This window comes from Siphateles boraxobius, unplaced genomic scaffold (assembly GCF_051911475.1).
Source record: "Siphateles boraxobius isolate OS27281-9 unplaced genomic scaffold, OSU_SipBor_1 93, whole genome shotgun sequence".
Lineage (NCBI taxonomy): Eukaryota > Metazoa > Chordata > Actinopteri > Cypriniformes > Leuciscidae > Siphateles > Siphateles boraxobius.
The window spans coordinates 8,543-80,631 of NW_027509223.1; the positions used below are offsets into that span (position 1 = coordinate 8,543).

General features: G+C 37.1%; 2 protein-coding genes across 3 annotated transcripts in view; one reads left to right on the top strand and one right to left on the bottom strand.

The window, feature by feature from the left end:
- The window catches only part of LOC143733263 (glycerophosphodiester phosphodiesterase domain-containing protein 5-like), a 5,426-nt gene extending 5,387 nt beyond the window's left edge, over window positions 1-39 (top strand). Inside the window, exon 5 of the mRNA XM_077224892.1 lies at window positions 1-39. This exon is cut by the window's left edge and continues 591 nt beyond it. The gene's annotated coding sequence lies outside the window, so the exon portion shown is untranslated.
- Window positions 40-2,725: 2,686 nt separating this feature from the next.
- LOC143733257 (SAM domain-containing protein SAMSN-1-like) lies at window positions 2,726-24,238 on the bottom strand. 2 transcript variants are annotated; one of them, XM_077224883.1, is made up of 16 exons: window positions 24,064-24,238; window positions 21,747-21,884; window positions 21,361-21,422; window positions 17,942-17,979; window positions 17,407-17,472; window positions 16,826-16,899; window positions 16,488-16,550; window positions 15,069-15,192; window positions 13,794-14,197; window positions 8,711-8,785; window positions 8,502-8,627; window positions 7,294-7,414; window positions 6,192-6,343; window positions 4,953-5,159; window positions 4,452-4,602; window positions 2,726-3,280 (listed from the first exon to the last, which is right to left on the bottom strand). In XM_077224883.1, exons 1-16 carry the CDS (start codon window positions 24,085-24,087, stop codon window positions 3,096-3,098), a joined length of 2,010 nt encoding a protein of 669 aa, XP_077080998.1. In that variant the 5' UTR covers window positions 24,088-24,238; the 3' UTR covers window positions 2,726-3,095. The 2 variants fall into 2 exon arrangements, with proteins under 2 accessions (XP_077080998.1, XP_077080999.1); XM_077224884.1 differs by lacking the exons at window positions 13,794-14,197; window positions 15,069-15,192; window positions 16,488-16,550; ... (4 more) ...; window positions 21,747-21,884; window positions 24,064-24,238 and adding an exon at window positions 9,040-9,233.
- Between the last annotated feature and the right edge of the window lie 47,851 nt (window positions 24,239-72,089).

A 72,089-nucleotide genomic window follows, 5' to 3' on the forward strand; every position in this document is an offset into this window, starting at 1 on the left:
TGATTCATATCTCATTGCAATAGATTCAGATTTCTTATACGTTGCTGTATTGATGTCTTTTGAAGTGAATTATTATGTTTGAAGAAATGAATCAGTATATCAGGTGAAATTCAGGTACATTCGGCCAATCATCCTGTGCTGCTGTAAACAAAGAGAGAAAAAAGGCTGAGTACTTTTTAGTAGTTGATGGGAGAATCAATTGAACCAATTGCTTCGAAAAAGGATTCACTGTTTCGAAGTGTTTGAAACGACTCCTGCTGGTCTGAACAGTGTAACTGCAACAAAACGTTTTACAAACCCATTGCAAATGTTTTATTGAAAGTAAAATCTGTCAAATGTAATTAACTAATCGCCAAACAAGATTAAATATCAAGTGTCGGTATAAAAGCTTAATGAAGCAGTGTTTCAAAATCGCCCATCACTACCTTTTAGGGTACGTTTACACGAGAACGATATACGCTTAAAACGGATACGTTTTTCCTCTGAGTTTTCTGCGTACAGACAACACCATTTTCAAAGCGATCCCCAACACGGATCCGCGAAAATGACTAAAAGCGCTGTAGTATTCTGCTGCCAGGCCATTAGATGGCGATGAAACACTATATATATATATATATATATATATATATATATATATATATATATATATGCATGTGCATGACGTCATCATCTTCACAGATTCATGTTTTTGCTGTTTATGATTTACACTGAGACTGTTTTCAAAAACTTGCACTTTGAAACTCGTTTTCAAAAGTTTGCGTTTTCAGGCTCCCAAAACGGCATTGTCGTGTAAATGAACGGCCAAAACGCATAAAAAGTTTTAGGTTTTAGTTGAAAACGGTGTCGAGTAAACCGAGTCTCACAGAATACTACTTTAGCGTTAAAATGTCTACTTTTCGATTTAACGGGCTGTTTACGCAACACCCTTTTCAACAAAAAACGGAATTCTTTTTACGTTTTTTGGCCGTTCATTTACACAATCGAACAGCGTCTTCTTGGATGCCTGAAAACGCTAACTTTTGAAAACGGGATGATTGAGGGTAGGTTTAATACGACAACGATTTGCTTAAAACGGAGACGTTTTTTCCTTTGAGTTACTGCGTACAGACGACACCATTGTCAAACCGACTCCCATTCACACGGATCTACGAAAAAACACTAAAAACCTTGTATTCTGCTGCCAGGCCATTAAATAGCGATGAAATACTTTAGATTGAACGCATAATACGCATGTGCATGACGTCATCGTCTTCGTCTTCATAGATATCATATAGAGACTAGATGCCCTATTGGCCGCTGTGGCGCAAGAAACGCGGCCGCCATATTAAGCAGGTCATACTCCTATTTGCGTTGCATAGCAGCAGTAGATTTCAGAGCACTGTGCAGTATATTCCTGCTCAAATCGGCGGACCATCACTCGGGAATTACTTTACACAAGTAAGATTTAACATTTAACATTACCGTACTAATAGTTGTATTTTGTGAACAAAATATTCAATGTGTCCTGTATCGTAGCTACGTGTATGACCTTTGCAGCAAAAAAACCCGCGTGAAAATCAGTTCGGTATTCAGTGAGATATGATTAATTAAATGCGCTGGCAGCTCATTGCACCTGCCAAACAGATTACACTGAGCGGAGCGGGTGACCGGTTTAAGATGGCGGCCCCACGGCTCGTCCGCGACAATAGGCAGTAGCGGTCGATAGGGCGTCTATCTATATGATGTCTATGTTCGTCTTCAGAGATTCACGTTTTTGTTGTTTACACGGAGACCGTTTCCAGGCACCCAGAACGCTGTTGTGTGTAAATGAACGGCAAAAATGCATACAAAGTTTTACGTTTTTAGTTGAAAACGTTGTCGTGTAAACGGACCCTAAAACCTCACAGGTTTTTATTGTATATTAATGTGCAACTCATTGACCATATTCGACCATATTTCATTCATGCGGTCAGTAAGATTTATTTTTAAAAATAAATTAATACTTTTATTCAGCAAAGATACATTAAATTGACATTAAAGACTTTTATAATGTTACTAAATGTTTCAATTTCAAATAAATACTGTTCTTTTGAACTTTCTATTAGTACCGAGGCCAGCTAGTAAGTGATTAGGGTGATTAGGACCCGGTGAGGGTTACATATTGATCAAACAATCCTGAAATCACAAATAAATTATATATTGAATAGAAAATATTTATTTTAATTTCTAATAATATTTTTACAATATTACTGTTTTGTGCTGTATTTTAATTAAATTCATTTTTTTTTTAAATCTTACTGATCTCAAACCATTGAACGCCAGTGTATAATCATTAACAAGTCTATAGTTTACACATATTCAAAAATTAATCCAAGTTTAATTATTTGAATGTGCATTAAGTAATGATTAATAAACCATTATATTTTATATTTGTTAATGTCAATAATGGGAGTTATTATAAAGAGTTACCAATTATAATGCTTTGAGATCGATTTTTTTTTTCAACACTTTGGAGTTACTTGTGCAATGATAGTTTGCCAATTTTTTTATGGATGTGGTTAGTAAGTGCTCACGCTAGATGGCAGCAACCAATCAAGGGTGATTAGTGTGAACGATAAAGTCTATTTCTGATCTCTTTTTTTAGCATTTTAGTGACACTTTTATTTTCAGGAAGCCACCTACATTAACTGCGTCTGTACCAGTAGCTATCGGTGTATTAATTTGACTGGATATGTAACAGATGAAATTTGTACGATATAAAGAATCTTTTTATTGCATAAAATAATGCATTTGTTATCTCAGTAGTTTGTTTTGTCTAGCAAGTGCAAGGCAAAGTTTAAACGGTTTACAAGAGCAAAGCTTTACCTCTCTCACCATATTTACAGGATATTTACATGTCATTTTTTATATCTGTAATATCTTCCTCTCACAGTGTCCATGATGTGAGAGTCCAGTGTCATCCCTGGAGCAAAACTCCTTAATGCAACAGATCTGAAACACAAAGGCTTCTTTACACAGTCAAAAACTCCAGCCAAAATAGGTTGTGGTCAGCGGGTAACAGTTTTTGCACCAGCGGCAGGCGAGGGCAAAAAAAAAGCATTATGCAGGTCTGTGGTTTATGCTTGTGTTGCAGAAGGGCTGAGAGGGGCCGGCTGGGTCTCTGTGTCCTCTTTACTGTTGTCTGAACAGTCCGATCCGATGTAACAGCCTGAGTCTCTGGGACAGTCATTCAGTTCCACTTTAACCTCTTCAGAGGGAGATTTGGGCTCCTCATTTGTCTCACCCAAGCTCTGATTATTATCTGCATCAGAAAAAAACAAGGCTTTCACAACAAGCTCCGGTCTTGTAGACAGACATACGTAATGATAATGTCATCAGATTTTGTAAATATTCATGCATTACTTGGAAGTATGTTGTTATCACAAGCAACACACGCAATGTTTTACTGTGTATTGCGACGTTCGATGCAGTTTGTGAGGTGTGGCTGTATAAGACGGATACCCACACACACTCACTGCTCAACACACTTCCTGTCTGGTCTGTCATCACATGCAGGCAACCGGCCTCAATGACATTCACTTTTTTCCACTAGCATCTTTTTTATTTATTAAGCTACGGTAATAAATGAATTTAAAAAAGCGAGAAATCCCTATAGTGATTGTGAACAATTTTAAGATTTTGTTTTTCAATTTACAAATAAATGTATTGAATTTTTTATTAAAAGTATTTTGTAAATAGTTTATATTATCCATTTAAATATATTCCATACTCTTTCTCTCTCTCTCTCTCTCTCTCTATATATATATATATTATGTACAAATTAATTTTATTCAATTTTTTATTTAACATTTTTTTCAATTTTTTTGTATTCAATTAAATAGATGTAAATATATTATTTAAAAAAAATTAAATGTTTTAAAATATATTTTTGACGTTATTTAAAAACAATTTTCTAAAAATGTACTTTTTGGTTAATTTATTGTGTCATGACAAAACAATTTTATTAAAATATTTAGTTATTTTGTAAAAAAAAAACATGTATTCAATATTTTATATTATTAATTGAAATAGATATTATTTTAATAATCTATTATTTACTTAAATATATAGTATTTAATTTAAAATATATATTTTTAATTTTTTTTAATGTATTTGATCTCATCTTTGTTTTGTGTTAAATATTTATTTCACCACAGTTATCAAACACCGAATGGAAAAAACTAGATTTTTATCTGGGGGAAAACGTGTGAAAACCTGAGCTTCCAGCCTGTCGCTTTACCATTGTGGCTTTGATGAGGTTTATTTTTGAGCTTCTGAAACGATCAGAGCGCTGAGGAGCTCATCCTACGTCAGCACTTTAGCTGTGAGAGCGTTCGTATAAAAGTGAAAATTCAACAACAAAGATAGTATAATTTATGTGAATTTTCCAGACATTTAATTAAACTTATGACTTTTGATATTCAACCACTTACATTCAGGGTCCTGCAGGCTTTCTGCCGCTGCTAGCAGCAAGTGTCTGTGTTCGGGGTCGCTCACATTCAGCTCTAAGAGATGCTGCTCCTTCAAATCCCGAAGATCGTCCACCGTCTGATACCCGTTCAACAGCAGAGATGAAATGTGCTCCTGCAGTGACAATTTTGTCTGTTAAAGTACCACACTCTAAAAAATGCTGGATTGTTTCAACCAAAATTTGGGTCAAATATGGAAAAACCCAAATGTTGGGTTAAAAATGTTATTATAAAATTTACAGTTTAAAGTGAAAAATTTTTGATTACGTTTTTAACCCAACATTTGGGCTTGTCCATATTTGACCCAAATTTTGGAGCATTGTTAGAGTGCACCAACTTTCATAAACTTCACAGATAATACATAACATCCTGTTTATGAGATCTTTGAAAGAGAATCTAAGCTAATGGATCTGAAGGGTGCAGGTTGATCTTCAGATACTGTATTTAGTTGTACAGTTTAAGCACCTCCAGATTGAGTCTTTCCAGAAATTCCTGAAGGGTTTTGGGTCGAGGTCTTCTGCTCCTGCGGTGACAGCGAATCCTCGGTTCCGGCACGCTTTCCTCCACCAGCACGTCGACGTAGATGAACTTAAAGCTTCCCACTTTACCGTTCAGCATCCCAGTCCAGATTCCCATCGCAGGTTTACTGATAATCTCAATCACATTTCCCACCTTACAAACGAAAAAGAAAACATGTTAATGGAAAAACAATCAATCTGCTGAGATCTCAGGCTGTTTTTACCGTGAGTTTTAGAGAGTCTGTATCATACGGACTGGGAACAAAGTAATAATAATTCTAAGAGAGGCTAAATAAATAAAAATAATAAAACAAAAGAAATATTTCTAATATGCTGATTTGGTGCTCAAGAAACATTAATATCAATTCTGGAAGACAGTTGTGCTGCTTAATACTTTTGGGGAAACTTTAATACATGTTTTTCAGGATTCATTGATGAACACAACGTTCTAAAGAACCATTTATTTGAAACAAAAATCGTTTCTATTGAGTTAGCACTGCTGAGTTGAGTTTGTTTCTTGTCGCTTAACATCTCAGGTTGATTTTTACCATAGACAGTAAAAGAAATGGACACAGCGCCCCCTTGATTTCAATGGAGAAAACTGAAGCCCGATTAAAGCACTCACTTCCTGGTGGCTGAGCGACTGCGTAGGCTCAAACTGAACTTGACGACAGTCTGACAGCTGTAAATCTTCTAGTAGCTGTGCCGAGACAGATCTGAATCACCTAATTCCTCAAAAACGTTGTTGAAATATTTTGTCCCGTTTCTTTTATGGACTCTCTATCTATGGTCTTCTCCTTGACTTTATGCCTTTGTTTCCCCCCCGATTGCCTCATAGACAGTAAAAGATTGCCTGCGAGCTTCTCCTCCTGTCTATACGGTAATTTCTCTACTGTGCGACAGAGAGTCGCGTGGTTATGACGCAATCGTTAGCCTGTTTTTACAAAAACGGCTTTAACGTAAGATACAAAGTAGTGGAGCCTTTTATACGTTGTCGTGTTTCTTTAGAAATAAATAATGGACAAATGAAGTCTTTGGACGCATCAGATGTAAAGTTATTCGCAGTCAAAGTGACGCCAAAATGAATGGGAGTCAGTATAATGCTAACAGCGGGTGAAGTTCTGCTACAATGGCAGCGCCCGCGAGGCTTCATTTCCGGTTGATGGATTACCCGCTTGGTTTTTACCTTGAGTTTGAGAGACTCTGTGTCATACGGACTGGGAACAAAGTCGGTGTGGACCTTGGCTCTCCCGCAAAACTGGCCGGTATAGGGCACGTCTTCTTCTAAACGCAGGCTGTCCCTGTTACTATAACCCTCAGAGCTGCTGGTCACACCACCTAAAACATCAGGAAATGCAAGAACAACCAGTCAAACACAAACCACATGGTTGAAATGTCAAGAGCACATCTGCGCCAAAATGTCAAATCAGCAAGTTTTAATGCTCCGGTGGCAGCTCTGTTTTACTTTTTAAAGGGATAGTTCACCCAAAAATTTAAATTCTGTCAGTAATTACTCTCCCTCATGTTGTTCAACCCCGTTCATCTTCGAGACACAAATTAAGATATTTTTGATGAAATCTGAGAGCTGGATCACTCCTCCATAGGCTTCTAAGGGATTGACACTTGTTCCCCGAAAAGTTATTAAAAACATCGTTAAAATAGTCCAAGTGACTACAGTGACTCAATCTTAAGCGACGAGAATACTTTTTGTGCCTAAAAACAAACAAAAATAACGACTTTATTTCAACTATTCATTTCCTTCTCTGTGGGCGTCGATTGAGTTAGCGTATTGGGATAGCGTAGAGCTACGTCACTCGTTTGCTCACTATTGGCCGACGCTGGTCATGTGTGTGTGATGCGTGTGACGTACAACACAGAAGCGCTGCGCTGTTACACTAGTGAACTCACTCGACGCCCACAGAGAAGGAAATCAATAGTTGAAATAAAATCCTTATTTTTGTTTGTTTTTGCGCACAAAAAGTATTTTCGTCACTTGATAAACTTAAGATTGAGCCACTGTAGTCACTTGGACTATTTTAACGATGTCTTTAATAACTTTTCGGGGAACAAGTGTCAATCCCTTAGAAGCCTATGGAGGAGTGATCCAGCTCTCAGATTTCATCACAAATATCTTAATTCGTGTTCTGAAGATGAACGAAGGTCTTACGGGGTTGAACAACATAAGGGAGAGTAAGTACTGACAGAATTTTCATTTTTGGGTGAACTATCCCTTTAAAATCCAAATGGTCCAATAATAAATGATCTATAGTTGTAGAAGATCAGCTTACTAGACGAGCTCTGGCCGCTGTGCAAACTGAACAAACTCTCCACCGAGTTACTGGAGTGGTTGCAGCCTTTGCCCATCGTGCCGTCCACAACATCAGCCACCGCAGCTTCACTCTCCTCGCCCTGTGAAAAACGTCTCAGGTAAGAGTCGCAACCAAAAGCTGATACGTGACAGGTCTTCAGGTACAAAGTCAGGACGTGCAAGGCCACGGGCCGCTCGAGAGAGCCAAGTCTTTAATCTGTGAGAGCTGCAATGCCATTTTTACCTCAGACTTCAGAAGCTGCATGTAATCCACACACACACACTCCTCAGAATCTCTTTATAGTACAACGGCAAATAAAAACGTTTAAATAAAAGAGAAAACAACGGAGACGTTGTGCACTGTAAAAAAAAATATATATTGTTGGTTTAACTTAAAAAAGTAAGTAACCAGTCTGCCTTAAAAATTTAAGCTGACTGAAATTTTAAACAAAATAGTTAATACAATGGAGATTGGTTTAATCAACAGAAACTCAAAATATTATGTTATCTTTACTACATAAATGATTTAAGTTGATTTGACAAAAGAAAAAATGCTGTGACAACAGATCATTTGGGTATTTTTTTACAGTGTGTGTTCTTGTTTTTACAGCTTTAATACCTCAGACTCACGTGGTTTACACAATATAAATATATTAGGAGAAACTTTCTGCAAAGAACTTTTACTCTTCACTCTGTCATGTTTCGATGTTATAAAATAGTTTTAAACCCAAATTGACCAAAAAAAACTAATTTGCACCTACACTATAATTAAGTTTCTTGATAAGGGAACATTTCTAGAGGATCTAAGGAAGATTTTCATAGACAAACATCTTAAAAGTTAGTATTTTCCTCACATGAAATCTACTGTGTGACTCTGAACACTTGAAATATAACATGCAGGTCATACACTACTTTTATGGTACTTTGTTATGGATCTCAACAGCCCCAGACTCTATTATATAAAACAGCACTTTGGACATTTTACAAATTATTTGTGCTGAAAAGTTTGTTGAACTACCTAAAAGTCAAGTTCAACATCAAACATCAAGTTCTCAAAAAGAACTCAAGAAACACAAGTTCTTGATAAGAAGAGCGTACTTTGCTGAACCTTTATTTTTAAGAGTGTAACAACACGGCTGGTAAGTTTTGCTGTTGTTTTTAAGGTTAAAGTGTCAAGCAAGCGCTCACCGTTTCCTCTGACATTGCTTTAGTGTATTTCCGGCCCATTTTTTTACGCATGGTCAGCGAGATGTTCTTCATCTTCTTCCCGAGACCTCCTGATTTACTGGTATCCACCTCAGCTGCTTCCACAGGCTACACACACATGCATGGAGTTCAGTACAACACCCTTTTTACAGTTTTTTTATAAGTGCATTATTAAACAGAGAAACACTCGCCAAACTTTCTCCTTTATTTTCATCCTTGACCTGGGTGGGCTGCTGTCTGTCAAAAATCCCAAAACTGGTGGATCGCTGAAACACAATGAATTCATTAGGTTAATGGTGGTCTGTGGTAGTGAACAGTCTTGATTGTGTCTTTGATTATCACATCAGTCTTATGGTCACAGAAGAGATGGCCAACAAAGTGACAGTTTCTCGAACAACTCATTTGTACAAACAAATAACATAAACTGTTAAGCAAGCGAACTGTTAGTACTTGCGTAATGTCTCCTTTCACCATAATAGGTGGACAAACTGTTTGTTTCTGGAAAAAAAAAAGTTTTTACCTTGGGTTTGTTCCTTGATTTGTCTGAGACATTGGACGGTTTCCTTTGCAGCATTCTGTCACTTGTGTGAAATGTTTTTCTCTTAAGTTTCCCTGACAGAAAGCAGCTCAACTCTTATTGAAGACACCAGCGCTGGCCTGAAGCAGCTCACACACGCAGTCGAGTCTAAACACACTTCCTCAACCGCACACAGGATGTGTGTGTCTACTCTGACATCTCTAATCAGTGACTTTAAAGCGTCACTTCAAGAGAAAATAATGTTGGCTCATTAACATCAACAGTGTTTCAGAGCATAACGGATTTAGAGATAGTCTGATGTAAAGTGTGTAATGTGATCTGTTAGGGGTGTAAATCGGACAGTTCATCACGATACGATACGATATCGATTCTCTCAGCCAGCGATACGATTATTGCCGATACCTCAAAAAATTCTGCGATACGATTACGATTCGATTCGATTCAGGGTTATCAATCGATTTATCGATATTTAGATATTATGTGCCAAGTTTACACAACCAGTTACGTTTATTAACTCACAAATGCATCCAAAAATATATGAAAGTTTAATTAAACTCTTTGAAAATGGCACACCCTCTCCCAATTGGGACATTTACAAGTTGTTTGTTACAAGTTACAAGTAAAAAAAAAACATGATAGCCTATATGAAAATGAACAAGAACGGAGTTATCTGTTTTTGCAAATGAACTATAACAGAAGAGGTTGTTTTGATTAAGTAATAATAACAAAAAAATACAGGTAAATGATCAAATAAAAGTGCATTGAAAGTATTTTATATATATATATATATATATATATATATTTTTTTTTTTTTTTTTTTTTTTTTTTTGTGTCTGGCAAAAGCAGATAACTCCACATTTCATGTTTCAGAGTTAAACAAAGCCTAGTAATTGCTATGATACTTAATAAAACACTTAATCGTTGGAACGTTAATCTCCTCAGCTGACATCTAACGTTAGACGCCTGTCAAACTTTGGTGTTATGAATAACGTACACGCGATACAGAGAGCTTTTCCCTCACCACTAACCTGCTGTTTTAGCAAGATTCCGTGAAAAAGTTTCAGATCTTATTTTCCTTTTACGCCATGAAGTTCATCAAGTTCGTTGAAATCCATCCTCGATCACTTTTAATCAGCTTTGACGAAACTCCTCGCAGCTAGCGCGTCTTTTCAAAGTGACTAGCAGGCTTGTCACCCGACCTGAATACTGCGCAGTGCGCACTGATTCGCTAACACAGACTTTTCGGGTTGATTTCACAAACAAGGGTGCTTGTCGTTTCTGCTGTAAAAGATGAACTCGCGATGCCTTGACAGTGGAAAATACCCGCTTTTGTGACAAAGGGTTCTGTCAATCTTGTCAGGTGTCTATTTCAGCTGAGAAAAGTTCCGTGTGAGGATGTGGAGAGTGTCAAAATAAAGGTACCGTATAATCGATATTTTGTGTGTGGAATCGATGCATCGTATCGTTAGACTTTTGATCGATGCATCGATCCATATCGATGTATTGTTACACCCCTATGATCTGTATAAGAAATCACTGTAACTTAGAATTGTGGGTTATCATCAATTAATTAATATGTACGCTACCATTCAAAAGGGGGTCGGTAAGATTTTTTTAATGTTTTTGAAAGAAGTCCCTTATGCTCCAGTTGCATTGATTTGATCAAAATACAGTAAAAACAGTAATATTATGATATATTATTACAATTTAAAATAACTGTTTTTATTTGAATTTACTTTAAATTGTGTTTTATTCCTGTTTTGACAAAGCTGAATTTTCAGCATCATTACTCCAGTCTTCAGTGTCACATGATCCGTCAGAAATCATTCTAATATGATGATTTAATACTCAAGAAACATTTCAATCAATGTTGAAAACAGTTGTGCTGCTTCATATTTTTGTGGAGACCATGATACATTTTTTCAGGATTTTTTTTTATGAATAGGCAACATTTATTTGAAATAGAAATAGTTTGTAACATTTTAAATGTCTTTAATGTTCCCTTTGATCAATGTACATCCTTGATGACTCCAACCTTTAGAACAGTAGTGCATATACATTAAGAATATATATTATTTTATACATAAAATATGTGATATTAAATATTATTGTCCCGATCATTCAGTTATTTTGATATTAATTTCATTAGGGGTTTTAGCTTGTTTTCTCAGTCACATGTTCTCCTTTGTTTAGCTTCCCGCCACTTATTAGTTACTGTGGAGATTCACTAATCATCACAGGTGTTTGTCATTATTTCCCTCATTTGCTTTGTATTTAAGTTGCAGTTTTTTCAGTGTTCATTTGTCTGGTCAAGTTTATGCACAGTGGTTGGTTTTGTTTGTTAATCTTGTTTTGTTTTACCTCATGAGAGGATTATTAAAGATGTTCATCGTGTGATCCTTGCAACTGTTGGTGGCAATTATCATTTTACATTGTTAAAAACTTTTTGAAGTTGTAATAAAAACCAAAGATTGTTGGAGAACGCTTTACAAGAAAATTTACTTATGAAATTTACAAGCAATTTCTGATTAAAAATAGATTCTACACAATTTTTTCAGTGTACATACTCTAACATAATTTGTATGATACAGTATACATTTTATAAAAGCAGTTCTATATATATTTTTTTACATTTATATAGTTTTACTTTGGCAATTACTATTTAAATATCCTAAATTATCCAACACAAAAAAAAAAGGTTTTGCCTTTTTTACATTGTGGATCAAAGAAGATATTAAATATATTTTAAAAAAACTTAATTCCAAATTAAACTGGTATGCTTGAGTTAATCTGCTTTTAGATCAGGTCAGCACAGAATCAGCTCTTCTCAGAGTAGCTAATGGCATTGAAAACTGACTCTGTGTTGCCTTAGTTTTGCTGGATCTTAGCATTTGACACGATTGATTTATTGAATATCTAAGGCAGGATGTGGGGTAAGTTGGTTTGCCTCTTTTTCTCAAAATAGAACCTTTTCTGTTAAAATCGGAAATGTCTTGTCATCTATAGCTTTTATTACCTTTGGGGTCCCTCAAGGTTCCATTTTGGGACCAGTGTTATTTTATTATATTTATATACCAGTGATATATGCTTCCCTCTTGGCTCTATTTTTTAGAAATACAGTATTTCGTATAAATTTTATGCTGATGACACCCAGTATTTGCCTATAAAGTCTGGAGATGACAAATCCATTAAATTACTTTTTGAATGTGTAAAAAACGTAAAATGGTGGATGATTAACTTCCTGCAGTTAAATGAGAAAAAGACATAAATTATCATATTTGGTCCTAATAGCTGTGCAAATAAAGACTCTAGGGCCTCTGTTTGCCATCCAATCTGCGTACTTATGTCAAGAATCTGGGATTTATTTTTGACACAGAGTTAAAGTCTAACAGACAAATCAATTCAGCTGTGAAGAATAGTTTCTTTCAACTGTGAAATATTGCTAAACTTAAATCCGTCTTATCTTTCAGTGATCTGGAGAAAGTAATCCATGCTTTTATTTCTTCACGTCTTGATTACTGCAGTGCTTTGTACACGGGTGTAAGTCAGTCCTCGCCGTCACGTCTTCAGCGGGTACAAAATGCGGCAGCAAGGTTGTTGACAAACACAAGAAAGAGGATCATATATCCCTTATTCTGGCTACCAGTTCATTTTAGGAAAAAGTACTTTTGTATACTTTTAAAGCCCTGCACGGACCAGCAACAAAATATGCTTAAAAGGCTTTACCAATGTCTATCAGATCCTCTACCGTTGTAAACATGTTTAAAAAACTTCTTAAGACACATTTGTTTGATGAGGCTTTTGCTACTTTGTAAGGACCATTAGATTTGGATTAGTTGCATTTATATATTTTTTCTCCTCTTTTTTCTCTCTCTTTTATCCCTTCCTTTATTTGTATTTTATCTTATCCCTTTGAAATTGTACAGCACTTTGGTACACTCAGTGTTTTGATTGATTAATTAACACAGTTAGTTAAACACACTCCCTGTCTTGCAACTCCCCCCTGAAACACATGATGTTTTATTAACAAGGTTCGGGAGGAACACGTTCTAATGATCAAACAATCAAGTCATTCCAACCAGCAGTCAGCGATCAGTAATCAACAGGTCCACTCAATCAGCATGAGACCAATTAAAAGTAATTTGTGTGGTGTGGCTTTTATGTTCATGGTTAAGTTATATTCTAATTTGCATTCCCGCTGAAAAACAAGCGTTATAGCGTGAAAATCTTGCCTATAAATAGTGTTGCGCGCCGCCTTATCAAATTCAAATGGATCAACTTCTCCTCTATTTTGCTTGGGAACTAATGTGGTCGGGACCAAAGTTTACAGACTGCGTTCTCTGGAAACGGAGCACTTCTACATTCCGATTGGTTGCCGCCGAACCGCGTCATAGCTCATTAGCATAAAGTTGACCAGATTTCAACTCTCCTCGCTGCTCTCACCGTCCAAGACGCGCCGCGCCGCCCTCGCCGGAGCTCATTGAAAATGAATGACTTCCGGCCACTTTGACACTCTCGCCGGCGGCGGTGTGAACGCACAGTAAGGACTATAAATATTTTCAGCATCCCTCCACCACCCCATCTCCTCACCTGGTTATCTTCCAAACCAGAGATACGGGGGGAGTACTCTATGTTCGGGTCCAATTTACCCGGTCACCACGCCAAATACGCATAACCATTTACTCTCTGATCATTCGTAAGTGTGAGATCTGAAACAGTTGTGATCAGTTTCTCACCAGGGGGTCCGGCATGTCCAGGTCCATGACGGAGTGGCTGATCCATCTGGCTTGCTGGTCTCTTTTGTAGGGGTCCAATCGGTGAAAGAGCTCCTCGTATTTATCCCAGTCTGTGTCTCTGGGGAGGGTGAAGTTGAAGTTATACATGACCTGTTCAGCCGTCGACCTGTGGCAGGTGTGTGTGGATGTGTCCCACGCTGGAGAATACGCCACGGGACTCCAGTACTCCTGAAAGAGCCCTGGACTCCAGGAACCCTCTGTTTCGGTGGTGTCCACATTCTTCTCCTGAAAGGGCTGCTGGGACGGAGATGGTTGTCTTGTGGGCTTCTTCTCAGCTTTTTTGGTCAGACTGATGCATGTTATGACAGGACTGTGGTCTTTGCCATTGGATTCTGTCAAATGACCTGAAGGAAGTAACATAGATTATGCAGCCTTTGTATTATTATTTAGTTCAGTGGTTCCCAACCTTTTTTTTGTCTGAGACCCCCTTTTTCCCAAGAAAATATTTTAGGGACCCCCTTCACATTTAACATCTTCGCTCTTGTAAGATGTTTTTAATGTGATTAATGATTAATGTTTTGTTTTTTAACAAACAGTATGTTTATTATTATATAACCAGATATGTTTGTGCACAAGTAATAGCGTATAATATTGAAAATACTATAACGAAAACATCAGTAGGCCGTTTGTAATTTAAAAACATAAGCCTAGGAGTAGTCTATTAATTGGCCCTATTTGAAATGCAATAACAAAAAATGAGTATTCACACTGGGGTGTAGGGAAAAAATAATAGGCTATACATGAATATCAGTCACATGACCTCTTACGTCATCCGTTCTTTTTCCAGTTGACTGCCGCCATCTTGTTCATGTTCATGTATAAGAAAATGACTGGTGTCTGGGACCTCGTTGAAAACCCATTTTTTGATCAGCCAGGGATCGTGAATAAAATTAGCTAATGTAATATGATCGTTTGGCGCTCTAGCGATTAATATTAACAGAATAATGCGTCTTGCGAAAGAACATTGTAGCCGGAGCTTCTTCTCTCTGTTTATGTCTATGACGAGTCACGCAGGCACTGGGTTACACCAGCGGTGCGACCCGATCCAGTGTAAAATAGTCCCAATATAAACACTTATTATAGGTGTACCATAGTGACTCAGGATAAGACAAAAACGCGGTTTGGAAAATGGATTAACGATGTACTCGCTCATTACACAAATTCAGTAAATTTTGATAAATAAAATGAAAAATAAAATGTTTTTAGGTTTCTCACCACCAGGCTCTGTGTTGTTCCTTGACTCCTCTGTGACACTTTGACCCCCCTTTATCACTCCTACCAGTTTCTGGATTTTCTTCAGCTTTCCTTGCGTCTCGTCCTCGCTCTCTGACCTCCTGCTCTGAAATAAAGTGACATTGGGAGATTACAGCACATGAGGGAGATCAGAGACGCTCCTTGCAGTTGATCTGCCTCAAAATCAGCACACATGAAAATCCATAAACTGCTGGGGCTTCTGGGGAATAGACCTTATTAGAAGCCTTTCCCAGATGTGCGTTTACTGACATGTCATTTGAGTTCCTCATAATCTGACCTCTATTTCTATGAAAAACATTTTCTTTTCTTCCATGCAAACAAACATATAAGTTTCACTTCATTTCAAGGTGGCGTAGTTACATTGTAAAAATAAGCACTGAGTAATATTAATTAACTATACTTGCTATAGAGTTACGGTTAGGGTTTGTTACTTGTAATTATGCATAATCTACTGTTATTACTATAGTAAGTACATGTAGTAACATATATCACCTTAAAATAAAGTGTTACCAAAATATATTCTAAGAATGTTTTCTGAATGTTCAAACGTTCACGTTATGTGTTTTTTTTTATTATTAAATATTTTGTAGGGATGCACATTATATCAGTTATCAATCTTTGTACTGGTCGATTATGAATATTAATTGTGCATGCTCATTTCCCCTATTTTTACATTTAGATTAACTTTGTCGTTATCTAATGCTTACCTAAAGTTCAAAACAATATTTTACATTATAATGTTGTGATACTTCAATTCAGCCTAAATGTTGCTTTTAAAATTATTAATTTTAGTTTTTAGTGTTTTATTTATTTATTTATTTATTTATTTATTTAAAGTAATATGGAATTGTAGTATTGGTCATTTTTTTATTTATAATTATTAATTTGAGTTTTTAATGTTTTATTTTATATTTATTTCAACAAAATAGTATATAATTTATACTATTGGACACGTTTTTTAATTGATCAGTTTTCTGCCATGAAATTATATTTAGCAGCAAATCATATTGTGCATAATTCTATTATTGGTGCATCTATAATATTTTGGTTCATTTGACTTAAGTAGTACTCTAAGCTTTATTTTACCATGTTTAAATCATTATGCATTATTTTGCGTATTTTTCCTCAAAATTAGAATGGAAAATATAAAAAGTCTGGGCCGAACCATAAGTGAAGGCTATAAACACTGTGATACAGGCATCGGATTGTTTCTTATGTAATAATCTAGGTTTTTTTTCTTTGTATCTGTCCCTATTCAAATAAACAACAAATAAATAAAAACAGTACAAAAAAATCATAAAATACATTTTGTTCACAACAAAGTGCAATGACTGTTAAAAAGTTGAAGGTTGTAAGCAGTTGTCAAGAGAAGAAACTCACCAAGTCTTGCTGTCTGCCTTCAAAGTTTTCTCTATTGGGATTCCAGGCTTCGAAATTCACACCCTGTGAATAAAAACACCGATGCTGAATTCATTCGAGAGTGATATTGTCTTAATGTAAAAATCTCAGGTCTGACATTGAAAGAATGATAAAAGTGCAATATTACACAGATGAATGCCTCGCATTAGTGTAATGGAGAATTTAATCACAGACGAATTTATCCCGTATTACCGAGAGACACATTTTCTGGATGCCACTCTTAAATTAATATTTGATGTTTTTTTTCACATGAAAGTGAAATTGTGGGATATTTTTTCTGTGTTGCTGCAGTGATTTACCTGGACCGAAGGATTCCCCCGCTCCTCTTTCCCTTCTCTAGTGAGTTTTGACGGCTGGTGATCTTTGACCGTCTCTAGATTAAAACACAACACAATTTAGCTCAAACCCTGGATTTATGACAATTCAGACTTTAGATTTAGATGGAAACTTGTGAAGTCTGGGAAACAGAGTGTGACCCGGATCACATTTTATCTGACTGTCAGTCAATCAGTCTGAGCCCAAATCAAATCCTCTGTTTCACATGGGCTTTTGGAATTGCTTTGTGTCGTCACTGATCTAATCCACTAAGACTGTTTGACACACACGACTTTCTCTGACCCCTAGCCCACACTACTTCCTCGTCTAACACACACACACACACACACACACACACACACACACACACACACACACGCACACACACACACACACACACGCATACACACACACACACACACACACACACTCACTCACACACTCACTCACAGACACACGCACACACACACACACACACACACACACACACACACACACACACACACACACACACACACACACACACACACACACACACATGCTGCAGCATCTTTAGACCTCTTACCTGTGTTCAAATGGCACTTTGCGTGTACAAAGCCATCTTTTTTCCTGGTGGATGACTCTGTATGATCTGTCAGAGATAATAACAGGTTATTTTAAGAGCAAAACATGGAAGGCAAATGAAATAGTGTTATCGAGAGACGCTGCGGCCAAGTAGGTCAGCGGGACTGGCGACAGTGCTCAAAAATATGCAGCAGAAAAGCTTTGCTGGAATTCAGTGGGTCAAACACAAAAATCAGTTGTTTTTTTTAAAGTTCAATCCTTAATCCTGAAACAAAGCAAAAATTATCAGACAAAGCTAAAGCCTAATGCAACGGATCCAGAAAAATGAAGTTCTGGATGAAATAACTGACCCTCAAATTATGAATTTGACAGACCTTTAAACTTATTACACTTTGTTCTATGACCAGCAGTATTATTAGTACTGTAGTATTAGTCACGTGGTTTACGTTAGATTATACTGAAGTTCTTAATGAACTGTGAGTGAAATCAGCAAGGAATTCTGGGTATACATTCAATTTTAAAACAAGTAGACAAACCTGTAGTCTCATCTTCAGATGTCGATAGTATTTGGGACCTGTTATGTGAATAAGAAAATGCATATGATTAATAAATAAATAAATAAATATTATACATACACATTTAGCCTATATATATATATATATATATATAGATGGCATATTATATATATATATATATATATATATATATATGATAACATAACAATTCAGCAAGCTGTATATTATACACCTTTCTTTTAATTCCCTGGCTGCATTGTTGTAATGTTGTTTGAAGCATTAAAAAAATCTAAGCAATAATAATTATGAAAAATTATATACTATATAATATATTTTTAGACAGTTAATTCATTGATAAATGAAGTTTATTTTCAGTTTAGAAAACTTTGTTGTATTAGCCAAGGCCTTCGTTTCATTTAGAGTGCTCGTGAGAGGACTGAACTTGTTGTTTTTATGGTCAACGAACATAATAATAACTCATATAACCACAAAAGTTAATGTTTGGAAGGCTGCCATCGGGAAAAACAACAGATACCGAAATAAAAACAAGCTATACAATTGTTACTCGCCAGTTCGAGTTAATAAATCATAGAATCAGCAGGTGCTTTTCTCAGAGCTCAAGAAGACAGTGACACTACAGGCTATAGCACGCATTGGCCCTCATTTATCATTCTTGCGTAGAAACGGGCGTATATGTTGGCGTAAGATTATGCTTACACTCCTCTCACCGCCTGATTTATGAAGCTGTGCGTACCTTTGAAATCCAGGTGTACACAATACCTGCCCTTGATAAATGCCGCGGCTGAAAACGATCGTCATTAGAATAACACGCCACTATATATTCAAGTATCCGCTTCCCACACACCCTCATTTTACGCCATGGACACACGGAAGACGGCAAAGAGGAGACACTTCTCTGGAGATCCAGACCATCACCATCATGAAAAATTATTATTAAATCAAACAACAATATTGTTGATGATAAATTCAAAGATAATTGTATTTTTTTTTTCAAAACGCTATAAATCCATCCATTTTTTGTCCAAAAAAAACAACAAGAAAAACAACAAGAAGAGAACATGCAACATATAATCAGGGACTCATACTATAAATTAATATAAATTAAATAAGTGCAACTGCATGAAATAAATAAAAGCCAAACAAAATAAATAGTAAAATAAATTAAATAGTAAAAATAAAATAAATATTTCCAATGTCACGTTCCAATATTGTCCACCACATAAAACAAATAATTTAAAAATAACACACAAATACAGTCCTTAAATACAAAAATGTTAAAAATACATTCAAATCATTTAGTAACACATTTAGGCTAATAGTAATTCGTGCCGAACTTGAAAAAAGTAATAACAATATTCAGGCCTACTATTAGGCTACGTGTTGTAGCCATTAACTAAGTGCATTTAGTTTCATATTTGTTAAAAAATAATAATGTTATTTTTTCCCCATCTTCGTTAATTATGAAAAGTGAACATAGGCTAAGATAGGATGCGCAATATATCGGGAGACATGCTCAGACATGATTTTGGCCACTTAATTAAGTTTTGTTTTGTAGAAAGCCTTTCTTTAAAGTGAATTTCGTTTTGTATAAATTGTATCTTAATTTTAATATTTTTTTTAATCAACCAATTGCCTGGATTTAATAAATAAGAAGCAAATAGCAGACAATATAATCATGAGTCATGACATGGAGGCGCGAGCGCGGTCCTTTGCATTGCACGTGAACTGGAGCGCATATCATCACAAATTAACCGAAACTCAGTTTATATCTCACGACAGACGTACAACACAGAAGCGCTGCGCTGTTACACTAGTGAACTCACTCGACGCCCACAGAGAAGGAAATCAATAGTTGAAATAAAGTCATTATTTTTGTTTGTTTTTTGTGCACAAAAAGTATTCTCGTCGTTTGATAAACAACATGAGGGAGAATAAATACTGACAGAATTTTCATTTTTGGGTGAACTATCCCTTTAAATATGATTCTCTCTTCTTTTTTTTGTCGGATACTTAGAAATAGAACTAACAAGTCGATATTCGTTTAGATAATGAATCACTGTTATTTTAATTCAAATTAATTGTTCATACGGATAGCCAAACGTTCCAGTTTAATTTGAATCATTTGGAGCGATTTTTATTTTTTTATTTTTTTTTTTACTTGAATCGGAATCAGAAATAGCAAATCAATGTCAATTTCGTCACTGACTCTCGGATCTTCGAGATGAAACAGGTTGAGCAAAATTGTCTGAATCAGTTCATGATCCAGTCTGAATCACTTGATTAGTTTTCTCAGTTTTTATGAGCCCGATCTCATGAAAGTGCGTATCTATACAACAAATGTTATACACAGGTTTCTTGTATACAAACAATACCGGATGCGCGCGCATCCAAGAGGCAAGACCGCTATATGTTAGGCCGAGTTCTATGAAAGAACATTGCAATTAACGTAGATTTTGCATTGTTTGTAAATTCTTGTTGACTCAATAATAAACTGCAATTTCAGAGTTGGATCTGTTTGTTTGCGTTTCATTTGCATATTAATATAACATTATGTAAAATGTTAGTTAGTTGACTAGTAAGCTAAGTTATAATGTTAGTCATCATGTCTCTAAATGAAATTGTCCAACTAAGTTTGCGAATTTAGGTTAGTTTACAGCACAACAGCTCCGTGTCATCTCTGCTTCTGCTAGAATAGAAGTGTTGTTTTCTGCCTCTTAGATGCGCGCGCATCTATGTGATGACGTTGCACAGAAACCCGTGTATTTCTCGTGCCATTTATACGCCAAAAATAGTTTTTGCATGCATATGCTACGCAGTTTTCGCACACTTTATGGCGAGTAATACGCACGCACTCCCCACCCTAATCCAGTTTCAGTGAGTAGCATATGCACGCTAAAACCATTTTTGTTGTATAATTGGCACGAGAAATAACATTTGTGGTATAGATACGCACTTTCATGAGATTGTGTTGGTTTCTATTCAGTATTCGGTTTTAAGTTTTATTCTGTATTACATTACTTATTCTGATCAAAACTGCATTAAAGGCAGATCATGACCAGTATATGTGATGCTGTAACAGGGACTATCTGACTGGTTTAAACAGGTGGGTTAGAACAGTAACTAAATCCCTCAACCTTGTCTCAATTAATATAATCCTAATCCAGCTCTCTCATTCTCTCATGAAACACAGCATACAGCACGTCATGATCTAATGGCCACTGACTGTAACTACTATTTCAGAGAAGAGATGTTAATGTTATCATTCCCATAACAGATGTATTGTTTTGAGAAATGCATTAATATCAATTGTATTACTTCAAGTTCTAATTAAACTTCCCTTCCCATTTTCTATAAACGATATAATATTTTTTCAATAAATCAAAAAGGAAACATTCTTGAAGTATCAAGTATCAACTTACTTTCTCTTCGCCTTTTCCAAAGTCTTATTTTCCAGAGTCTTCCTTGTGTGAGTTTCTGGAAGCTTCCGGAATGAGAGACAAGAACATATTTAGTCTGTCAATCTTAATTTTGATTCAGATATGATCATATATGATCCATCAAACGTGCATCAGCTCATGTGCGGCACCTCGTCTGGATAAAAAGTCATGCCGGGATTTCGGTAATTTCCTAATGAGTGTGACCTGCTGTACCCCACACACGTCACTCACAGATTAATCAGCGCTTATACAGGTGGCAGCACTTTTGCTTATTAATATTGTCCTCAATGTCACATTCAACATAACTGTAGTTCAGAGTCTCATGAAATAGCATGTGAATTCCCTTGGGATTCTAGGCATGAACCCACCATGGCGATGCAGGGCTCGGATCCACTCCACACGCCCATGTTCTTCGCAGAGTTGGGGCTGGGTTGCCTTCTGGGTAATGAGTCTTGACTGTTGAGGCCAATCTGGGCTGGTTCGTACAGGCTGTCCGTAGAGCCGTCCTGGACCAAACACAGAATAACAAGAGCAAGAAATACATTTAATATAAGAAATAAGAGCCTTGCTAGCTACTAACATGAATCACAGTAGTAACCTGAGCGGAAATACCTCCAGAATGTCAAGATTTGACCTTTAAAACTGTCACTAAGGTTGAGGAGGTAATATAGGACAGGTAAAAGGTGATGAATCATGATTCTTATTGAAAGAAGAGATATTGTTATATATCTGAGCAAAAATCTATTCTTGTAGTTTGTTATGTTTTTCTGTATTTTTATTTGATTCCTTAATTGATCATATTTTTAATTTGTATTCACATTTTTACTGGTTGATTGTATTAATTGATTGATTGATTGAAAAATCATATACTGTATATATATATATATATATATAGGCCTACACACATATTTTTACAAACGCACACACACAGCCTAACCCTAAACCTACCCATCAGAGAAAACTTTCTGCACTTTTCCATTTTCAAAAACATAATTTAGTGATTTATAAGCTGTTTTCCTCATGGGGACCAAAATATTTACCATATTTGTGGGGACATTTTGTCCTCATAATGTAGTGGTTTACCTGAACAAGCGCACACATGGCGTTCCTGAGGTGACACATTGTTTCAGCTGTGAATACATTTCAGTAAGCTGTACTGTTTCTTTCAACATTCCTTTCTTTAGTTGTTTTCATGTTTATTTCGTGCTGTAACTAGTAGTAAAGAGTAAGAGTTCGTTCACATCACATGCAGCTTGAACTGAGGCGCTACAGCGATCTGTCACTCACGACACATTAAAGAGCGCCAAAACCACAGTTCATTTTTGTTTGAATTTCGTTGTAAAATTGACAGAATTTAAAAGCTGAGAAAAGAAACCTACTCTGATTTGTCGGTCGGCGTGTTGATGATGTCCTCGATGCACTTTTTACTGAGTGAGAACAGTTTCATCAGTCTGAATGCATATATTATTATTATTATTATATGTAATATTATACTTATTTAGGCCTATCTAATATAATCTGACTATTAATGTAATTATTTTTAAAAAAAATTAAATCAGTAATACTTTTGACTTTATGCCTCAAAAAAAGTACCAGTAATATTTATACAGGTGAATCTTGAAAAATTAGAATATCGTGCAACAGTTCATGTATTTCAGTAATTCAAATTAAAAGGTGAAACTTATATATTTAGTCGCTATATATAACTATATACATATGCATGATTATACTTTTCAGAGAGCCGACATTATTGTATTTAAAATCCTTTTTTTTATTGATTTCATGTACTATTCTAATTTTCTGAGATTTTGAATTTGGTGTTTTCATAAGCTGTGAGCCATAATCATCAAAATTATATATATTCTTATTTTTCGAGTTTCATCTGTGTATACTTTTTTACTTTTTAAAAATTATTATTATTATTATTAGACATATATAACTTTAAATATATATATATATTTCTATAGTTTATTTTTTATTTTATAACATTTTTAAATATGGCTGCCTTTAAACAATTTTCAAGATGCATATTTGTGGCTAAAAGTCTTGCTCCATGATTTTTGGATCTGCACTCTGGGAAAACGAAGCATGGATTGTCCAGAGACTTCTCGCACACATGTTCAGGAGCTGCAGGCTGTTGTTGGATGTATGGATGTGGATTCAGGGGATGCAGTGTCAGCTCAGGACCTTCAGAGCTGTGGTATTCCTGATCCATGAATAGGACATTTTCCTCGCTGCTGATCCGTGATCTGCTGTAAGAAGCTGTCTAACTGTAATCCTCACCTCCGCTCAACATGCCCAATCCCAGCCAAAATCTATCCCACTTTCTCCAGCCTTAAGACAATACCATGATATCTACATCTAAAACGAGCATTTTAGCAACTTTATCTGGGAAATATTGGTTTGTAGTATAAAAGTATGTTGGAAAATCAACACTTCAATATACCTATGGTGTTATACAACCGTACAAGTATAGCTTATGTTAAATAAACAGCAACGGAATCAATGATCTTGTTCTTTTACCAGCAGAGACGCAGATAATCAGTTCAATCTGATATGGCATACAGTGTCAGCGTGAATCAGATCATGAGATGTCAACCTCTCATTTCTGTTAATCTTCTAGAATATCTGATGAATTCATCAGTTTATGCTGTCAGTATTTAAATGAGCAAAGCGTTCTCTTACCAGAGTGAAGCAGAAGAGGTTCATTGTCCAAGTTTTCGTCTGTGTCCCTGCAGTTTACACACTTTTATCAGACAGGGGAATATGTGTGTGTGTGTGTGTGTGTGTGTGGGTGTGTGTGAGCTCCCGCACACAAAGAGCGCTGAGATTGAGTGGCTGTTGGGCTGTCTGTGGCCTCACAGATTATTGCAAATTGAAAATCCCTCCCATAATCCAATAGCGGCAGTGTCCGTCACTGTGCCCCGTCCCTGCCTGTTAATGAGCTGCAAATACCCAGCAATTTCCTTCACGAAAACAAATGTGCTGTCCACGTGCCAACAGCAGGGGACAGGAGGACACATGACATGATTTCAGTTTTGTTTTTAGCTGTAGTAATCAAGTAATGACATGTGAGAACAAAGTTTGAGAGTGAGTTTGGCCTACAAAAACAGTACTGGTAAAACCATGGTATTTTACGTATACCATGGTGCTAAATTATTTCAGTGCTCATTTACTTTTATATTCAAAACAACTTAAAAGAACCAAAAACAAGATATTATCATGGTAAAAAGTCCCCGAAAAATCGAATACTGGTATCATAACATGTCCATAACATTGTGGTAATACGATGGTACTCGACTGCCTTCGACTCTTTTAATTGCAAGACATTAGTTGGCCAGGATTAGGCTAGACCAATGACCAGTAGCTCTATTTTTGACCATGGACTTAAAGTGCTTTTCTTATGCTCATCCTGGAAAAGTTTCAAGGTTAGTCGGTCACAGAAATTAAATAGAGAAAGTACGTGGCTAAAGACTATTTTGAACTGGAATTGTTTCCTGGACATGCAGGGTTTGAACTGGTACTTGTACAATATGAACATGTAATCTCTGGACACATGAGAACTTGACTGGCCACAGACAAAAACAGCTGAGGCTGAAAGAAAGTTTCCTGCTCGAGTGTGAATAAGGTCAGAGAGGTGTTTGTGGTAAATATGCATTTTCGGTTATTGAGTCCCAGAGTAGTGTTGTTGACAGTTCATTGGATTTTTCATCTGTTAGCACCCCCTTCTGGTTGAAGGGTAAAATAAAATAAAATAAAATAATTTTATTAAATAAATAAAAATATAAATATATTTCATTTAATTACATTTTATGTATGTATTTATGAAGGTTATTTAGAGGTTACAAAGTCAAATATAATACATGAATATAAAAATCTAATTAATACCAGCAGTTACAGTAAAATCATAATGATACAGTAGTAGCCTACATTATCTCTTCCTGTTCTAACGAGATTTTTTTTTTATCCCAAAGGCCATTTAAAAAAAAAGAATTATATATATATATAAACATAAATGCATAAAAACATGACATTTACTGCGTTTAAAACCATAATTTAACGAAACCATTTTAGTGTTTATTGTGTAAAAATCAGTTAATTAAATTAAGACTGTCTATAAAATGTGACGTCGTTGCTCGAGTGACCAACAATTGGCCTAAAGCTTTTCTGAAGATGCTAAAAATGAAATGTGAAACAAGTGAGTGGTGATCAAGGTAAGCTAAATGTCACCTTTGAATAGAATATGTTATTTTCCAGTTAGGCTATGTGATTTTGTCAAGTGATACAAAAAGTGTGAAAATATTACTGAGCTGTGTTTGTTTAGGATAAATAAAATGCTAGCTATGAAATTAGCCATATACAGACACGTGAATCTGCCGTTTTTTTCCAAAATGCTTAAAATGTTATTTACCATAGATATCAATGTGATTTCCACCACAGAATGTTGTGATTTTGGCGGAAACTCTGTTTACCATGGTAAATGTTTCGTCCATTTGAGATCATTTTAATAACGTTCTTCTTTTTCCAGGGCTTAGCCTTTCAAATTCTTTGCAAATCAAAATATTCATCCAACAAGCAACAAATTGTGCACCAACACATGCAAAACTGGCAGTATCAAAAGCTGAGGAACATGTTCGTTTCTCTAGCTTGTTTTTTATACTCTTCCCCACTTGAGGTCGTTGTTGCTCCAACTATAATTTTAACATTGGACCACAACCACTGTTTTCAAAGTTTTGCTTGCGTGTAGCATGTTATGTTACGTTATGTCATAGTAATAATTGCTTTTGATAAGTATGGATAATATAGCGGTTCTGGCTTATTAAACAGTTTTTGGACATTTTTTAGGCAATATGAAAATGAAACCGTAGTAGGCTAAAATAAGAGTGAGATATAAAGTAAGATCCCCTGGTCAAATCTCTCCACCAGAGCTGATCTGAGATCTGGCGAGTGAGTGAGACAGGTGAACGAGGGAAGAGGATCTCTGGAGTTTGATAAATGCGAACAGACCCCAGAGTCACAGATGATGTGTAGAGCCGCCACGGCATTGATTTTGTCTGTCCTTGTTCAGAATTCGTAAATTGTTCAGTCTGGCCTTTGCTTTTCACATTAGCCCTAGCCTTGACTCAGATCTGAACCGAGAAGCTTGTTTGTCTCAGATTGTCTCTCTCAGATGATGAATAGATGTTCATTATATATATATTTTTTAATGAAAGGTGATCTAATAACAGATATGATTATGGTTTATCTCTCAGGACCCTGATTTTACTTCCCATTTAAAGGGATAGTTCACCCAAAAATGTAAATTCTGTCATTAATTACTGTCCCTCATTTAGCTCCAAACCCGTAAGACTTCTGTTCATGTTTGGAACACAAATGAAGATCTTTTTGATGAAATCTTTCTGTGCCTCCATTGAAATTTGAAATCTATATGAATTGAGCGGTTTAGTCCAAATTTTCTGAACTTTATTTGATGAACAGATTGAATTTGGGCTTGACGTGTGAGAACCAATGAGGTTCATTCTCGTGTTACGCAGCACGTTTGAGCTTCCGCAAGAACCAATGAGGTCTGAGCTTCTGTTTATGTTCGCTGATCAATGTTTATATGTGAATAAAAGCCTAAATTAAATCGGTTCTTCATATAAAGCAATCAAGTCTCTTCAGAAAATTAAGACTCAATTCATAAAGATTAGTTTTACAATCTCTTTATGAACTTTTTGAACCGTCAAAGTGGTAGTTGCGTAGCTGTCAATGGGGGGACAGAAAGCTCTCAGATTTCATGAAAAATATCTTTATTTGTGTTGCGAAGATGAACAAAAGTATTATGAGTTTGGAACGACTTGAGGGTGAGTAATTTATGACAGAATTTTCATTTTTGGATGAAGTATACCACACCAAGGATGATAATCTTCTGTTTATTATAAGCGCACGTTGAAAGTCAAAGTCACCATGAAATCAAAATGGTTTTTTAACCAATATTGCAGTATTTATTATACTGTAGATGATTTATCCGTGCATCATTTTTTTTTAAATGAATGGTGCCCTCATAATCTTTAATCTTCCTCTTGCAGTGACATCTCTTCTCTGATGACATGTTTACTGGCGTGAGGGCGGGGCAACCTGTCACTCACATGAGATCCACCAATTGCAAATCACAACCATCCAACCAATTCCTAATAGACAAAATGAAGTCCTACGCTACGTCTTTTGTTTTCTTATTTGAGAAGCCATTTCACCCAGATATACAGTGCGTCACAATAAGGAGGAAAAGACTATCATAACTTCTGTATTATGCCGAATTTAAATGCCACACGCTTAAAAGCAGGATGGATTCTGATTGGCTGTTAATGTTTTTATCTTTCATCAGTTGGAAAAAATCGCCCTGAAAGTTATTCCAACAATAATACACTCTAAAAAATGCTGGGTTGTTTTAACCCAATTTTGGGTCAGATATGGTCAAACCCAATTTTTTTTTTAAATTTAACCCAACGGCTGAGTTTGTCCATATTTGACCCAAAGTTGGTTTGAAACAACCCAGCATTTTTTAGAGTGTAGGTCCTCTGTGCCATAATCTTTATAATTGTAGTGTGGAGTGGACTCTGCTATTCTTTTACATTTAGCATGTTTTTCATAGATATAATTATAGTTATCGTCCTTTGTGTGAATGAGCTTTTAGGGTTGTTTTTCCCAGCTGTCAGATTAATGTCCCACTATGATGTGTTTCCTGTCAGCTGTCAGGTAGCTACACCGATTTTGACGATTTATACATTTTTTTTTTTAAATGACAAATGTTCTTTCATCTTAAAGGTTTTCAGCACATGGGTAATGTAAAACAGATGCATGATTCAATACGTAACATGATTTAACCCAGTCTGTATTTTTTACCAACGTTTCAGCACTTTTACCGCGTCACACGTAATGTATGTCTCCGAGGTGCCATGGCAGTGTTTAGTCTCTCTGATGAAGGATTACGCAGTCTAGCTGGATCCTGATGGAGCAGGAATGGTTTCAGGAGGAGACACAGACCGCAGTTTGATCTGCACCGGTGTCAAAAAGATTCATGGGCAGGAATGATTCGAGCTGTCGTTCGTGAGCCGAGAGAAAGAGAAAACATCAATCCATCACCAATATTTTTGAGGAACAACATCATCTATCACCTCAAGGGCATCACACAGAGTTATTTTGTGGTGGGGAGGAAGATTTAGAGTGTATTGAGGCTTCTGTCCTGATAACCCTTCGGGAGGTGAGTGGGATGAGGAGGGGACATCACTCCCTCGGGCGCCTCACATGCCTGTGCTGACCTTTGAAACCCTGTGTGCACGGGATCTGAACCCAGAGGTCGCGACCTCTCGCCCTCCTTTCTGACCTGCTGAATGTTTGACGCCCTTTAGTCAAAAAGTGAAACAGTTTGCCCCTGTGCCGGGCGACCTCTCGCCCTCTCTCATCCCACTAAGGTATGAGAGCATGTTGACCTCTGTGGCCTTTATTAGCTCGGCCTGTTATTAGTCTCAGGCACGATATTGTTAGCTTCATCGCTGCTCTTATCTTGAATTTTAAGTTCTTCAAACACAGACTGAATTAAAATGTTGCAGTCAAAATCAAGATTCGCTTTTATCAGCAAAGATAAATGAATCCCATGAAGATTCTCTTTTTGCTGAGGGTCACCAAACTCTATTTTTCTAAGCTCTTAGACCTGGGTTAGCCTGGGTTAAGTTGTCTAATTTTTTTGGTCTTAATTAAATCAGTCTTTATTTTTGTGAAACAGTCTAACTAGCATTAGACTAGTCTATGAGCAGATTTTAGACTTGTCTAACACTATAGAAATAGCTTTGTGAATCCGGCCCTGCTGGACTACCAGTTACGCTAGTGCAAGTAAATTCTGCATTTTGCAATGCTATAACTAACTGTACATGCGCCGGAGGCAAGCTATTATTCGAGCGATCTGTGATAATTCCCGTGTGCAGCGGCGGCATCGACCGTACATGGAGCGTCGGTTTTGGGTTAAGTTTTGGGATAATTTTATCAATGAAGTTGTGGTTCCTGAGGAATGGTGCGAAAACTTTCAAATGTCCAGATCGGCACTTATCAACCTCAGCGAAATCTGAGGAATAATCGATCTGATTCCTGTTTACACCGGCACGCGCACGGCCACTGTAGGTGAATGGTCACGTGATCCGCGTTTTCAGTCGTTTTAATGTGGACGGAGATCAATTCTAATACGCAGCTAAAACGCTGGTGTGGACGGAGATCGTATTCGTTTTAATTCTCCGTTTCTCCGTGGATGGCCTCAGAGAGAGCCCTGTGTCTCAGGATGCCATCCCAGTGTGACGTGCATCAGACAGTTGCGGTCGCCATGGTGACTCTGCCACAGGGTGGGACAAAAACGTCATTCTACACTCAAATGTCAGTCAACAGTGTCTGGCCTCGGGCCTGCATTCACCCCTCCAATCAAGACAAAGACGGACAGTTTATGATCAGCATTTCACACTCCATTTCATTTGGAGCTTGTTTTTGTTGTGTTTTATAGGTTTTATGGTGCATTAATAAGTGCAAGTGGTTGAGCTTGATGTTCTTTGGTGTGTTTGCGTGTCTGTGCATGTCCACAGGTTTCTCACTGCCCTTTCAGTGACCCGTGACCTCCAGTGACCCTGAGCCGTGAGCTGCCCTTTCATTCCCAGCGGGTTGGTGACAGTACGGCTAATTCCAGAGGGTGCAAGCAGGAGCCGTAAAACTGTTCCCGTTTAATGATGACAAAGCACTTGCAATGCTTGTTCTCTTTTAATTGGTCTATTTTGGCCTGTTGTTTCCCTTTTTACAAGACCGTGTCTGTGTGAGGCCTCGGGCACCTCTCGGGGTGTGTATTTTTAAGACTTAGCACAAGTTCATTTTAAGCAACATCATTATCAGAATAGGTAGATCATAGTGGAGATTTCACATCGTGTCATTCAAAGACATTAGGCTTTTTTATTTATATATATATATATATATATATATATATATATATATATATATATAATAGTTTTATATATATTATTACTTTTTATATACATTTTCATGGGTGTTATATACACCTTTAAAGGGGTGGTTCAGGATTTTGGACATCGGATCTCATTTCCAAGTTAGCCTGGGTGTTATTTATCAGTTATGCCTGGCTCACACTACAGGAGTTTTAAAATCCTAACCGATTTTGAAATCTGGTTGCACCACACACTTAAGGAGAATCTTTGCAGATTTTCTTCCCTCAAATCTTAAACATGCTCACACTACAAGATTTGAAAATCGTGGCGCATCACACACTACAAAATGTTAATAAGATTAGCATGCCAGATATCATTCCACCATGATCACGTGATCTCACGCAAGCGATCGGAAGCGGAAAAGTGGATGTAAACTAAATATCTGTCCTTCAGATCAAGTTATATTTGAAAAATATGCCGTGACCAAGGAAAGCGAAATCTTTAAAAAAAAAAAATCATCCTTTTAACATTTAAGGATATTTCTAATGAATGGCGTCATCTCTATGAGGTGACGTGACAGCTTCAGCGTTGCCTTGCCCATGCGCCGGAATGGGCAGCTGAGCCTTATAAAGTGGAGCTCAAAGTTAAAATTAAATGTTAAAATAATTAACAGCTTGTTTCATTACATATATATTAGAATGAATCCGAATTTCTTTGTTAATTCAATGGAAGTGTATGACTCACTCAAAGGCAGTCTCTTGCCGCCACCTAGTGGCCTAACTGTGTAACTGGACTGAGTGACAGCCTGTCTATAACACGCAGAGACGAGCAATGACGATACTGGTGAAATATCAGCAGAAAGCCTCTCGTTTGGTGAGATTACAGGATCGTAACTAACTGTTATATAACAATGATCTAACAAGCTTGTGTCAGGTTTATGTTCTGTTATACTATGTGGACCCTTATTTTGACACTGTATCTTCTGTTTACTCCACTTTCTTTTGTTTCGGTTTCATCACTGAACATGTACTAGTCTTCGTGCCTGCTGACAACAGTGTAACACTTTTATTTAGCAATAAATAAATAAATAATTAAAGATAATAAATAAAGATAATACCGCATATCCTTTTTTACAGTCTATGTGCATATCACGCTGATGGGTCACTCAAAATTACCTCATTCCTTCACCACGACAGCCCTACTTGTTTCTTATTGGCTATTGTGACAGTACTGACGTAATCACAATCTTGCTCATCCCGATAAATATCAAACATGTTTGTGTGAGAGCAGATCGGGAGGTGCAAGATTCGATCTGTGAACGCCTCACATTACCAGATAATCTGTGCCGAACATCGGAACCGATCGAGGTCCTCGACAAGATATTTTCTCCGATTCTCGGGAGGGGGAAATCGGGCATAAATCGGCCTAAAACTCCTGTAGTGTGAGCCAGGCTTTAGACAGTTTATCAGTTTGAGAACAATTTTCATCCAGTCCTTCCAGCGCGAGACAACGGTATCTGCTAGCCTGCCATTAAAAACAGTTTTACCCACTCCACAGTTCACCAAAAGCAAATAAATTGTAACGCCAGACTATCGATGTAAATGTCTGTTCAGAGAATAATGTTAGAAATCAAACTCTTGCATCTCAATGATCGCATTACATTTACAGGAACTAGTTTCTCAGCAGCGGCGGAAGTTTACTTTGCTCCGGTTAGTAGTACTGCGCCGAAAAGAAAACACAGAACAGAAGCGCACTACAGTCGGGACGTCTAGCTAGCTAGTAGTAGCCTTGAACAACGATATTGAAACATTCGATGGTAAACGAAGAAATTGGCAACATGGTGATATACTCTGCTTCTGTAGTGATGAGTCTCAGCGGCAGGAAATACACTTGTGTGATTGTCATGTGGTCTCTCGGTTGCCTAGGTAACTTAATATCACTCCGCCGCTGCTGTAGACTGCTAATAAATACCAGAAAAAAGGCCCTGTCCCAAATGGCGCACTTCATGCGGACTTTCGGTCTCGTGGACTTAAATTGCGCGTGCTCGCCGAGTCTACGAGTCCGTAGGCCGTCCCATTTAGCATTTTAACGCTCTGAAGTGTGCTCAGCAGCGCCACCTTTGTACCCTTGAAGCGGTCTTCCGCGAAGCCCGCATAGATGCCGGCTCCACGCACTTTAACTACCCAGGAATCCTTGCGAAATGCCAATCAGAAAACGGATGGGAGGAGATTTCGCTCACGGACTGTTAAAGGGTTAGTTCACCCAAAAATGAAAATGATGTCATTAATGACTCACCCTCATGTCGCTCCAAGCCCTTAAGACCTCCGTTCATCTTCAGAACACAGTTTAAGATATTTTAGATTTAGTCCAAGAGTTTTCTGTCCCTTCATTGAAAATCTATGTACGGTATACTGTCCTTGTCCAGAAAGGCAATAAAGACATCATCAAAGTAGTCCATGTGACATCAGTGGGTTTGTTAGAATGTTTTGAAGCATCGAAAATAAATTTTGGTCCAATAATAACAAAAACTACGACTTTATTCAGCATTGTATTGTCTTCCGGTTCTGTTGGGGATCCGCGTTCACGAGTCCGCAGTGACGCTGATGACGTAAGACGCTGCTGACGTGTATCTGGTGTGTCCGTGTATTCGGGTTCAAATAAATATGTCTGGTTAAAAAAAATGCAAGTCTTCCCCTGTGTGGAAATCCTTAGACATGTTTGTGAAGATTGTTTTGTTTCCAGCGTGCGTCTCCCTCAGACTGTAAACGAAGCTCGGACGCACCAGACACACGTCAGCTCGTCTTACGTCAGCAGCGTCACTGAACGAGGATCCACAACAGAACCGGAAGAGAATACAATGCTGAATAAAGTCGTAGTTTTTGTTATTTTTGGACCAAAATGTATTTTCGATGCTTCAAAACATTCTAACTAACCCACTGATGTCACATGGATTACTTTGATGATGTCTTTATTGCCTTTCTGGACAAGGACAGTATACCGAACATACATTTTCAATGGAGGGACAGAAAACTCTCGGACTGAATCTAAAATATCTTAAACTGTGTTCTGAAGATGAACGGAGGTCTTATGGGCTTGGAGCGACATGAGGGTGAGTCATTAATGACATCATTTTCATTTTTGGGTGAACTAACCCTTTAACATGGCTTTATGATATAGGCGTACATTTTACCAGTTGTTACTTACAGTTTATAGGCAAGGCAAGGCAAGGCAAGTTTATTTATATAGCACATTTCATACACAATGGTAATTCAAAGTGCTTTACATAGAAGAAATTAAAATAATCAAAAGAAATCAGAATAATTAAAACAGTTTAGAATAAAAGATAAAATACAGAAATCAGAATAATTAAAACATAAAATAAAATACAGTGCAAACAGTCGGACGAACAGTGGCACAGTGCTCATTCAGTAAATGCACAGCTAAACAGATGTGTTTTGAGTCTGGATTTGAATGTGACTACTGTAGGAGCACATCTGATCTCTTCTGGAAGCTGGTTCCAGCTGCGGCTGGCATAGTAGCTAAAAGCGGACTCGCCATGCTTAGAGTGAACCCTTGGTATTTCTAGCCGATGTGATCCTAATGATCTGAGTGATCTGTTGGGTTTATATGCAGTGAGCATATCTGCAATGTATTGAGGTTCTAGGCCATTGAATGATTTATATACCAGTAATAATACTTTAAAATCAATCCTAAATGTAACTGGCAGCCAGGTAAAGACATGAGGACTGGTGTGATGTGTTCATATGTTCTGGTTCTGCTCAGCGTTCTGTATGAGCTGCAACTGTCTTATGGTCTTTTTGGGAAGGCCAGTGAGAAGTCCATTACAATAATCCACCCTACTGGTGATGAAAGCATGCACAAGTTTTTCTAAGTCTTGACTGGAAACAAAGCATCTAATTCTTGCAATATTTTTCAGGTGATAATATGCTGATTTAGTTATTGCTTTGACATGACTACTGAAACTAAGGTCTGACTCCAGAGACACACCCAGATTCCTGACTTGATTTTTAGTTGTTTGACCCCTAGACTGAAGGTATGCGTTCACCTTGAGAACTTCATCTTTGTTTCCAAATGCAATGACTTCAGTTTTGTCTTTGTTTAACTGAAGAAAGTTTTGGCACATCCAATTGTTTACTTCATCAATGCATTGGCAAAGGGAGTCAATGGGGCTGTAATCGTTAGGCGATAGGGATAAGTAGAGCTGTGTGTCGTCTGCATAGCTATGGTAAGCGATTTGGTTCTTTCTCATTATTTGGCTCATTGGGAGCATGTACAGGTTGAATAGGAGTGGCGCAAGAATTGAGCCTTGCGGGACTCCGCATGTCATGGATGTCCACTCAGACTTATGGTCTCCTATACTCACATAATAACCTCTGCCTCCTAAGTATGACCTGAACCATTTTAGGACTATCCCAGAAAGCCCGACCCAGTTTTCCAGCCTGTCAAGAAGTATTTTGTGATTGACAGTGTCAAATGCACCACTGAGGTCGAGTAGTACCAGCACTGATAATTTGCCTGTATCAGTATTTAAGCGAATATCATTTATTATCTTTATGAGCGCTGTCTCTGTACTGTGGTGCGGTCGGAAACCAGATTGAAAATGGTCAAAGCATCCATTCGAGCTTAAGAATTTGTTCAGCTGATTGAAGACAACTTTTTCAATGATCTTGCCTATGAAAGGAAGATTTGAGATCGGTCTATAGTTGTTTAATATGGTCTTATCCAGATTGCTCTTTTTCAGGAGGGGCTTGACAACATTATACAATTATACAAACATTATCGACCAGTGGTTGATATCTCAAACATAATAATAGCCTGTTAAATAATACAATCGCATTATGATTCATTACATAAATAGAACCCAATGTCATGGCTTTACTGAGTCAATGCCATATAAACGTAGTATGAATATTGAAACCTATAAATTTTTCTTAAACTCATTTACATTTTAATTTTGTGTTAAAATTGAACATTATGTATTATTATTTACTTAACCATGATATCTATTCTAATGCCCGTGTGGCATATACAATTATAGAACTGTAAAAGCAGGCTGTGTAGTTCACATGGACATAAGATTTGGGAAAATAAAATAAATCCTGTTCTCGATCCTAAAGACTGTAATTTTTTTAAATGATATTTGTGATATTTTTCTAATAAAGGGACTGATGAGATGACCTTTAAGTTTATTCAGCTTCGATGTCTGAGCTGAGACCTTCTTCCTGTTTCCGGCGTGACGATCGAGTCTGTCCCAAAAATACCTCTCAATGCGCCCTCGCGGACTCGCGCTAAGGGCCCTATAGGTCTGCAATACATGACGTCACCGAAGTGTGGACTCTGAGGAAGTCCACAAGTCCGGAGTGTGCCATTTGGGACAGGGCCTAATAAGGGGAGAATTGGCACTGTCTGGTTACTTCCGGTTTCTGGAATGGCTGCAGTAACACGTCTCTGTCCGAATGGAAGTCTATTGGGTTTCCAGAAATCCACTTTTCTCAGGATGTAATTTGTTGTCAAGTAATTTGAAAGTTGCATTCAAAAGGGGGGGCTAAGATAATACACTCAGCTGAAAATTGCATTTTTAAGTTCACTTATCTGTTCTAAATATACGTTCAAAAATGTGATGACGTCACATAATAGCAGAATGCTAGCGTGTTCCGGCCAACAATGACCTAACCTGTAAGATATCGAAAGGGCATAAGTACTCGTTCATTCGACATTTGGTCTATTATCTATATTGAACTAGCGGAATCAACAATAAAGTCTACGTTGATTCAATGACAAGCAGGAGAAAGGGATACATTTAGCCGTCTAGCTCCATAGACTCCCATTCATTCTGCACTCGCCCGCGAACACCCGCGTGGAATTATAATGGAACTGCAACGAAGATGATATACAACGGGGCTAATAGGAAGTGCCAAGACTCTCCATAGACGGACTCTGTAAATACAGGGAACAAAGTATAACTATTCATACTTTGCAGTCACGTGACTGCCATGGATACCTGGCGGGCAACAAACGCTCACAAAATGGCCAATACTACAATCAATTATATAATGAGGCTATATTTTGTTTCCATAGCACATTAACAAAACGTTTAATGACACTAATAACACTAAAAACAATACAATTACTAAATATGAATAATATCACTAAAATGATATAGGCCTAAAAACAGTCTTTAGTTCACGAACAGCAGAACTCCGTCACCTGTGAAGATCAAAAGCAGCTTCAACTTGTTAAAAAAGTTAATGTAGGTCCACAAGAGAAATATTAAGCCAGTAAATTAAGATAGTCGTCGCTATACCGTTATATCCATCGTCGTCTCTGAGAGAACGCGGCGTTAATGCAGCGACAGATGCTGAAAGCTCAGTCCGTTTCTACTTTCACTTTTAGGGAATGAGCGCGTTTACATGCACGTTCTTAACGCGATTATGCTGAATAATAGTGCATCCAATCGCACAACAACTATCTGGCATGTCGTTTACACCTCAAAACCCCAACTTTTGTATATTAAAACCGGCGACGTCCTGGCAAGATCCTTGATTAGTTTACTGGGTTTCGTTGCTAGAGAACGACGTTCTTCCCCGCCAGCCGGTACTTGTGACGTCACGTGCAAAGTATGAATTGCAATGCGATGAAAGGGAAGTTTGATTTTTAACATTATTCTCTCAACAGACATTTACATCGATAGTCTGGCGTTATAATGTATTTGCTTTTGGTGAACTGTGGAGTGGCTAAAACTGTTTTTAATGGCAGGCTAGCATATACCGTTGACTCGCGCTAGCCTAGCACCGGCGAACTATGACACTGGAAGGACTGGATGACATTTTTGAAAACTGTCTCCACTGATAAATAACACCCAGGCTAACTTGGAAATGAGGTCCGATGTGCAAAATCCTGAACCACCACTTTAAAGCAATCAGATCCACTGAATATTGCTGTGAAACTTAAGAAGTCTCAGCAAGGGAACTATTGTGACAAAAAGTAATAAGGCGAACATTTCCCCAGATGCAGGAACAGAGAAACCGAGGCCTGTTCCTGTGAAGCCTGGCAGAACTGAAGACTCGTCAGTCAGATGGGAGGTGAATATCCAAACCCTCAGCAAAAGACTGCTAGTTGTAACACAATATGCTCCTCTGTCTTAATTCCCACTGCGTGCATTATTGTGCTGGTACTTGTGATTTCTCCGCGGTCGGCTGCTGTTGTCTCCATGTATACTTTAATGGGATTGAATGTTAAACCTGTTTTCTGGTCAACACATACCCATTCTTTTTTATAATTTGGAAAGCTAGTGGAAAAGGGTCTTAGCGGCGGCGATGGGAATTCTATGTTGATTCTCAAGTTATTCATTCATTTTACTTGTGTTTATTCCTCTAGTGTGATGCGGTACTGAGACGCTCCTTACTCTCACCAAACGAGAACACACTGCTTACACTAGTTCAGTGTTAGAATTAAAGGATAAGTTCAGTTTTTAAAAAACTTTTGCTGATAATTTACTCACCCTCATGTCATCCAAGATGTCCATGTCTTTCTTTCTTCAGTCGAAAAGAAATTAAGGTTTTTGATGAAAACATTCTAGGACTTTTCTCCATATAATGGACTTCACTGGGTACCAAACAGTCCAAGGTCCAAATGACAGTTTCAGTGCAGCTTCAAAGGGCTTTAAACGATACCAGACGATGCATAAGGGTCTTATCTTGCGAAACGATCGGTCATTTCAAAAATAAATCAAAAAGTTTAAGTTTTATAAGCACAAATGCTCGCCTTGCTTTTTTCGAGTCATTTCGTTCATTTTGTTCGTTGAATGAACGAAATGACTCGAAAAAAGATTTGTTCATTTTGATGAACGAGTTCGAACAGGAGAGTCACGAACGTGCATCACAGAACAGAGCAAGGCGAGCATTTGTGCTCATAAAACTTAAACTTTTTTATTTATTTTTGAAATGACCGATCGTTTCGCAAGATAAGACCCTTATTCATCGTCTGGTGTCGTTTAAATCCATTTGAAGCTGCACTGAAACTGTCATTTGGACCTTGGACTGTTTGGTACCCAGTGAAGTCCATTATATGGAGAAAAATCCTAGAATGTTTTCATCAAAAACCTTAATTTCTTTTCAACTGAAGAAAGAAAGACATGGACATCTTGGATGACATGGGGGTGAGTAAATTATCAGCAAAAGTTTTTTAAAAAGTGAACTAATCCTTTAAGTTTTGAGGCCTTCTTTTGTATCTTCCAAGGAATGTTTGTTTTTTATGTTTTTTGTTCCAGAGGAAAGAAAATGATTTTGTGGTGAAGTAAATACTACAGAAAAAAAACAATGTAATTTACATGAAAAAGTTCGTTCAGGCAAGAATTTAAAAAACGAAGTAAATTCTATATTAGTACTTAATTCAAGCGTGTAGAAATGAAAGCGTAAATATCAACGTTATAAAATTAAGTAAAACTCCTCAACTTTTCTGATACTGGTGTTCCCATCATGCACTGGGCCTTTTATAAATAATGAGGTTGATTTTTAACTGTTTCCCAGCTGTTTTATCAATGCTTTTGTTGTTTTTTCTATTCTAAACACACATTTAAACACAAAAACGATCCATTAAATGTTACTGTCATTGTGTATTGCCAAGTATTGAGGTTTCTGTGTTAATGACAAAGCCAATCTGTGATATGGTGTCTTACACAATATCTATTGTCTTAATTACTTAGATGTTTCTAAGTAAAGCATATACTTTAAAAGTGTGGTTTAATTCAATGTTATATTGTTTGAGTGAAATGTATTGCAAAGGAAACTTCAACAAAATAGATTTAACTCGACTAGCCAAGTTAAAATTACTTATTTTCTTTGTTACTTTCACTTAACTTAGTTAAGTAGAGTTTACTTAATTCCATATGTGTGTGAAATTTGCTTAAAAAATATTTGTGCAAAAACTTGACAAAGAAAAATTAAGTAAATTTGACTTATTGTTTCTTTCAGTGTAGGCCTGACTTTCATAAGAACTTTTTTTGTTTTTGTTTGTCTGTCTATGATGTCCAGATGGATGGTGATTTCCTTTAGGGTTGGGTAAGGTGGTCAGTTAAACTAGTCATCCAATTAATAAGGTCAACTAGTCTTTCTAGATTACTACTATTTTTTTATCAACATGCTGACAGCATGCTGTATGTTTTATTGTGTTTGTCATTTAATTCACAGTGACAGTTAATAAAACATTTTAACTTTAAGAGCTCTAAAAATACATACATTTTCATTTCCATAGACTCAAAGTTCACATTTTTATGATTATAATATTTTTAATGATTTTAATAAACATTAATATCATCCTATCTTACCTCTTATACTACCGTTCAAATGTTTGTGGTTGGTAAGCTTTTTTAATGTTTTCCATTTAATACATTTCAAAATCTAATTTTCCTGTGATTGGTAAAAACATTACTCCAATCTTCAGTTTCACTTTACAAATCATTCTAAAAACAAAAAAATACGTTTCTTTTATTATCAATGTTGAAAACAGTTGTGCTGCTTAATATTTTAATATTTTTAATGGAAACCATGATATTTTTTCATGATTCTTTGAATAGAAATTTCAAAAGAACAACATTTGTTGGAAATAGAAATCTTTTGTAACATTATAAATGCCATGTGATAAATTTAACGAATCCTTGCTGAATAAAAGTATCAATTTCTCAACAAAAAAAAAATTACATTTACTTCCTTCCTTGAATTCAAATTGAATTACAACTGAATTGGATTTTAAAAGACATTTAATTCTGGTGTCCCAAGACCACCAATAATATTAGTTGAGGAACGTGTTTTACTTGACAAAGTAAATGCCGGAGGTTGTGGTTTATCAGGAGACGTCTCAATCTTCCAACACCTCATAAAACTCTAGTTTTTACCTATACTTCCTGAACATCCACTGGATTTTCCACTTCAGTTGTTGCAAGCAGACGAAGCGAGAAGGATTGTAAAAGTGTTCCGGTCTTAGTTAAGATGTCAATGGTGTGTGTGCTTTCTCAAGGTCAACACACCCTAATGAGAATTCACCAGGGACCACTGTTATTATCAGCAAGCAACAAAATGACTGAGGTAAAAAAAAAAAGAAGTAATTATTCCCAGGCATGCGATAGATAAAGACTCTCATTGCTTCTATAAAGGAAAGGATAGTTTTAGAAGGTGTTGATTTCCCAAAATGCCTCTTTTTTTGTTACCTTCAAGAGTTAATTGTGCTCTACGCTGTTGGACATCTACGGCTAGTTAAAAATCATGACATACCCTTCAGACATAACAAGCTCTGCTATGAGTTTCTGGGCAACGTCCAAGTTAAATGCCCTCTGTGGAATCCTTGATAACTTGAAAATCAGCCGATCGGGCCTTGGACGTGCTGTAAAACTGCAGCCATCACTCTGTGTCTGATGTGGAGGTCAGTGCCAGCAAAGCCAAAAGGGCACATCAATTTTTACAGCCCTCCTGAGGATGGGCAAGTTTCGGTCTCTCTCTCACCTTTCCGTGTGGGGTGAGCGGATGTTCATTGTTTCTCAAGGCTGTTATTTGTATGATGTCTGATGAAGCATGAGAACAGGGCAGAAGGACTATGACCTGAACATGATGGCAATGGATGAATGGCAATGCAACTATTTACTTTATGGATGTCGTTATGTCTTTGGCCAGTAAATACACTATGTACATAAAGTGCAGAATTCTTTTTCAATGTCAAACGTCACATTATATACACTGCCGTTCAAAAGTTTGGGGTCGGTAAGATTTTTTATGTATTTAAAGAAGTCTCTTCTACTCACCAAAGCTGCATTTATTTGATTACAAATACAAAACAAACCCAGTAATATTGTGAAATATTATTTTAATGTAAATCAGCTGTTTTCTATGTGAATATATAGTAAAGTGTAATTTATTCCTGTGATCAAAGCTGAATTTTCAGCATCATTACTCCAGTCTTCAGTGTCACATGATCCTCCAGAAATCACTATAATATAATATAATGATTTGATGCTCAAGAAACATTTATGATTGTTATCAATGTTGAAAACAGTTGTGTAAATTTTTTTAGGATTCTTTGATGAACAGAAAGTTAAAAACAACAGCATTTATTTGAAATAGAATCTTTTGTAACATTATAAATGTCTTTACTGTCACTTTTGATCAATTTAATTCCTCCTTGATGAATAAAAGTATTGATTTATTTTATTTATTTCCCCCAAAAAATAAAATACAAATTCTTACTGACCCCAAAGTTTTGAACTCTATTCTATTCGAGATAAATGCTGTTCTTCTGAACTTTCTGTTCATCAAAGAATCCAATAAAAAAGTACACAACTGTTTTCAACATTGATAATAATCATAAATGTTTCTTGAGCATCAAATCATCATATTAGAGTGATTTCTGAAGGATCATGTGACACTGAAGACTGGAGTAATGATGCTGAAAATTCAGCTTTGATCACAGGAATAAATTACACTTTACTATATATTCACATAGAAAACAGATGTTTTACATTGAAATAATATTTCACAATATTACTGGCTTTGTTTTGTATTTTTAATAAAATAAATGCAGCTTTGGTGAGCAGAAGAGACTTCTTTTAAAAACATTAAAAATCTTACCGACCCCAAACTTTTGAACGGCAGTGTGTATATAATAGTGTATATAGTATAATAGTGTATTATAGTGTATATAATGTGACGTTTGACATTGAAAAAGACTTCTGCACTTTATGTACATAGTGTATTTACTGGCCAAAGACATAACGACATCCATAAAGTAAATATGTATATATAGCAAATTCAAAATGCTTGAAAATTTAATCACAACTAAAGTGTGGACACCTTGTGTACTGTTAGTGAAGCTTCGTTTGATGATCAGACGTTATCAGACGCTATTGGTTGGTGTCCTACTTTCCAGCGTAGGAGTTCTGCAAACTCAGCCAGTGCCAGCCAATCCTTCAGCTTTCTTTCTGGCAGCACAAGGACAAAACGATGGCTTAGACAGCTTCTGGGGACAGCAGAGCCGGAGAGAGATAAGAGAACAAAAACAAACAGAGCTGAGGAAGAGGACGACGATGAAGAAGAAGGAGAGAGAGTTGTCAGGGATCAGGGTGACCCTGAGCCGCACAGAGTCATCTCCTGCCAAAATGTAGAGAAAGGAAACCAGGCCACCTTGTAATGTTTGCACACGGCGGTCGGGCCGGATGTCAATTCTAGTGGCGAACACGGTCGCGCTCATGTTCTGAAGGGATGTCTTTGAAAAGGCTGATACTCAATCTAAATTTGCTTTAAACAGAGATGTATTCTACCTTGAAAGTGTTGCTTGTGTTTCAGATGGTTCCCCGAAAAGATGTCATGTCCGCCCTTGGTCACCATTCACTTTCATTGTAGCTATAGAAAAGCAGCAGCATTCAAGGGTTAGTTCACTCAAAAATAATAGTCACCTTTATTTATATAGCGCTTTTTACAAGAGATTGTTTCATAGCAGCTTTACAGAGATAACCTGAAAATAATGTTGTAATAGGATTGTTAAATAAAAAATTAAATGTCCCCAACTAAGCAAGCCAAAATCCAATGGCGACAAAGGGGAAAGGGCAACAATAATAAAAATTGTTTGTATAATAATAAAAAGGCAATTAATAATAAAAATACCGTCATTAATAACTCACACTCATGTCGTTCCAAACCTGTAAGACTTTTGTTCGTCTTCGAAACACAAATAAAGTTCTTTTTGACTAAATCTGTCCTTCCATTGAAAGTCCACGAAACTACCAATTTGCCGCTACATCATAAAGAGATCGTAAAACTAATCTATATGAATTGTGGTTTAATCCAATTATTCTGAAGAGACTTGATCGCTTTTTATCATAAACAGATTGAATTTAGGCTTTTAATCACATATAAACATTCATCAACTCACACATCAGTGTGTTAAACTGAAGCTTAAGCATGTTCGCCTGACATGCAAGACGTCACTCGACAAGCAGAGCTTCTGTTTATGTTCACTGATCAATGTTTATGTGAATAAAACACTAAATTCAATCTGTTCACCATATAAAGCGATCGAGTCTCTTCAGAAAATTTGGACTAAACCGCTCAATTCATATGGATTAGTTTATACGATCTATTTATTAACTTTTTGAAGCGTCAAAGTGGTAGTTGCGTAGCTGTCAATGGAGGGACAGAAAGCTCTCAGATTTAATCTAAAAGATCTTCATTTGTGTTCTGAAGACGAACGAAAGTCTTACGGGTTTGGAACGACATGAGGGCGAGTAATTACAGTAATGATTACAGTAATTTATTTTTGGGGGGAAAAACACTTTAACATTATGTTAAACTTCTTTCTGTGTTAAAAACATTATTTTTTTCATAAAATTTTAAAACGTAGTAGTTTTGCTTGTTTGTAAGACTAGTCACCCTGATATTCCTTTGTTTGAGTGTCCCTATAATCCGACAGGTGATGTTTCCGCCAGCTGACCGCTTACAATGGCATCGTTTTCTTAAAAGCAGAGTCCGCTGCCCTCTTCCCGACAGCGTGGATGACCTTTCGCATGGGTCTTTTGTTGGTACAGTGCCTAGAAAATACATACATTTGCATTTTACAATTGTTTAACAAATAATCACCCGTGGCAGGCTATTATCCCCCACTGTGACCCAACACACGAACACACACACAGCTGTGGTCTCACACACAGGAGTTTGTTCTCACGTATGCTGGAGAGAAACCAGAGACACAAGATACATCTGTGAAACTAATTGAAGCATTAATGCGATAGATAGATAGATAGATAGATAGATAGATAGATAGATAGATAGATAGATAGATAGATAGATAGATAGATAGATAGATAGATAGATAGATAGATGGATGCTGAGTCATGGACAGAGTCTATGTAAATGAATTGTTTGTCTCATTAAACTTGATTTTACTTCTCTGCTTTCAGTAGATAATTATCAGGTAAATTCGGAGGGCAGTTCAAATGAGACAAGACTTTATTTTCCATAAATCATTAGAGAAAATGTAAATGTTTCATAGTGACTCTTCAGAAACTAATGTGTGGTGGTTCTACTACAGGAAAACTATTGCTCAGCGGTCGCTATGAAAATCTTGTATAGATAGAATTTGTTCTAGAAAGATTTTATTGAAATGATTGCAGGCTTATGTATTTTGGCAAATTTAAAAAGTTTGTGATATTGTTAAAGGGATAGTTCACCAAAAGAGAAAATTCTGTCATCATTTACTCACCCTCAAGTTGTTCTAAACCTGTATGAGTTTCTTTCTTCTGCTGAACACAAAAGAAAATGTTTTGAAGAATATAAGAATACTTTGGTAAAAGTATTATGGGGTCCATCGACTGTTCTTCAAAATATCTTCTTCTGTGTTCAGCAGAAGAAAGAAACTCATACAGGGTCTAAACAACTTGAACGTGAGTAAATGATTACAGTGATTAAAATGATTTTTAAATCATTAATGCAGGATAATGAAAATAGTTTTTTTTCTCAGAAGACAAATCTGAAGAGTATAGGAGACCGAGGCTCAATTTAATCTCAATGCTGTCTCAGAGAAACAATTGTGATGTAATTGAATTGGTTGATATTTTTATCATATATTTTATCTGAACTAAACAAATTTGTATCTTGCTGCTATATGCATGTTTTGTGTTATTATTGATCAGTTTCAACAATTGTTTCTTAACTCTGAAAGAAAGAATAATAACATTTTATTTTATTATTATTTTTAGTTTTAGTAGTGATCTTAAATGGAGAACAAATTTAAAAAAACTTTAGCATTTCAGAGGAGATTTTAAAAAGTCAAACTGTACCCCGAGATCTTAATGACACAATGTCAACATTCACACATCCATGTGCATATTCATTTTAAAACTGTACTTTTACTGTATGACAACAAGTGTCTCATTTGCGACGATTTTTATTCTCTTAATAATTTTAGGAGAAACATCAGACAAAGTTGACACAGAGCAACCTCTGAACTATAAAATTTCCCCCCGGATGGCCATAAAAGCATCAAGTTTGATCCCAAAGTGGAGATGCGGGGAGGTTTGTGTTTCCAGCATGGGCAGAGTTAATGTGAGGTTAATCTGAGTCCGGCTTTAATTAGTTGGACAGTTTTATTGCAGTTGTCTACTCAGCTTCCTGTGTCACTGCACAGCTGACACTGGGCGGTCCGAGACAGAGACAATCTAAATGCATTACATATGTGTGTGTGTGTGTGTGTGTGTGTGTGTGTGTGTGTGTGTGTGTGTGTGTGTGTGTGTGTGTGTGTGTGTGTGTGTGTGTGTGTGTGTGTGTGTGTGTGTGTGGATACTGCTGTTTTTGTGTTTCCTGGGATTTCCCTCAGGGCCACAACAGGCCACAGCTGTACAAAACATTGCCAGTGTTGCATGTTGAGACAGAAGTGTGTGTGTGTGTGTGTGTGTGTGTGTGTGTGTGTGTGTGTGTGTGTGTGTGTGTGTGTGTGTGTGTGTGTGTGTGGATACTGCTGTTGTTCTGTTTCCTGGGATTCCCTCAGGGCCACAACAGGCCACAGCTGTACAAAACATTGCCAGTGTTGCATGTTGAGACAGAAGTGTGTGTGTGTGTGTGTGTGTGTGTGTGTGTGTGTGTGTGTGTGTGTGTGTGTGTGTGTGTGTGTGTGTGTGTGTGTGTGTGTGTGTGTGTGTGTGTGTGTGTGTGTGTGTGTTTGTGTGTGTGTGTGTTCACTCTGTGTTAAGACAGCTGATGCATGAAATGGAACTCAGGTAAGCGCGGGCCGGCGGCTGTCTCATGTCTTCCACCAAGTGATTTTACTCTGGCGCATTGATTTTGTTCCTCACAGCCGGTAAAAAGAATCAGCTGACCGACAGAGTCCTGAAGTTTAACAGGTTAAACCCTTAGAAAGAGAACATGCAGTGAATGTTACATCACATAGACCAGCAGACACACAAACAAAGCAGCTGCGCAAGTTTTTGGATCAAATATAATTTAATTCAGTCCCTCCAAAAATATATATTTTTGATATTTTACTATAGTGCATATATTTATTATTATGATGCAATGTAATATAATATAATAATAATATTCAATTAATTGTTTTTTAATTATTAATAATTTATGTATTTTTACTTTTGATAATTAAGTTAACATTATATTATAATAATTTGTTACTTATACTAATGTTAAATTATTTTATTTTTATATTTGATAATTGTTGAAAGTAAAAAAGAAGTGAGTTAAGCATATGGTTTAATTTAATTGTAAATTAAGTAATTTAATTCAAACTCATGTTGTTCAGCATGCAATAGCCTACTTTTCATGTTCAATCCTTTTTTTCAATGGTTGTCAGGTCAGGTGTGTGCGTGGGAAATGATCAAATTCTCTAAAATAAGTAAAAACAAATGCTACAAATAAGAATAGTAGGCCATAAAATTGTGCTGTCGGGACGAAACCTTGTATCTCTTCATTGTTTTAAAAAATGAATGCTATTGGTCATCCTTGCCATCTGTATGTGGGTTTTTACAAATATTTAACCAATAAAAAGCATTTAAACGAGGTTGTGACTAAACCATTGGTTCCTCTAACTGTCAGTCAAACCTCATAACTCCATCCCGCCTCCAAAGAGAGCCTAAGCCCCGCCCCTCCGCTTCCGGCTCATCGGACCTTATTTGGGAAAAAATATATATGGTAGTCAATAGCGAGAGACAACTTATCTTTTTATTCCGTCTGAACTGTGCCCTGAATTACACATATGATGTTTGTCAATTTAAAAGATAACTCTGAAAGTCAGGAAAGTCTCAGTTTGTCATAAAACAGAAGAGTAACATTTAGTTTTATGTGAAAATCGCTCCATGAACTACATCTCTCGTCTCGCACTATGTACGTCACCAAGCTCGTGTGTGTGCAGTCTGGTACAAAACACACCGGCATGACGGCGTAACGTTACGATTATAACGTTAGACTATAGAAAACATGACAGACGTTAGCTTCAGTAAAGTTAGCTTCATTCATTGAGAGAAAAGGTAAGACGTCACATGCGCGCCTTTTGGGTTTGTAGTCTTTGTAAATACGTATTTTCACAGTCTTATAACTCAACAGTTTTACATCAAACTGCGACTATCTTGACTTTAAAATGTATCTTTTAAATTGACAAACATCATATGTGTAATTCAGGGCACAATTCAAACGGGATCCAAATATTTGTTGTCTCTCGCCATTGACTACCATACAATATTTTTCCGATATAAGTTCCCATGGTCCACCGGAAGGGGAGGGGCTTATGCTCTCTATTTAGAAGTAGTCTACTGCGCCCGCGTGCTGTTCGAAGACCTCTGCTTGTTTGCAATGCAAGGGCAAATAAACTGATGTTTGCGTAAGTACAGCGTTTTATTTACTCAAGAAACACTATGCCCATAAAGCCTAATGCTTTTGGTATTTGAAGAGCGAAGAATAGTCTTAGTCTTTGCTGTGTTGAAGAAAATATACTTTTTGTGCAGATCGGTTCATATTTTGTATCATGAGATTTTGATCGTGACATTTCAACAACAAGAAAACGTCTAGGTTACTAACGTAACCTTGGTTGCCTGAGAGTATGGAACGAGTATTGCGTAAGTTAGCTTATGCTATGGGAAAACTCCTCGCTTCATTAATGGTATTTACAGTTATATTTTATACTTATATTGCTATAAGCCAAGCCCATTCTGGCGGGCTCTGACTTCAAAGCGTCCTGATTGGTTCGCGCATCCCAGCCGACTCGCCATTGGTTCGTGTAGTTGCCGCAGCTCAGCCAATGAGTGAGCTAAGGCGCTCAGCTGTATGTCTGCTGTGCAGCTGTACTGCGTTTAAAGGGGTGGTAAAACGCATTTTTTCGAAGGCTTGATTGTGTTTGTGGGGTGCACTGTAACGTGTTCATGCTTCGTTTTTTAAAAATTGCATTATTTTTCATATATTTTACCTTTATTCTACACTGCTCTTCCCCTCCTTGTAAAAACGGTCTGATGGTTTCCTGGTTCTGTGAAGCCAGTCCCTCAAAACTACGCAATGGGCTCAGGGAAACGTTAGTGAAGATGATCGAGCAGAAACGACGTTTCAGAAAGGTTTGTTTTTTGTTGTTCTCTCATTACTTTTTAGATACGCTGTTATTTAATTGTACTAATTATTATAGAATTACAAAAAAATAAGCTTCATAAACAAGAATTTCATATGACTGACTGTATGGCACCGTTACTTTTGGATTTTTAGAACGATTGTAGACAAATATCTGTCGCCAGAACTATCAACCCAAAACGAACACTAAACATCGGCTGCCAAATCAAACACAGAACCATGTTTAGCAAGCCTGTAGATAAACAAGCATGTAGATAAACATAAAAGCTCGAATCAAAGAATAATTTACACTAATTCCAAGTTCGCTGTTGAGATAAAAAAAAAAGTTTGTAACGTTAGGTGTTTGTCGGATAACGTTAAGTATGAATGAGCATTTAACAAACCAGCAGAGCTAAACAGTGTTGTCATTTGTTTATTAGTTCCTTGCTACAACGCACAATTAACAATACAAACTATTACAGGAAAACACATCGACGAAAAATAAATCATACTTACAGGTTGTGGCCCGTAAACAAAAGCTTCTGTTTTTAAAGTTGGAACTGCTCCATCTTTCAGGACTAGCCGATGTGCGAATCCTGCATTGAGCTCGCGAAGATTGTGAAAGCTTTCCTCCGTAACATGTGCAGCACAGAGAGCGAGATTTGGGTCATAATTATGAGGGACCGAGTTAAAAATAAATTTTAACCATTGATCCCGAACTCCCTCGACCCTTGGAAGGCTGAACAAAGTGGACCTGCAATCCGGATGAAAATAACAGCAGCGTTTCGACGGCATTGCGACAACTCATCTCCAAAACAGCAATATAAAATGGCATCGCCCCGCTTATAAAGTATTCTCGGAGGAGGGGTTTATGTAAATTATGACGTCAGCAAGAAAAAAAGAAATGTCGTGACGTCAGCATATCTCATGGAATGTCGTGTAGTCCAAAACCGATCGTTTGCTTTAGTCCTTAGAAATATATATTTTTTAAAGCAAATATCTTCCTTTGCTTTGAACTTTGAGCGCTTTAACTTTGCAGATGTTGTTTATGCTCAAACAGCAACATTACACACTAGCTAAAGTTAGAAAAGTGAAATCGTGTTTTACCACCCCTTTAAAAATATGTGCTTCACTATTTCTGAGAAAATACGTTTTCCCAAAGCGTAAGCTAACTTACGCAATACGAGAGACCTCTCGAAAGGGAACTGAGCTCCCATATGTCTATAATAAACTTTATATCCGGTACTTTGATGAAAATGTAATGCGATGCACGTAACATTACTGCCTCAGATGCGGCTGTTCCAGTGACAGGCAAAATAACTCTTATGGTCAAAAACCTCGTAGGCTTACTCAATTTGAGCTTGATTTTCATAAAATGTTAATATTATAATGACACGTGCAAATGTCTGACTATAGCTATATAAAGCCACAATGCCAACTTTGACGACAGTGTTTAATTAAATAGGAGGTTTCCGCCCGAAAGCAACGACAGCCTATGCAAATCTGTTGTTTTAAATCACTAACAATATCATACTGATTGTGGTCCTACCTGACTTAAGCTCAAGTTTCACATTAAATGTGCGTACTACTTTTAATATAATATCTAGTTTTTTATATGCCATTTGAAGCAATGCATGTTTGTGCAATTTTGTTAGCCAATATTTTTATATAGTGGTGAGACGTGGGATCTTTTACTTATCAAAACTGTGCGTTACAACAACAACAACAACAACAACAAAACGCTGGGTTAACACTGGGTTAGAGTTCAAAGCTGTTGTATGGCATCAGAAAACTTGTAATATACCACAAATTTGGACTCTTTTTTCTCTCTTTTGGTACTCAAAAGCATCCTAAAATCTCCATTAAAATCCATTGTATTGGCAAGAGCACAAAAACATTCGTTAAAATATCTCAATTTGTTTTCCTAAGACTAGTTTGGAACAATTTGAGGGTGAGTAAATGATTACCGCATATTAATTTTTGGGCAAACTATCCGTTTCTCGTTTTCTTCCTCTACAAAATGTAAGAGTTACCTCCGCTGGTAAAATGAGGAAACACACAAGTCCCATCCAGACCTCATAAGTGAAACCTGCAGCTTGTGTCAGCCAGCAGAGCATTCTGGGAACTCTGAATAATAAGTGTTTAGTCCTGATCAATGGGAGCCACCGTGCTGTTAGTGGCAAAATCAATACAGTTTTCTTTGCTATTACAATAGGCTGTCTTGTTGCAAATGAGCAATGAAACAGAGTTGTCTGGGAGAGATGTCGAATCGGAGCAGCCTGCAGAAGTTCAGAGTAATAAAGAGGTCAACAGCTTCCATTACTGCTGCCGTCTGCACACTCATTACTTTCAATGTTCGAAAGAACAATAAGACCAACAAACATTAAAGTCAACAAGAATTGCACTCTGCAACCATTACTACTGTAATTTAACATTAACTGCTGTTCAAAAGCTTGGGGTCGGTAAGGTTTATTATAAGAACTCTTTCGAAGGCTGCATTTATTTGATTAAAAAATACAGTAAAAAAAAATTTAAAATTGTGAAATATCAGTAATAACTGTTTTCTAATTTTCTGTTAGAACGGTGTCGTGTTAGCGGCCCCTAAGTTAATAACTAATGATATTTGCGACGGAAGTGAATCAATCAAAACTAACTTTAGCTGGAAAATAACTTTATTCTAGAGCTTTCATAAAGCCAAAACAATCTCTGTTACTTTAATTTCCTATTATCACTGTTAAGCTGCTTTGAAACATATAGTTAAAAGCGCTGTATAAATGAAGGCGACTTGACTACCGGTATTTTAAAATGTAGTTTATTCTTGTAATGACAATCCTAAATTTTCAGCAACATTACTCCAGTCTTCAGAAATCATTTTAATATGCTGATTTTTACATTTACATTTTTTTTTCAGGATTCTTTGATGAATAGAACGTTTTTTTAAAAAGGGTTTTTTTGTAACATTATAAAGGTCTTTGCTGTCACTTTTGACCATTTTAATGCATCTTTGCTTAATAAAAGTATTAATGTCTTTAGTATTCATTCAAAAAAATCTTACTGAGGCCAAACTTTAACTTCCAAGTGTAAAAAATATAAAGAATTAAATTAATTAAGGGACTTGATTTATTCCATCAGGTTTTGATTGACTAATGAAATGTCTTTGTGAAATATAATTGGCTATGACACTACTGGTTAATATTTTTTTTTCTTGCATCCACAACCTTCATTACATCAGCAGAAAAGTTTCAGACTTGGTAAGTAATAAAAAAAACGCTTTCTCTTTAGAATAATGTGCACTAATGAATACTGTGTATTAAAACTAAGGACATTTTATAGCCTTTTAAGACAGTATGACATCCAGAGTGAAAAGTCTATAACATGTAAATGATTGAAATGAGCTTTTCTGTTCACATCTTCCCTCTAAAAATGAAATGAAACATCAGTGTGTCGTGAGCTCATGAATCAAACGGCAGTCAGAGAGTTCATCTCACTGTGAGAGCCCGTTCTCCAGCGGAGTGACCTTTACCACACGCTCTTCACTGAGACCGGATCATTTTCCTTTCAAGAGATCCATCAGGATTCTGTCTATGAGTTTATGAGGCTGAGATGAGAACTGATGTGCCTGAGAAGTAGACAATACTAAGCAACACTAAAAAGTGCATTCCTCTCTTCTTCTGTCTAAATGAGTGTGATGAAATACAGCTTTTTGCTGCAGACATTAGCTCATGTATGTTGTAGGGTTCAGATAACATATCTGGTGCAAATAAAATTAATGGTAGCACAGGTTGAACGTTTCAAAACATGTCGTCACAATAATGTCGAATCCTGGTCAGTTCAAAGTCCATTCAGATCTTTTTCAACCCTTTTGTTTCGGTCTCTGAGGAAGGCTCTGGGTTTATGGCACAAATGGTTCAATGCATGTTTGTGTGATCCCTATCATCTCTCTGCCTGATAAATATGACCTTTCTGTGACCTTTGCATGCAGCCCTAATCCCCAGCATGCAGAGGACAGCATGATTTTTCATATTCATGCACTGCAATGTTCTTAGTGTTTAATATAATGCGGTCAATAGTGCAACTTTTTGGTTTTGCAATGTCTTAAAGGGATAGCTCACCAAAAAATTAAAATTCGCATCCACGTTCCCGACTTTCTTTCTTCTGTTGAACACAAAAGGTGATTTATTTTTCATTTTTATGATATCCTGGTAATCATTTACAATGGGCTCTAATGAAGCTGAATAATAACTGGGGTGGTTTAGCGCCAAAATGATAAGAAAGTCTTTTGAAGTCATATGATAACTTTAGGTCAGTGGTTCTCAACCCTGTTAAGAACAGACTAAAATGTAAGTAGTTATTCACTAATAATTTCCCCCTCCTGGTGGCTTTTAACCATCGTGTAACTGAATCGTTAATTCACAGCTGCATGCTTTTACAGAAGTCATATCTTATATTTCAGAAATAGTAAGAGTAGTGTGCTTGTATACAGTTCCAGAATCAGCATGAATCTGTAAGTTTAGAGAACCAAATCAGTCTGATTTGTGAACAAATAATTCAGACCATATTCATGAAGTGGATGAACTGATTTGTTGAAAAGAGATGCCTGAAGTACAATCAACTTGGATGTTTAAGTCATTTCAACTTAAATTACATTAAACTGAATCTTGCATTACTTAAGTAGAAAATTGCTTAACTTATTTTGATGAGTTACAGCAATGTATAAACATATGTTGTCATAACTTATTGATCATATCATTTTTTACAGTGTATTCATTCATGAATCATACATCTGTTCATAGGATTTAAAGATGAAGTAGCAACAGATGTTGTCCTCTGTTTTGTGAAGTACATCTGATGGATTATCAAAAGTAGGGCATGGACTTGGTTCTATCCATCAGATGTTAATTTGATTTTGAGATGGTGGTGTTGTACTCACAATAGGTCAATCTGATTGCAAGTTTTGAGTCAATTCTGGTGTCATAGCAGTGGAAGATCAAGTTATGACACTTTGATTAAAAATAAATTACATAATAAGTAAAAAAACAAAACAAATTTACAATCAAATACATTTTAGCTATAGATTGTGTTTTTTTTTTTTTATTATTTAATGACATGCAGCATTAATTCTCCTTTTCTCATAATCATTTGGACCACTTTTATGTTGCATTTTTGTCATTTTGGAGCTTGACAACCACCTTTTGTGTTCCCAGAAGAAGGAAAGTCGTACAGGTTTGGAGCGACACGAGGATGAGTAAATGATGACAGAATGTTCCTTTTTGGCTGAACAATTCCCATGACACCTCAATCTTACAGAGCTCACATCCAGATCACAAAACCCACCGCACTATCTCTCTCGCTCTTCCTTATGCATCTATTATTCATCCAGGCTTTCTCTCAACGCAGCACCTCATACTGCCAAAACACTCGTGCTAATAAGGCTCATAGCTTTCCTCGATGATTATGTGTGACAGCTTGGTCAGGAATTAGCCTCACTTTCACCCCTCGGAGAGGCACAGAGTGCCGGTGGCGCCCCGCGGTCAGTCTTCTGACACTCGCAAATGGAGTCAGGCCCGAGAACTGCCTGGATCTCGCACAGCCAGCCTCATGTGCCCGAGGTCTGGCCCGTTATGTTTGTTCAGCAGACATTTTAACCTTCATCTCAGAACAATAAAACAAGAATAGAGCGAATGTGTGTGTGTGAAAGCGAGAGACGGTGGGGGTATTTGACACATCTCCTTAAGCCACTGTGTGCTTTATTATCTTTGGCAGGCCTTATTGGTCGTGCTAATCAAGTGAACGATTTGCCACCCTCATTCCCGGCGACTGACAAATGCATTACGAACCGAAGGGAACGTGCGACCTTGAACGTGTCACCTGCAAACCAGCTGGCGCTCTCTCCGCCAGCAGGGAACGACCTTTCCGAGGTCAATAAACTAAATAATTCACAAAGGTTATTCACTTTGCGCTGAATGCACAACAAATCTGTAACTCCTTTGCAACTGGAGTTGGTTCATAACGCGGATCCAGTTTCGATCGCGTTCATGACACAGGACATATGCTCGATTTCTCTGCCCTCTCAGACTACAAACATGAAGACTTCATGAATTATTCAAACATGGCTTTGATGTGAAACATTTAGTGGCATTTGATAACACAGGGCATTTATGATGTGTACACTAACTTCACAATTTTGGCCGAGATGATATGAGGCTTGGCACTAATGTCTGTGCCAACAAATTATGATCAAGGCAAGGCAAGGCAAGGCAAGTTTATTTATATAGCACATTTCATACACAATGGTAATTCAAAGTGCTTTACATAGAAGAAATTAAAATAATCAAAAGAAATCAGAATAATTAAAACAGTTTAGAATAAAAGATAAAATACAGAAATCAGAATAATTAAAACATAAAATAAAATACAGTGCAAACAGTCGGACGAACAGTGGCACAGTGCTCATTCAGTAAATGCACAGCTAAACAGATGTGTTTTGAGTCTGGATTTGAATGTGACTACTGTAGGAGCACATCTGATCTCTTCTGGAAGCTGGTTCCAGCTGCGGCTGGCATAGTAGCTAAAAGCAGACTCGCCGTGCTTAGAGTGAACCCTTGGTATTTCTAGCCGATGTGATCCTAATGATCTGAGTGATCTGTTGGGTTTATATTCAGTGAGCATATCTGCAATGTATTGAGGTCCTAGGCCATTGAATGATTTATATACCAGTAATAATACTTTAAAATCAATCCTAAATGTAACTGGCAGCCAGTGTAAAGACCTGAGGACTGGTGTGATGTGTTCATATTTTCTGGTTCTGCTCAGAATCCTAGCAGCAGCGTTCTGTATGAGCTGCAACTGTCTTATGGTCTTTTTGGGAAGGCCAGTGAGAAGTCCATTACAATAATCCACCCTACTGGTGATGAAAGCATGCACAAGTTTTTCTAAGTCTTGACTGGAAACAAAGCATCTAATTCTTGCAATATTTTTCAGGTGATAATATGCTGATTTAGTTATTGCTTTGACATGACTACTGAAACTAAGGTCTGACTCTAGAGACACACCCAGATTCCTGACTTGATTTTTAGTTGTTTGACCCCTAGACTGAAGGTATGCGTTCACCTTGAGAACTTCATCTTTGTTTCCAAACGCAATGACTTCAGTTTTGTCTTTGTTTAACTGAAGAAAGTTTTGGCACATCCAATTGTTTACTTCATCAATGCATTGGCAAAGGGAGTCAATGGGGCTGTAATCGTTAGGCGATAGGGCTAAGTAGAGCTGTGTGTCGTCTGCATAGCTATGGTAAGCGATTTGGTTCTTTCTCATTATTTGGCTCATTGGGAGCATGTACAGGTTGAATAGGAGTGGCGCAAGAATTGAGCCTTGAGGGACTCCGCATGTCATGGATGTCCACTCAGACTTATGGTCTCCTATACTCACATAATAACCTCTGCCTCCTAAGTATGACCTGAACCATTTTAGGACTATCCCAGAAAGATCAGTGAAGTTATCAGTATACAGCTGCGAGCCTTTCCAGATCACTAACGATGCCCATCTGCATGAGGTAAGAGTGTCTAAAGTCATGCTTTAAAGGCCCCCTGAAATCAAAGTTTTTTAGCTTTTAGTATGAATATGTTAGCTTTAAGGTTATGAATAAGCTGGTGTGTTCCAAAACAATGACAAAATTCACATTTAGGAGATAAAAGCATTCAAAACTTAGTCTCTCACTTCTGCTAAAATGGATCACGGATTTTTATGACATCATTGGGACTTCAACTTCTCATCACATCTTGTCCAATCAAATGCTCTCTAGAATCTAAAGCGTCCCACCCATAAACACCGCGTTGACACGTCACGGAGCAATATGAGTTGGAGATGTGTGTTCGGTTGCTCAGACTTTCAAGTTTTATTCCGTTTTCTAACTGTACGTTGGTTAAGAATGAAATAGAATTTATTCCCACCTCTACTATTAAATCCAACGTATCATCAGCGCTCGGATTCGCTTCCATAGTGCTGTCAAGTACGACTTGCAAACCAAACCCTATTGGCTATTTGAAAAGGAGGAGGAGCCATTCAATATGTCCCGCCTTAGCTTCCCGTTTCAGTGGAAATTACGTCAACGCATCATACAAAGCTGTGCGTTCCAAGGCACTTCAGTGGGCCTTTAAAGATAACATTAAGAGTGGAAACATCAGCGTTGGCAGCCAATGAGACGAAAATGCGCAAGCAATTCACACTAGGACAGAAAACACATTTGCTACTGTTACCTGCCAAGAATTCACTTTTATTGCTAGCCAGTTGTTATATCTGGGTAAATATCTTCTCTATCCACACATCACAATCTTTTTTATATTTATTTTAAATCATAGGGTCACCTAAATGCAACTGAAGTAAAACAAGAACGTAAAGTAAAGATAACTAAAATGTATTAGCGTCCACACTAATGGAAAATCAGATTTTTATGTGCCAGTGTAATTGCAGCCTAAAACCCAAAGTATAGGCCTACTTCAGTTTTGACTTGAACACATAGCGGTCGACACATGCGTATTGGAAAGTTTCATCTTTGTCCAGTGTCTGTCTATTAATCTCCACAAGTTATGGCTGATAAAAAGGTCTTTGTGCTCCTTCAAACTAAAGTTGCAATTATCTTTTAACCAATAGGTTGTTATTGTCATCTACAGTAGTTTTATGTTGTTCCATTAAATCGGTACAGCAAATTCTGATTTCGCTGACTTAGAGGTGTTCCTACATATTTTGTTAATCCTGGGACAATATTCCTGTCTAAAAATGTAATCCCTACCATATCCCTACCCCTAAACCTAAGTTATCCCTAAAATCAGAGGGAAATAATAGGTGAATAACAATGTAGAAGCACCTAACCACTTTTGTAAGCCTAAACACTGTAAACTTGTCTCTCAAATTTAGTGTTTGTGTGTGTCTTGACACTGTTAACCTCTAGACAGCACTGAGAGATCCAGAGAGAGCGCGTTTGAATTTGCTCCAGTATTAATACTAATGTAGTATAGAATTTAACAGCGGGAATGACGGCTACATTCTTATAGTCTTTGCGTGTCTCGACAGTTACAAATAAAGTCACAATAAGCTCATGGAACGAACTTGTCAATCATTTTGATGGACGATGCAGAGGAAACGCTGACCAATAAGAGGACAGTACTCGAATGTGACTTCGTTTGGAAACCAAGAAGGAAATGCAACATTGTGACAAATTAAGGGCGTTTTCACACCTATAGATCGTTTGTTTTGTTCCCGAAATAGGTACTTAGACACTACAGTTATTTATATAGCACAAACGATCTATAGGTGTGAAAACACCCTTGGTCTACAAGACCATAAGTGCATATGAAGTGCCGTTTGGGACAGGGCTTATGTGAGCAGAGCATGAGAGTATCCGCAGTTACAGTGTGTACAGTACGCACAACTATGCAGATGATGAAATTTATGTCTTGTGCACTGTATGCATTATGCTGTATTTGCATCAAAACGACATATTTTAGTTTTTGTGCATGCACATATATGCATACAGCGGACCGCTTAACCTTGCAATACTTTATTTAATATTGTATGCAAACACACGTGGTCAACACACAAAACTTTCATCTTTGTCTAGTGTCTGCGCTCTGCCTTTGCAGGAATGTCTTTTTACTCTTTTAAACCGGAGTTGCGGTCTTTGTGGGTTTTAATGCATCCATGTTTGATGTAACTTTGGTATTGTGTAGTACTATGATTGAATCACCCTGGCCGACCCCAACAGGTGTGGTTTGTCTGAAGATTAGATAAAACAGGCGCTGGCTTCCATATGGCACTGAGACTCACTAAAGATTAAATATGTTTACTTACCCTTGGACTAGGTAAGTCAAGGCAAATACATCCATATGACCTGGCCAGTGTATGGTCGCCCACATAATGACTAATTCATGATACTATTCCTCACAGGTGTTTATTAAATGGACTCAAATGTCACCATGTAGTTCCTGTCTGCGTCAGGATGGTCTCATCATTTCCGCTGGCCTTGTGCCACGCTGAAATCATACACTGCATAACTGATGTCTCAAAGCTGCTGAAACATCAGTATTTTCCAGCAGATGCAGAGGGTTTGTGGCTGTTACATGCATCAAACGCGGCACACACCTGGCAAAACGCTACGGGATACTTCTCCTGGACGCAGGTCTGACTGCAGTAATGACAATCTGTGTTTCTGTGGATCTGATGTGAGGCTGTGTAAATTCACAAGTGTCATGAAACATGAAAATTCGCTCACCTGAACGCTTCTATCTCACATGTAGCGATGGAAAAATGTCCCATTAATTTAAATCCTAAATCCTAAATATTTATCTCATTTGTAGCTCTGTATAGGGAGTACTTTTGCTGCCTTCACATGCAGTCAGAAATTTCCTGCTTCCCACTTCTTAAGTTTAAGCGATTACAAACTTGTCACATACAAGAGCTTTGTTGTCAGAAAGAACAGGAATCATAGACGACACCATGTTTAATTTTGCCTATTTATTGGGAAAATCTTATTAACGCCAAAATGATATGTAGCATCCCATTCATTGACAAATAAAAAAATTTACTGCGCTATGGATTATCAGCTTGCTGACGATTCTGGAATTTCAGTCAAGTACAGGCTATTTGCACTGTGTATAAAACATAAAATACGCTTCAAATGGTTATTCATATATAAATATGCACTTCTTTACGGACAAGACAAGGCGATGTAGTTGTTGTGGAGAAAACGAATAAAGCAAACAAGTCAAAGCCAAAATCATTCTCCCCTCCGCCATCTTTAAAGTTTATGGCCCGCCCAACTCGGGAACTTGCGTATCAAAATTATCCCTGAGCTTCCCAGTGGTAAATACGTCTTGAGAGGAATCCATGTCCAATTTTTAACTAGGAAACTCGTATTTACAATAATTCGGATAGCATGTGAAGGCAGCATTATACACAGAGACCTAGAAACAGAACCAAGGAAGCTAACAAGGGGATTAACAAGACTAAACTGAAAGGAAACACAAGAAACATAGACACGAAACCAAACACTATCCTGACAATAACCATATCTTTAAAGTTTTGATAATTGTTTTAATTCTATATGAATATGGAAGTCCACACTACAACTTTAACGTCATAGAAGAACAATGTCGTTGGAATCACTATCAGAAAGACTTTTTCCAGCTGATGAACAATAAAAATATTGACAGTCACTCATAATCCCGAGTTTAAAGAGCTTGCTTATTTAAAGCATCAGGCGTCATAACTGCACTCTCACTTATAATAAAACATTATCGTCCATTGGTGTGGACACTATTATAGTTATTGTTCTGGGTGTGAACGGGCCTACAACAAATAATAGCCCTTAACCTACACCCTAACCTTAACCTTTGGTATCCAGATAGATAGCATTACTGTTTGTCCATTCATGATTTTTCTGTATTCTGAACTGAATCCATGAAGTCTGACATTTACTTGACATACTGTAAAAAAAAAAAAAAGTTATCACTTTTAAAAAAGTGAGGAAATCCGTTGATAGTTAATAAATTTCATGCGTAATTGAACAAATTAAGTTATGTGGAATTGTCAAGTTCACATAACTTAATTTTTTCAATTATGAATGTAGGTTATTTACTTAATAATTTTAAGGCAATGGGTTTCCTCACTTTTTTTAAGTTAAGTCAACTGATCACTTTTTACAGATTGCATGATTTAGTTAACCAGTAAAATTCTGGTTCTGGGTCAGGGTTTGGGTGTTTATACTGTTAGAATGTCTGATTTATTATACAGAATCGGTTAACCTCACACTGTTCTCTCTCTCTCTCTCTCTCATGTAGATGTGGACAATCTGATTCATTCTAGTGAATCGGTTCTTTCAGACGGTTCATTTAAATGATTCACAATAGTATCACTGATTCTAGGCATTCTCTTCCATAGTGGAATATTTTATTTAAATTTGCTGTTTATCGCTGTATTTTTGCCTCAGTTATATGAATGAACTTATATTGTAGTTTTAAAATTATATTTAGTGTTAATAAATACTGAACTTTCAAGAGGTAGTCTTACTCCACATTGGAAACTGTATGCATATATATTCCTAAATTGGATATGAATTTGAATTGAGGAAGCAATCGGTGTAGACATAAAATTGGATTTTTAAAATTAAGTAGAATTAAACTGAATTTAAATTCAAAGAAATTCATATACTGCAAGTATTTTTTGCATAAAAAAAAGACAAATCATTAGCTTGACAAAGCCTTGTTTGACAAAACGCTATCATATGGCTAAAGAATAATTAAAATATAGCACATAAGAAATACTGTCTTCTATTATGGTGTTTTAGTGGTGCAGTTTTTGTGCTTTTTTCAGCTTGACAGAAGCCAGGCCATTATACTCTTTCATTGCATTCAAGCAGTGTAAACATTCCTCAAAAATTCTCCTCGTGCTTCATGGAAGAAAAAAAATCATGAAGGTTTGGAGCGACGTGAGGTTGAGTAAATGATGACAGAATTTTCATTTCCAGCTGAACTATACCTTTTAAAGGCCGAGACGGAGGATAAATACAGTGAGACAGAGCGAGACAGTGAGAGAGGAGTGCGTGTGTGAGGGGCGGGTGAGATTTTAACAGTGTGAAGGACAAAGTTAGTGACCCGTAGATTATTCAGAGGAGATTGTGTTTCAGGGCCATCTGAAGGTCAGACTGAATATTTTATCTCTCTGCTCTCCATAATTTGCTTTCAGCAGTTGGAAACTGTTTAATCACAGACGGCTGCATAGAGGTCATCCTAACATCAACATTTGATCTGTTAGCAGCATAAATTATGGGGGAGCTACAAACTTCCTTTTTTAATAGCAAAATATTTGTAGAGGGCCAGATGTTACTGGCTGATTTGCAACTGTTTTGTAACCTGATGTATTTTATTAAAAAAAAATAATAAAAAGCCCTGCACATGGACTTCACACTAGAGGCTATATTTGTTTGCCGGATGCAGATAACAGTTGGGCAATGAGGGGTCAAAAAAGGTCACCGCTTTCACACTATGAAGGGTCACGGCTGCTATTGACTGGAGAACAAGGTTGATGTTACTCATTTAAACTCCATTTGTATTTGTCCGGTCAGTGCATTCCACCTCATTTAATTTATTTAATCTATGATATGAATCTAGAATATTCATATTTTCATTACACTAATTTATAATGCTTAATCTATGCACATGATGACATTTAAAGCAAGATGTCATTGATATCACAGTGTCTTGGAAATGTACTTGTGTAGCAGTGTAGTCAGCAGTCATTGATCTGCAGTGCCGTATGCTGAGATGTCCCCGGCGTGGATCAACCCGACTGCATGTGAGCGTCTCAGAGGGACGAGAAATACGTCTGGGACTGCAGTGCTGTCCTAGTGCACTAGTATCACTGTATCTACACTGCAAGTAAGTGATGTGACACATCAAAACTAGAATGCACTGTATCACATGGGCTCCACTCCCAGATCTGGGTGGTAACTGATTACGTGTAATCTGGATTACATAATTAGATTTTTAAAAAAAAGTACTTGTAATTAGATTATATTACGTTTTAAAATACAGACTACACAGAAATCATTTCACTTTTAAGGACCGTTTTCTCAACATTGCATATCGAATCAAGTCCTGACGAACACATTCTGAACAGATTTCAAAATACTTTTCCCCGTGTTTCACAGACAAGGCTTAAGCTTAGTCCCAGACTAAAATGCATGTTTGAGCTGTTTTAACTGAAAGCAACTTGAACTGACATATCTTTCATATAACATTTGCCAGTCAGTGCCATTGTTTTGCCTAAAGATGCACACCAGTAACGTTTGTTTCTAATGCACGTTTAAAATTTGCATCATACACTAAACGACTGAGGATCATACACTTTCAAATCGCTGTGAACACAAAAAACTCACACAGAAACACAGGAGACGCATGAAAGATTAAATAAACATGGATGTGCAGGAAATGATCACAGTAGTGGTGTGTTCCCGTTCGCCATCTCAGAGTCAGAAACCTGCCTTCTAAAAATCAGCGTCCTTAGAAACGCTTTGAACAACTCAGAACGTCAGTGGAGAAAGGCATATAGTTCATCATAACATCGTTATATACTGTACATCATATACATAATTCACCCACTATATTGCTAAATGTACACGATTTTTCACATAAACAGAAAAATATACCAGGAAAACCTGGCTTCTCTTGAGACTCCCCTGCTTCACTGCATAGTTAATGACATGCTAAAGCCCGCACCCCTCATGACGGGATTGGTTACAAGGTAGTTTTTGACCCAAGAAACACCATCGATTTCAAACCGCGTTTTTGAGACTGTCTTTTTGTCACTGCAGCAATGGTGTTGACTTATGAATTTGCACATGGTTTGTCTTAAAGGAACACTCCACCGTTTTTTGAAATTGGGGTAATTCACCATCCCCCCTAAGATAGCGTATAACAAATTGCCTGGATTTATAAATCAGAAGCAAATATAGTTGACAATATAATCAGGACATGGAGTCACCAGCGTGTGAACTGGAGCGCGTCTCATGAACTGAAACTCAGCGTATAAGCTACTTGTCTCACAGACCTGAGAAGAATCTCTATAGAAAGCTTGAAATGTCTACTTTTAAACAAAACAATTAAAAACTAAAAGAAATTGGCTACTCTCTGCTTATGTAGGCTAATTCGTATTAAGTGTGCATTTCTCTCTATAGGCAATTTTATCACTACTGCGTTAACTTTATCTTTGCAACCAACACTGTTTACACTAGTTTATTAATAAAAAATTCAAATGTTTCATGCATAATCATTACTTTTGCCGGTTGTGACAAGCTTTATTTCAGGTGTTGCGTGATATCTCTGCGCCCAAGTCACATTGCTTCGCCTGCAGCCAAACCTCCCCCCCGAGTATTTGTACTCGTTGTGAATAAGCAGGCCACAAGTAATTTTTATTTAATTTTTTTGGATCAGTTTTACTCACAACATGCTATCCGGCAACAAAGGATTCCATTCATTATGCTAAGCTAAGCTAGCCGCGGCGCTGCCAGACTAAGACAATGCATGTACTGAGACAAAAATGCATTTGCCCACCTATCTAGATGTAGGGGAGACGGTAAATAACCCCTATTTCAAAAAAACGGTGCAGTGTTCCTTTAAAGCATATTAAAATCACCATATAGACATAAACTACATTAAAAACTTGATTTTCACCACAGGGGGACTTTAATGAAAAGATATATTTGACAAAACAGTATATGGCCATTCAGACTAAATTGTAATTTATTTTTATTGATATATTTTATATATATATATGAAAAATATAAATGAAACAAGCAATGCGATCCAACAATCTAATTTTGTTGGATCGCATTGCTTGTTTTCAACATAGAAACGTGTGAGAAAGAATGACAATGTAAGTATGTGTGAAAAACAGAGAGAGAGAGTGAGACAGGCTTGTTGTGGACTGCAGACTCCCCCCTTAAACGGGGAGTTTTATCTCTACTACGTACGGCCTGTTAAAACAGCCTCAGACTGTTCCATGCTGCTCTGATAATGAGCAAACAGGGGCAATTGAATGTCAATGCCCCCGTGGGAACAGAGGAAATGTGCCCGGGGGGGCCGTGGCCGCTCTCCCCCTTCCTCCCCCTGAGCGACCGGAGAGCGAGAGACATAGAGAGAGGCGGTGTAACCTTGCGGAGTTGTCTTTTCGTCCTCTGATCGGCTCACTGGGTGAGGAGGGTCTCGCTGACAGCTGAGTTTCCCCCACAGGTGGGCCTCATGCAAACAATGCAGATTGGGCTGTTTTAAAGTCAAAGGCTGATTTTGACCTTCCAGAACTTCATTAGGACGTGACCTTTGGGTGCACTTATCGTTATAGACTGTTGATATTTCATCTCTCCCAATTTGATTGATAATATAGACATGATAAAGGAATGATTCAACTAGAAATGTAAATTCTGTCACTTTTTATCGGCCCTCATGTCATTCCAAAACCCGAATGCTGTATGTGCAGTTTACGTTGTAGAACACAACCTCAAAGTATCGTCAAGTTATGTTTACCAAAGACCTTTCCTCATAACCTGAAAAATCTGTTGTAAAAGCCCATAAGAAAGAAGGTACTCGGTTACTAGCATAACCTCGGTTCCCTGAGAGATAAGGGTATTGCGTAGCTATACGCTACGGGAAAACTCCTTTTCTCGAAAATATTGAAGCCTTTATTTTAAAACGCAGTGCAGCTTTACAGCAAGCATTTGAAATACGTTTATTAACTCACAAATGCATCCACAAATATATAACATGAAAGTTTAATTAAACTCTTTGAAAATTGCACATCCTCGCCCAAATGGGACATTTACAAGTTGTTTGTTACAAGATACAAGTAAAAAAAACATGATATATGAAAATGAAGAAGAACGGAGTTATCTGTTTTTGCAAATCAACTCTATAACAGAAGAGTTCATTTGCAAAAACAGATAACTCCATTCTTGTTCATTTTCATATCTCATGTTTTTTTTTTATTGTGCATTTGAATATCAATCAAACCTCAGCTGGGTTGTTTTGATTAAGTAATGATAACTAAAAAAATACAGGTAACTTATAAAATTGAAAGTATTGAAAGTATTTATATATATATATATATATATATATATATATATATATATATTTGTGTGGCAAAAGCAGATAACTCCACATTTCATGTTTCAGAGTTAAACAAAGCCAAGTAATTGCTACGATACATAATAAAACACTTAATCTTTGTAACGTTAATCTCCAAAACTTTGTTGTTGTGATTAACGACACGCAATACAGAGAGCTTTTCCCTCACCACTAACGTGCTGTTTTAACAAGATGCCGTGAAAAAGTTTCAGCTTTTATTTTACTTTTACGCCCCGAAGGAGAAATCACGGGTTCATCAAGTTCGTTGAAATCCATCCTCGATCACTTTTAATCAGCTTTGACGAAACTCCTCTCAGCTAGCGCGTCTTTTCGAAGTGACTAGCAGCCTTGTCACCTGACCTAAATACTGCGCACTGATTCGCTAAAACAACAAGGGTGCTTGTCGTTTCTGTTGTAAAACATGAACTCGCGATGCCTTAACAGTGGAAAATACCGGCGTTCATGACAAAGGGTTCTGTCAATTTTGTCAGGCTAGACGCTGAGAAAAGTTACAGGATGTGGAGAGTGTCAAAATAAAGGTACCGAATATAGATATTTTATGTGTGGCATCGATGCATCGTATCGTTAGACGTTTGATCGATGCATCGATCCATATCGATGTATTGTTACACCCCTACGTTGAAGGCCCATTGAAGCGTAGGCTAAAGAGATAGCATCTACTATCTAGCAGATAATCTCTGCTTCGTGACCGGGGACCCTTTGTTGCGGGCACCGAAGCATACAAAGAGCTGTTCCGACTGCCTGTTCATGCATTTGGTAAACGTACGGGGTGCCAGTGACAGTCCGAATGGCAGAACTGTGCATTGATAGGCCTGCCCCTCGAATTTCAAGAATGGCCTGTGATGGGAGCATTTTGGATGTGAAAGTAAGCATCTGAGAAAAACCAATCCCTCGGGCGAATTTGCGCAAGGATTTGTTTAGTCGCATCCTGAAAGGCCGTTCCATGAGGGGCTTGTTCAGGTGTCTGAGATCTAAAATAGACCTGAGGCGGCCATCCTTTTTCAGAATGAGGAAATTGCGGCTGTAAAAGCCTGACATGCTTAGTGATCGGGGAACAGTCTCGACAGCCCCTTTCGCTAGTACGTGAGCCACGTTGCTCACCGATGTCTCGACCACAGCATGAAAGCGCGGCGGTCTGCGAGCGAATTGGAGCGAGTAACCTCCTTTTATTGTGCTCAATACCCATTTTGACACGTCGGGGATGGCTTCCCAGGCCTTGGCCCAAGTGACTATGGTTGAATAAAGTCTGGGGTGGTGTATCGGCAGTGTTGTTCGATAGTTCATGAACTCGTACATATTTTGGGCGAACGTGAACTGAACGTACTGTATTACTGCCTGATGAACGTTACTGTGAACTTGTTCATTCTGGTGTCTGTGAACGGCACGCTCTCTCAGTTTAACTTCGTTCAATAGAGTGCCAGATTTCTATAGAGCCTTCCAGCCGAAAACCCGGATAAAACACACCGTAAACAGGACTTAATATGTAGCGGAAAAACACCCAATCTGGCAACACCAACACCAGTGTCACACCGCCGCATGCGTAATCAACACAAAAAGCAGCAGCAAGGAGGCGTTGTATGATCATTTAAATGAGTTTTATGACAAGGTCGGGGAGGATGGGAAAAATCTTACATATCTGTGCAAACTTTCCCTGCGAGATAAAATAAGTGGTCTCTGTGGTTCTATATGGGCTGTGGCCAGTGCTTGAAGCGGGAAAAAGGTGCCGGTACTCTCTTGCATTGGCAAATCATGACATTTGAGATTTCTACTGTGAAAAACAAAACTTGGAGATATAGTTGGTACAACAAATTTTTTTTGTTATTTATTAACAACATAAATGTATTTAAACAAGTTGTGTGTGTGTGTGTGTGTGCGTGCATGCATGTGTGTGTGTGTGTGTGTCACTGTGGCAATAATTTTGAAAAAGAATAGCTCGCAGCAACATATGGAAAAAAAATAACTATGAATTAGTTAAAAATTTTAAGTATGAAATATGAACTGAACTAGTTCATTTTAAAATTTGTGAACTGAACTTTGAACTAGTTCATGTAGAAAGTGAACTTTCCCAACACGGTGTATCGGGCGTGTATCGGGGACCCGGTATTTTAAATTTAATTATTTTAAATTTTTAACCCGGTAATTTGCTCTTTTTGTACACGACTGCCAATATTTCAGCCCACCTCTAATCATTTTAATTATTTTTAATGTAACAATTTCAATATTTATTAGCATCATACAGAGCCCCTTTTACAAAACATGTGTTGTTTGCGAGCAAACGCAAAGTTTCTCGAGGGTACGTAAAAGTTTTGTGAGCGAACGCAAAGTTTCTCGGAGGAACGCAAAACATTTGCAAAAGAACGCAAAAGAATTGACATATAATTCATAATTTCAATTTTTTTTCTCTTCACCATGTCCCTTTCAGTGGCTCAGTAGTATCGCCATTAACATGAAACATGTTATATAAGTCCAGCTTCAATATTTGATGTGTTCCAAGTGTTCTAAAGCCATAAGATATCTTTCAAAATGATTTTTAAATGATATTTGGTCAAGAGACACATAAGAACCCATAATGTTTGATCATGTAATTGACACTTTATTTGATGCAGTGATGCCACTATATTAGATTTGAAAGGGCAGGTTCAGTCATTGCTCGATCAAATAGCTTCATACTTTGGAAAATAGCACATAGTTGAATGAAATCTCTTGGGGGTGAGTAAATATAAAATTTTGGGGTAGAAAAGTAGAAACCTCCACACAGAGTTCCTTCTGTTTCATCCACAGTGGAAGCTGAGGTCTGTAACACACGTCCTAAACACAAACAGAATCCCCTATCAACTACAACATCAGAAATCTGACACGGACGAGGATGACAAGAGGTTCAATAACTCGATCCTTTTAACGCTGGGTAATAAAATCTCACCCAACTGTGTCACTTAAAAAGCTGATACACTGGCTTTTATAATGTGTTTATTCTCAATCTAGAAAGATTCTGATCCACAACAAAGTCCTTCTCGTACAAAAGAAGAAAATATCGGTGGCATCTCCAGAGAATGGTGTGTTAAGTTAGAAACAAGGCCAGACGCAACATGACAGGAAAGATGTCAGAGCTTGTTTGTCACCTGATGAGAACCATGTCTCGGTGTCAGTAACAACTCAGACGCATATGCGACGCCTCCTCGGAGAAAAAGATCTTCAGGATGGCAGTAGGGAAAAGATCAGAGAGCGAAAGAATAACAACGGCGGAGAGTGCTGTGATGGCACATTCAAATCTCATGGCTGCCTGGAAATGTTTTTACAAGGGGTTCTGTCCTTTCCATCTGATAGTCAAATGAGGCAGAAGAAAAGCAAAGCAGCCCCTCCCAGACCTCTCTCTCTCTCTCTCATATCCAGGGATTAACCAAAGACCACAAAGTAGGTCAAGAAGACACGCTCGGAAAGCGCAAGGAAGGATAGACAAACCACCTCTCTGTGACAGGCCGGGACTTGTCCTTCTGCTAGATTTTGGAGCATTTACTCACACGTACACACACCAGCGGCAACCTAGATTTCATATTTGAGCAAAGACACAGAAGTGACAGCCAAAGTGTTTGAGAGCCTGCGAATGTAGGTTAAATGCTGAAGATGTAAAGAGAGACATCCAGAGTAAATGCTCTCTTCCCCGTCAGTCACCGGGGAGCTTTTAAACTTATTTATTCATGAAACGACAAGCTCAAATCACTCATCAGTTTTGATTAACGCAGGGAACGATGTTTCGGAAACCATTTTTATGGCATGAATGCACCAGAGACGCTGTTCAGAGACGTTCTCGTCTCTCGCCTCAGAGACTTTTTGTGTCTTTGAGCCTCAGGGAGCGAAAAAGACTAGGAAAAAAAAAGGATGAAACCGTCCTCCCGCCTCTTTCTGACACATATCATGGAGATATCAAGAGGCTAACGGATGCTCAGACGGACTTTGAACCCCTGCGAGTGTAACGCTCGCTTTAATACCTGCGATGATCAGTCGCTGAGCGCTCTGAAAGCTTCCTGTTCGAGATATAATCCTGTGAGGGCTATTTATAGACGTATATTTGGAGCCCTGCAAAAACAGAATATTAAATCTTATGCCTTCATGCCTGTCTGATTATTTATGAATACATCTTTATCTAGGTCATGACTTTGGATGCTGTGGTGATCACCTGTGTCGTTCAGTTTAAAGGAATGGTTTCCATAAAGGCTCATTCAAGTTATTTTTTTGGTAATTTTTTTTCAATGCCAGATTGCATATACTTTTGCATTGATTAATTAATTCATTAATTAATTTTAATATGTTGCATATTGTATCCTGGTTCATGTATGTTTTTGGTAGATATGTTTGTTATGTTAATTGTTTTTTCTACTGAAATGCCAGATTTTGTATGTTTTCGTATACTTTTGCTTGTAACATAACTAGATAGTGATTTTAATCCATAGTTATTTATTTGTTTTATATCTTCATTGATTTTACACCTTTATCCATGCACGTCCAGTATGATCAAACACACATCAAAAATAAGTGAGGGACAGTGTTAGCTAAAGCATTTATATTATCGCCCAAAATTAAAAATAAACAAAGATTTAGTGAAAATCCTTAGTGAAAAATAAATATACTAAAATGTATTTGAAATACATTTATTTTTATGCTAAGTATACTACAAATACTGTAATATAAATATTCTGCTATTGTACTTTTTGTATACTAAACTGTATTCTTAAAGTCGGCTAAATTGGAACAAACAAAAATGTGCATTGTGCAAAAAAAGAAGTACTCTAAATAAAATTTAATTATAATATTTTTATATCAGTAACTCTCAAGCGACATGTCAGTAAATATGTTAATGGATTTGTATACTTGGTATGGAATAAAGGTATTTTAAATACATTTTGGCATATAGTTTTTTTCCATCAGTTTTTGCATTTAATTTCTTTACGAACCACTCAGTAAAAGGGTGTTAATAGGGAATATAAGTGAAGAAATTCGAGGAAAGTTTAAAAGCGTGAGATTTAAGAGAAATCCAATGAAATATCAATCAACATCAGCAGCGTAGCAGAACAAACATATCAACATTGTCATATCCGTGTCATTAAGAAATGCTCTCAGTCAGGTGTTATTCACACAGTTGACAGCACATTTAGTGCACATGAACATCAAATGCATGGTTTAATAGTTTAATTCCAGACTTTTATAGTCAGAATCTTGTTTGAATAGTTGTATAATGAAAGCTCCCGATAGAGAAACTTGACACTTGTTTATTGTACCTCTCAGCTTCTTGACTTTTTGCTGCCATTCTTCAAGCCAATTCGTTTAGCTTAAACTATTTTGTACAATTCTGATTTGTATCTGTTGACATTCGACATTATATTGCAAATACCTTCCAAATACTCTCCTAAGTGTGTTTACAGTGCCTGCCTTCTTACGTTTCTAAATACAAATGTAATTTGAGGTTGAAGAGGTTAGTGACGCCTGTCATGTTTCTGAGTTGCAGAAATTGTCAAACAAAATGCATTTGAACAGCATGCCTATTTTGCTTATCATTGTTGTCTCATCTCGTGTCATATCTTTTGCTCTCGCTGGTCTCTCTTCCTCTCTGGCCACCAGATACACAGAGGTTAATGCATGGATGGGGCCAGAGGTCAAAGGTTAATGTCCTCTGACACAGCGGCTTCTTCCCCTTGAGACAGTCAGGCGTCTGAGTTCAAATGCCCTGGACACCCGGCTGGACCTCTGGAACCAGAATATAAACCTTTCCTGCATTTCAATGACAGCAGAGAAGAAAGATATTGCATATAAAGCCATATTGTACCGTAATACTTCATTCAGTATGAGACACTTGTTTGTGGCAATCAGTTCTGCTAATGATAGATGAAGAAACTTTATCAGTTTTCGTTCATCTGATGACATCCAAAATATCTTGTCATAGTATCAAAGAGTAATATATGAAATCAAACACAAACAGTAATATATTAATACAATTTAAGAGAAATGCTTTATATCTTAATATATTTTCAAAAGTAATTTATTATTTTCAGCATCATTACTTCAGTCTTCAGTGTCGCAGATCATATGATTTCTGAAGGATCATGTGACACTGAAGACTGGATTAATGATGCTGAAAATTCATCTTTGCATCACAGGAATGAATTACATTTAAAATATATTTAAACAGAAAACATTTGTTTTAAATTGTATGTAATAATATTTCAAACTTTTATTGTTTTTAATGTATTTTTGATCATAAGTGCAAATTGAGCATATACGAGACTTCTTTCAAAAACATACATTTTTGCATTCATGTAAATAAATAAACCTGATAAAAAAAAGAGCTAAAATATGTTTATACAGAATACATCAAAACCGACCAGTATATGTTACCAAAATTTCAATAAATCTATAAAATACCTGATTCTTTAAAGATCAACAGACTGAATTGCAGATTATCCATAAAGAATTTTTTGCTTATGGAGGCCAAACTACAGAATGACTGAAAAAACAAACAACAAAAAAAAAAAAAACTACTTAAACACACATGTGTCTCTGTTCTAAGGTCAAAGGTTGAAGTTCTATGAACCATGGTTCCGTGAAAAGCTTTGGAGCACAGGTCACCGACTCGAGATGGTGAAGGAATGAAGGGCGGATATTGTATCTCCATTCATGTGGCATTTGGGGTCAAAGTTCAAAGATGAAAGGTCCCCTAAGTTCAAAGGTCAATTTAGTGAGATAAAACAAAAATTGCTGATGCGGTGTGTATGCGAGACCCAGGAACTTGTAGTTGAATAATACTCATTAAAAAAACAATGTTTTTGCAAAAAAACTAAATCGCTAATTTGAAATCTGAACAATATATTAATGTAGACTAAATTTCTAAAATGTTGAGATTGCCTGTACAATCACACTTTTGGTCTGTTAAAAAAAACTGTATTGTTTTTTTTTTTGTCAAATAAGTCGCAATATAAATG

What these genes read in the sequence shown, in the direction of transcription:
- LOC143733257 (XM_077224883.1), bottom strand. Translation starts at nt 24,087, where the DNA reads ATGAACCTCTTCTGCTTCACTCTG. An exon ending in TGGACATGCCGGACCCCCTG is followed by an intron (nt 8,786 to 13,793) that starts GTGAGAAACTGA and finishes ATTGTGTTTCAG; the next exon opens with CGATCCACCAGTTTTGGGAT. An exon ending in TGGAAAGACTCAATCTGGAG is followed by an intron (nt 4,603 to 4,952) that starts GTGCTTAAACTG and finishes TTGTCACTGCAG; the next exon opens with GAGCACATTTCATCTCTGCT.